Raw genomic sequence first — 72089 nt, 5'->3', positions numbered from 1 at the left:
ATTATTTCACAGCGGAAGGAAATGGATGGGTTCAAAGATACAGGAAGAAACCAGAAGGCTTCATCCTGAGGCAGTTTGGTCTCATACACTGCCAATAAGCCACGAGTGACTAGACCTTTCCCAAATTCTTGCTTCCTTCCCACATTCCATGAAAAACATTACACCAGTAGAGCCCTGTTTCACTTTTGTTTCCCAGCCAGAACACTGATATGACAGGTCAAGCTGTCAGTAAGGGTGAAGGCCAGGGCTGGTCTTCATCACCAGGCCCAGGGCCCATGAGAGCTGTGGCCATGGGACACTGCCAACCCAGGCACACAGTAGTAATAACAATGGCAGCAGGCATGTGGTTCCAGCAGTAACTTTCTCTCCCTAGTGCATGGGAGCGTGGGGGCTGGAGGGTGGTCAGTAGAGCCTCAAGCCCAGAGAATTCTATTTTCACTCTGCCCACTAATTACTGCATCACTTACATCTCCTGGCCTTAATCACTGTAAGATTTGCTTTCATGTGGTGTTTCGTTTGTGCATCTATCTGAAAGGTAACCACCTATATATTTATAATGGGTTCAAAAAACCTACAAAATAACTTTAACTGCATGTGATTTCTATTTTGAGCTATTACTCTATTGGGTGGTAGAAAGTTAATCTCAGCCTGTTTGAGCATGCCCATTTTTTTCCCCCAGAGATGCTTCTAAGTGGTAGGTGGAGGTATAGAGTGCATTGGATCTGTGAGGCTATGTGCCTGTGCTGGCATCTGCTGAGATGTCCAACAGACTTTTGGGTCCTCGGTCACCTATCCACATGGTTTGCTTCTGACTTAGTCTTCACTCTGACCTGAAAGCCCCTTTGGGGTTTGTGGCAGTCTTGGCCTCTCAGGAATGATTCTGCAACTCCGGTGCCACATTGGGACACAGGGAATTCTCTGACTCTCTAAAGCTCTATCTGCCTTCGCAAAGGCAATCGTTTCTTCTTGAAAAACTTTCCAGCTTCCCAGATCCAAGTTTTCTTTATACTTGAAGCCTACCAACATCCTGTTGGTGCTTTGGGCAGAACACCCAACAGAAAGTGACTTAGAGCATAAGATTACATATTATCTCCCCTGGCAAGAAGTCTAGAAGTCAGGGGTCATAAGAGACTGACTTTCAGTCTCATAACGTTTCAGCAATATAACGATGTCATCAAGGACCCGTGTACTCCCCACATGTCCCTGTGCCATCTTCCGCATGTGGACAGTTATCCTGAGATTAGGTCCATATGGTTGGAGATGCCTGTCACTGTCTCAGACGTCACCTCTCACACAGCCGTTCCAAAGGCAAGAAAAAAAAGCCTCCCATATCTTTATTTTTTTTATTTTTAATTTTTTCTGTATCTTTACTTTTTAAACTGAAGAACGCAATAGATGAAACAGGCTGTCAAATAAGAAGATGATTTTATTCAAGCTATTGCAATAGGGAGAGTCTTCATGAATAAGAAAGTGTCTCCAAAAAAAGGAAGGTGGCCTGGGATTTTAATACAGGCGGGTCAACAAGGGGTCATCCACAGTCTTATAAGGTCATGAAGAAGGATGGAGATTGGTCTTCAGTACATGGAAAAGCTTTGCGGTAGCTGTTTCTTGGGAGGCAAGCGTGAAGGGATTTCAGAGAACAAAAGTGTGGGGAAATTTCTTATCTCTGCTTTCTGAGAACACAGGGCTCAGGTAAAGTTCAACATTGTCAGTCTGCCCTTTTGTTCAAAATGAATGAATATTGCTTGTCACTGAACAACTCAAAGGTGATCATGAATTCTCTGAGTGGAGTAAAGCAGGGTCTAAAAAGTAGTCTTGCTAGGACTGTTAGTTGCCTCTATTCCTGCAAAACCAGTTGAACCATCTGCAAAGAGATGGTAGCAAAGGTTGGTTGTTGTACAGTCCTGGAAATCAGGCATCTTAAAAGAAGGATGCTTAAAGTGCAAAGGGAAAATATTAATTGAATTTGTATTAAAGTAAAGAACGAAGAGTTGAACACTGAGAGTAACCAATCCAGTGGATTCCAACAAGGCCAGTGGAGGTGAATCATCCAGTTATGCAGGATAACTCTCTGAGTGTCTCAAAACTGTTGAGTTAGGATGTTGACGCTCTTGGTGATGTTGTCCACAGTCTAGGTTAGCTCTCATATAAATGCATAAATGACCCATGCGTTTTGTCGGACTTGTCCAGGGAAAATTTTGGCTCACCCACGGTCTGCTGCAATGGTGAGTCCTTCCAGACTTATATGCAAGTCGTTGTGAGATTTATATCATTTTACAGGGCTTTTTCAGATCGTGGGAAGAATAGCCAGCTGCAAGGCAACCTAGAGTCCCAACAGGGATACGGACAGTCAGGTTATGGTTCTTAGTAATGCCATCAGGTGGGAGGAAGATAGATTGCAAAAGTTAGTTTGGAAGATTGCAGCCAGATATTGAAGGAATCTGGAATAATTGAAAATTTGCCAAGTACTGACAATTTGGGCAAGGTAACAGGATCTAGTCCAATTTGCAGTAAGTGTCAAACTGGTTTTTCCATAAGGAGGAAAGAAGTCAATTAATCTCTCCCACACAAGACTGAGTTTGCATATCAATCACCTACAATTTACAAAGAGGCAAAAGATACCTTGAAGACAATAAAAATCTCATAAATAAACCCATCAAATGTAGCCAGTGCTGATCACAGTTAAATCCCCTTTTGGGAGCTTTCTGCAGCTTTCACTATTCATTACACATCCCTTATCATATAACTTCTCATGGTGGCAAAACAGAACACATTAATTAATAGCCCAAATATATATATAGCCTCTCTGTAGTGTATAAAAATAAGAAACTGAAGTATATATATATTAAATTATACTTAGTAATACTGTTTCAGTATTCTATCTTTTTAGAAATGATCTTGGTATCTAATGAATATGTATTAATTAACTCAATTTAGTATCAGTCCAAAGTTATAACTTACCTAAAGATGTTGGAAATTATCTTCAAGCTATCATACCACAACACATAATTACTGCTGAAATCAAGTTTGTCAGAATAATGATTTGATTTGGTTAAACAATTTGGTAATATTATATGTTTCATGGAAGTTATGCTAGCTTATTTTATCAGTCAATCTGGGTAAGTTTAGAGAGGAGATATTCAAGTAGAATAAAAGTGTAGTTTACTCAACTCTAAGAGAAAACAGACCTGTTTTTACTAAACTGAAATTACTGAACTAGTCTTTTTGCCAAAGATTTGCCTACATCCTGAGAACTTGAATTTTAAAAAATTTCTGAGTTTCTATAAGAACACCTCTCTTTTTTCTTCACATTGACAGTATTTCAAACGAGATAAGGCACATTCAGGGTGGTACAGCCAGAGACACACATTGACAGTATTTCAATCTCAATTCCCTTTAATTCTGGGAATTCTAAGAATATTCCATTTATATATGAGCTTTTTTTTTTTTAATCTTTAAGCCAGCAAGAATACAATGAGCTACTTTAAGAGTTTGTATGATTAATTTGGGAATACCACCCAGAGATAGGAAAACACCACCCCCTCATGTAATGAGAGGATTCTGAGGCCTTTCTGAATGACAGACACACACACACACACACACACACACACACGTGTATTGGAAAGACATGTGCACACAGCTCCAATTCTAAAATTTCAGCCGCGGGTTAAACTTGGTCCTCCTCTTTGTTCTCCATCTTCTTTCCCAGCCTGCACTTTCCTCAAAGCTGATTCTAAATGAACCTCTCCTTAAAGCCCTGCCTCCGCCCTCAGTGGTGTCTTGTCTTCCACAACCCTCTGATTGCTCGACTCGGTCTATGTGGAATCACAGTTATTTGTGTATATTCCTCATCTTCTCTTTAAATCCAGGCTTAGTCAAAAGCAAATGATGTACCATATGGTGACTAACGTATCATAATAATAAACGAAACAACCCAGGCTTAGCGACGGTGGAGGTTAGATCGTGTTTCCCTCCACAAACACACGCTCTACACCTCCTGTGTTTCAGGCACCATATAGATCACTTAAACAGTGAGGGGCAAAAAGGGTCCCTGCCTTCAGGGGGCTTCCAGGTGGGAAGTTGATATAGCTTGGTCATTCTCTGCAGGATTAGCAGTGGTTTGTTGTATATATGAATAAATGAATGAATAACTTCAGGTTTAGATTCACCCTGACACTTAAAGAGGTAAATTTTTTTCTTTTTTTGGAGGACTTGAGCACTTTGTACAAATTATTTAATTTAATCCTACTAATGTCCAGACTCTGTGCTGGGTGCTTTATATGCCTATTCCTAATCTTTACAAAAATCTTGTAAGGTAGATAGTATTGTCCCCATTTTACAGAGTAAACAACTGAGATTCAGTAAGTTTATCCCATCTGCCCTAAGTTATGATGCTTGTAGGTGCCAGTGTGAGGATGTGAATCCACGTCTGTCTGACTCCAAAGCCCAGAGCCATACTGCTGAGTATGGCTGACCTGCCTTGGACAAAGCTTAGGTCATACATTCCGGAGAACAAATCATAGGTAAGTCATAGGTGAGTGTTGACTTAGGGAGTCTGTGCTCCTCAGGCACTTAACAACAGGTTAGACCACACCGGTGACCTAAGGGCCCCCCCAGGCTTCAGTTAGATGAGTCCAGGTGGGAGCTGAGACCAGCAAGTGGTGGCATGCTGTGTGCAGGTGGTTCCCAGCGGGCAGAGGGCGGCTCTCACCTGGAACCAAATTCAGCCAGGCAGTCAGGAGCCCGGGGCTGCCAGCGAACAATAGAGCCCTTCGTGCCAATAGCACACTCCTCCACTGAGGCCATAAGTCACACTCCTTGATTTAAAATTAGTGCCCAGAGGTGGGCCTTTTGTGGAAGAGATGCTGCGTATGTAAATGAGCTAAATGATAACCAAAACCAAATGAGTTTTAAGCCTTCGGCTTTGCAGCAAGTGGCTGCAGTCTGTCTAACAGACGGTGACGCTGGAGAAGAAGGAGATAAGCGTTGCTCCCTTTGCTTGAGGGATGAACAGCTCCCTTAGCGTCTACAGAGAATCAGGGCCAACGGTAAGAGCAGAGAGCTTTTAGGACACATTCACTCTGTTGAGCTTTGCAGACATGATCGCATTTATTTATCACAGCCACCCCATGAGGTGAGCACTATTATTATCCTCCTCAAATTACCAATGAGGAAACAGGTACAGAGAGATTTAAGTCCCTTGTCCCATATCACAAGTAAATGGTAGCAGCAGGATTTGAAACCAGACAGAATCCAAAGACCGTGCTCTTAACCGCTACATTCTATGGCATCTCCAGGCAAAAATAACACAGATCAGTCTAATAATGGCCACCCATGAAGCATACCTCCCCATGTCCACACCCCTTTGCAACCTGTCAGTGCTGCCTCTCTCATCAAGCGCTGGAGTCTACTGCTCCACTGTCTTGTCTTTGTTGTTGTTTTGAATTGGGGATGATCCTGTGACTTGCTTGGACTAACAGAATGTGGCTGAACACACACTGTGGGAGTTCCAGAGCCTAGACCTCGGGAAGCTTTGCAGCTCCCACTCTTACCTTCTTGGAATCCTGAGACTGCCACGTTAGGAAGAAGGCCAGGCTATCCTCTTGAAGGATGAGAGGACATGTGGAGCAGAACTAAGGCCCTCCAGCCCACAGCCAGCACCAACTGCCAGTTGAATAAGGTCCTCTTGGATGTTCCAGCTTCAGTTGAGCTCCCTGTGCCTGCAGCTGCCCCTGTGAGTCCAGGCACAAGCAGCAGAAAAACCTCCAGTCAACCAAAGAATCAGAAAAAAACAAAACAAAACATTGTTTTAAGTCACTAAGTTTTGAAGTTGATTTGTCATGTAGCAATAGAACACCAAAAGAGGTAGATTTTAATTTCATTATCTATCTCAGACTACCTGATTTTTAACAACAATCTAGGGCTATATAATGGTGAATCACAGGAAATTTGAGCTGGAGGGACCATAAGACAGCATCTAATTAGACCCTTTTATTTTATAGAGGAAGAAATGGAGACCCACAGAGGTGACTTGTCCCAAACCACTGTTTCTTTTGGAGTCAGGGCTAAACCTGTCCAGATTCCCATGTCTACAGCTCCTTGCTATACTCTACTGCCTAACTACTCACGCAGTAAGAGAATGAAAAAGTTATTTCCAACTAATTTCAAGGATGAACACTAATAGCCATGTATCATTTATTGTCTTCAATTCTCATGATATCTGTGCAAATAGACCGATATGCCAAGGACCCATAAAATGCCAGGAAGCTATTACTGGAAAGAAGGCAGTGAATTGTCGTAACTGAGTATACATTGTCTCTCCTGGGATCTGTGCGTATACCGGTGTCCCAGCTCCCTGGAGATCAGGTGTTCTCTTCTTGGTTACACTGCAATCATCTGAGGGGTTTTAAAGAATATATGAAGTATGGCCCAAGCATCAAGAGTTTTAAAACCAGCCCAGGGTGAATCTAATGAGCAGCTGGGGCTGAGAACCCCTGTCTGGACTGTGAGTTCCCAGGGGGCGGGGTTTTCATTTTTGCATCCCTCCAGAGCACCGTGCCACAGAGCAGTTGTTGACTGAAACCAGGGGCGCAATATGAAAGTACTCAGAGCAGCTATGGCACAGTGGACAGCACGTGGGCTTTGACATCAGAAATATCTGTCTCGGCCTCTCAATGTTGCCACTTAGCAGCTGTGTAACCCTGCATGCAACAGTCTGTCTGAGCCACCTGTAAAGTGGAGATAAAGATGATTCTGACTTTTTATGAAGCTCAGCTGAGATGACTTAGTTTTAAAAAAGCTCCTTGATAACAGTAAAGACCTTGTCAAGTATTGTTATTTCCACTCAAAATAGAAATAGAGAAGCTTTTGGGGGCGCCTGGGTGGCTCAGTTGGTTAAGCGGCCCACTCCTGATCTCAGCTTAGGTTTTGATCTTACGGTCGTGATTTCAAGCCCCGCACTGGGCTCCATGCTGTGCATGGGGCCTACTTAAAAAAAAAATTAAAACAAAAAAAAGAAATAGAGAAGCTTTTAAAAAAATGGTAGGGCAATGCAAGGTGAGTCTGTGAATTTAAGTAATAGAGTTATAAAAAAAATGATACAAATTACTTATAATTTCTCCATAAGCACATTTATGTATTTTGTTGTTTCTCCTTCCAGATTTTTTCCTTATTGTCTACATGTATGCCTGAGCACATGCAAACATACATGCACAAAAATGCAATAAAAAACATATATAGAATTGTATTATGCTAATTTTCCATGCTAATAACTATGGCTTTTCATAAACATGAGTTGTAACTATTGTGATGTTTTTTTAATCCAGTGATTTGGTGAGCAATTGAAGGAGGTAAAATGACTAGGATAAAATGAAAACAAGAGCAGAGCCAATGCAAATTTGCAAAAAATGACACACTGTGAGTGCCTAATGATTGCTGAAAAATATTTGCAAGGTTCCACGGAAGCCTACTATTTCCTCCTCTGAAAAGACTGATGTTTTCCACAAGAGCTTGGAAATTGACGCAGATGAGTTGAGGATGTCTGGTCAGCCCTTACTAGAGAGACTTCCCTCTCTAAAGAGGCCTTGGTCACAGCTCGAAAATCCTTTGGGCCAGCAGTGTTTATTTGCACATGGTTTCAAAGGTAGTAAGGAAGGGGATGGAAGGAAAACCAAAAAGTGCTTATTTAAGTTGACCATTTATTTGGAGAAAGCAAGTTTCATACCCAAGCCAGCCTAGAGCTGTTCCCAAAGTCAACAGCTGAAAGAGCCAGAGCAAACACGCAGACCAAGTCTGCAAGGGTGCCATTGTCTGGCAGGGAATCTAGCTTTGGTAAGGACATGAAGAGCCCTTTCTGGCTCAAGCCTCCCCTTTTACTGGACTTAATTCCTCACAGCACCAGAGCTTCCACGTGTCTGTGGGCTGGAGGCCTTGCCCATAAGGAGACTGTGTTTACAGAATCAATGAGACGAAGGGCAACTGACAATCTCAAACAAGAGGCCCCTTTTAAGGACGTTCCCAGCACGGACATGCTGAGTGAGTGCAGCTCCATCAAAATAAGGCGTGGGCCAGAGAGCTGTCCCGTTCTGCTCAGACACCACCACTCAGAACAGCCTTGGAATTCTTCTTTGCAAACTTTCTTTAGAGGCCCACAAGAAAAATCCTACCCTGTGATATATAGATAGGTGGATAGATGATAGATAGATAGGTATTGACATGAGGATCTTGTTTAGAATAAACAAAACTAGGCTTGGAGTTGGAGAAATCTGTGTATGAATTCCAATTTACCTACTTCATAGCTGTGTGACCTTGGTTAAGTCACATACTCTCCAAATTTCTTAATTTCCTTATCTGTAGAGAATCATGATTCTTATTTACTTCCATCATTTATCATGTGGGAAATTACTTTGATGCCATGGCAGCCTTTAAGGTCACTACCAGACAAGTTGGTACTTCCTATCAGAGGCCATGGAACAGAGTCACTCACTAACCAAATTAAGACACTCAAACCACACGTATTATAAAATCAATTTAAAACCCACAGTGAGAAGCAAGGGTGGGAGATAGGGTATGAACACAAACCAAATCCTCGGATAGGCTGCGTTCATCTGTCCCATCTCTCTCTCTCTCTCTCTCTCTCTCTCTCTCTCTCTCTCTCTCTCTCTCCCTCTCTCACCACCCCCCCTCTGCCACATCAGCCTTCCCCACTGATGGTTTGGTTACAGGACCAGAGTTGAGGTTTGGACTAAGGGGCCTGCAGAGGGAAAGGGCCCCAGCTGAGAACACACACTTGCTCGACTTGCAGAGATGCAGGGACGAGTACACCAGGTCACTAGCTGTAACTTGCCAACTCACCAACTGAAGAGCTATGGGTTGTGGCCAGGAGCTTGCAGAGGACATGTGAAGCCAGAACGGGTGTCATTAACATGTGGCTGAATTAAGGCTTCATGAACATTGTTTGCTTGTGTATATTTTGTGTACCCGGAACATTTAGTGCCTCGGGTCTCATGCATACTTTTATATCACTGGTATTTAGTGCACAGGTGTTTCATGACTATTTCATGCTTCATAAATATAAGGTATCTCTTGGCCCTTTCGATCTCTGTTAAATATACACATGCCATAGTTTCTACATATTTTATGAATTTTATTTACCTAGTTTTTTTCTTTTTCTTTTTTGCAGAATTGGATATTTTCAAACAAAACCACAAACACACATTATAGCATTCTATTGGAAGGCTCAAGTGAGAAAGCACTTTGTACACTGTAAAGTCCTATACAATTTTAAGGGATTATTATTCCTTATTACAATTATGACCATTAAAAAAAATTAAACCTATCTTCCAAGGGTAAAGAGGAGGCAGTTTAGCCTAAGGATCAAGAACTATCAACTTTGCCAATAACTGGCTTTGCTAACTTTTGTTAGGGTTCAGTGTATAACCTCCCTAAGACTATTCCCTCATCTGTAAAATGGGAATAACAATAGCTACTTCATAGCACTGTCATGGAGATCAAATGAGATAATGTATGGAAAACACTTGGGAAATTGCTTGGCCCATAAGAATGGTGATACTTAACCTTTATCGAATGCTGACTCTGTGCCTGGCACTCTCTGATTATACAATTATATAAGTATGATTATCACGCCCATTTTACAGATGAGGATTTTAAGACAGTACCAGAATTCAAGCCTAGGCAATCTTACTACATGTTCTTAACCATTTTACAACACTAAGTTGTACACAATAAGTACTCAATACATGTTGAGTACTTACACAATAAGTACTCAATACATGTTGCAGTAACATATTAATTAGATTGCCCACAAGAGCAGATATTCAATACCACATGCTAAGTAAATGCCACTGGTATTGATATTCTGAGTTGACTCTCTTAACTACAATTCTACCCGTATCTAATCAGAGTGATTGGAAAACTATACATGACATTCTTCCAGAATCCTTTGCAGGTTGGCTTATAGATATAAGTTCTGCTTTGCAATTAGATGCATTTGTGAATAACATGGAAGGCAGAAATGAGGGAAGCCATCCTCTTGCTGCTAAGGCTGCTGGCAAATAAGGTGTGGTGGGCAGAATCTCAGGTGGCCCCATGACCCTCCTTCCCTGGAGTATGGGTGGTGGGACCTTCCAACCAACAGAATATGGCAAAGTGATAGGATTATGTCTATATGATTATGTTGTATGAGACTGCAGCATCCGTCTTCTTAGGAGACACTCTCCTGTTGGCTTTGAAGAAGCAAATGGCAGGTAGCAAGGGGTTAAGAATGGCTTCTGTCTAATAACCAGCAAGAAACTGAGGCCTCTGACAGCCTGGAAGGAACTGAATGCCGCCACAATCACGTGAATTTGGGAGGGGGGGTAAACAGAAGGGGGAATGAACCATGAGAGACTGTGGACTCTGGGAAACAAACTGAGGGCTTCAGAGGGGAGGGGGGTGGGGGATTGGGATAGGCTGGTGATGGGTATTAAGGAGGGCACGTATTGCATGGTGCACTGGGTGTTATATGCAAATAATGAATCATGGAACATTGCATCAAAAACTGGGGATGTACTGTATGGTAACTAATAACAAAATAAAAATTATTAAAAAAAAGAAATTAAAAAAAAAGGAAAAGATCCTTCCTTAGTCAGGAACCAGATGAGACTGCAGCCCCAGTCCACACCACGATGGTAGCTTCATGAGACATGACTCACAGTATCCATCTGAGTTGTGCCTGGATTCCAGACCTGCAGAAACTGTGAGATAATAAATGCCTGTTTTCAGCCACTAGGTTTGTGGTAAAACTGTCATGCAGCAATAGAAAACTAATACACAGGAGTATAGAGACTGAAGGTGGGTGTGGCAGCTATGGTGGACTGGATGCCCTTGAACTCAGTAGTCCAGTGCTGGCCCTTGACAGTCACTCTTTCGGCACTTTTGGCAATTTTGTATTTCCCTAATTGCCTGCATTAAATCACTTTCTTCTTGAATTATTGAAAGTGATTTCCGTTTGCTGTACTGAATCACCTTGCTTCAAAACCACGGCCCAACTATCCCAATATTTAACTCTGTTGGTGACCCAGAACATTTTAGGGGAGAACAGAGTGGCTTCCTTTCAAAATATTAAGGGAAAAGGGAAATGATAATACTTGAGCAATGCTATTTCTTTGAATAGGCACAACAATTCTTTAAGGAAGACAATATTAATCCCACTTTATATAGTAGAGAAAACTTAAGTTTCTCTTAAGACCCCAAATTGATTATCCAAGATTGCACAGTTTGTGACTACCACACCGAGCATGTAATTCTAGGTCTAATGGACACCTGACCGCACATTCTTTCCACTGAACCATGCTGTTAAGAATTTCCTGGGGTCCATACACTCACTCATTCTTCAAAATTCAATTGCATATCTACCATGTGTTCAGTGCTGTGCTAAGCACAGGGCCCATTCGGGGCCTTGACCTGGTAGAGCTCACAATCCACCAGGACAGATAAATGAGAAAACATACCATTACAAAGCAGTACATCGAGTCCCATGATGGAAGCTGGCATAGGATACGGAGGGGACAGTGAAGAGGGACCTCAAATAACCCAAGTTGGGTGTCAGAGAAGGCTTCCAGAAGAAAGGGGCTTGTGGTGGCATGGAATAGCCTTCCCTGCAGGTTCCTTCCTGGATCACTGACATAAAGGTAGGAGTTCTAGAGCAATGTTACCAGGCAGGGACACTTGCAGAAATGCTCATGTGACTCGGGGAGACCTCTGGCAGCCTTTACCGGACACAGAGCTAACACTCTGTGGAGGCCCCACACTGTTCTCCAAGGCTGACTGGCTGTCAAGCTCCAGCGGGCCACAGCCTTGTTTTATTTAGTTGTTTGCTCTTTGGAATGAATGTGTTTCCCATTAATTGTGGTTTTCAAGAAATTAAATTAAAAGCTTTGATTTAGTCCAAAGATAGATCTAGCTAACTTTCTTCAAGCTTACCCAGCTGTCCCAACAAGATCTGAGAGCTCAATTCTCAGGCAGAACTTCGATTACGTTGGATGCCAAAATGTATCAGCTTTTAGGGCCCATGAGCAATTTTTTTAACCCTTCTAAACCTCCATTTCTTCATCAGAAAAGTGGGTTATCAATAATTCCTACCTGGGAGTGTGACTGTTTATGTGGGGACAATATACTATAACATGAATGCTCCTGTCCCTGGTGTGCTTGCCCTTGACAATGTTCCATACCCTTCCCCCTGCTTGACTCTGCACAGCTTGGGCTGCAGCCTGTATTCCCGACTCCCACATCAGCTGGCTTCCCTCAGGGTGTGATCAATGGGACACAGTGATAGAAGATTATAGAATGGGAGGAATGCAGAGGCAGGGGTGTTCCTCCTCCCTTCATCTTTGGGTGAATCTCTGCAGCAACTGCTTCTCCTCCTTGGCATCAGCCTCCTGCAGGCACATCCACCATGGTCTGGTTTCAGTGAATGAGGCCAGCACCCTGGCCCCAGGAACACCCCTCCTCCCTTTAGCCAAGGAGGCCAGCAGTTTCCTGCTGAGGCTGACCTCTGGGCTGCCTCATCCCCTCCTGCTTGGTTTCTCCCATCTTGCATCTTCCCCATAGCCATTATCTGGTATTGGATTCTCTCTGTTTTAAATTCCTGGAGAAGTTCTATTTTCTGGTTGGACCCTGACAACTGTGGTGAGTGAAATGTGCTTGCCCAGTGGGATCTATTTTCTCAGTGAATGATTAGGCAAAATACCAAGTGAAAGGAGGGGAGTAGAGCTTACCATGGAGAAGACTGGTTATAGACGTTGGGGTTTCTTAGCCCAATGTCTACAATAGGTGCCCAATAAATGTGGCCATGACAGGAGGATTGTCCCCTTTCTGTTTACAGAGAATATAATGAGAAACATGCCCTTGACTGGAATAGAAGGGTAGAAAATCTAATACTTTCTGCTGACAGTTGGCAGCTTCTTCCAGTGCCCTGGAGCCCGGGTCCACCTGTTGGGAAGAGCTGGCCCAGCCTCCCAGCACCCAGGCTGTAACCACTGGGTGGCCTGGGAGGGCCGGTCCCTCTGCACACAGAGTCCCCCTAATGAACGGATTTTTCCACCCCCACAATCTGGGGTGAGAGCTTCTCCTCCTCACCCTAAGAACAGAGGAAGAATGTTCCAATAATTTTTGCCACAGCTATTCAACCAACATCTTGTTTTCACATTCCTGCTGACAGCTTCGCAGCCCCACACCAAACTGTTGTTCATGTCCCACGGGCATCTTACTTTTATTCCCAGCAAAACCCAAGTTAGAGGCCAACCAGAACCAGTCCCACCCAGAGGCAAAAAGAGTTCAACACGGTCTGGTCCGTGCCACTGGGAAGGAGACTGGACAGTCACCGGGTGAGCTCCTGGCACAAGGGAGGGGGGACAAGAGTTGAGGTTCGTGCACCTTTATAACCAAGTGCGCGCACGGTGCCTGGCACACTGGGACTGGAGGAGTGCAAACGCAGTCCCGCGATGCAGGCTGTGAAATAAGTCTCCCTCTCTGCTCTCCTAATACCACCGCACCGCCTGAGCTATGACTGCGCACTGCAGCTAGTCCTCACCACAGCCTCGAGAGGCGCGCCTATCAAGGCCGGTTTTCAGATGATGCACCTGAGGCTCAGAGAGGCGGAGGGATCTGTGCGAGGGTGCACAGCTGGACCGTGTCAGAACTGGGATCCAAGCTATATCCCTCAGGTTCCAAAATGTGCATGACAGTACCCGCTCCGTACCTGTGGTTTCACTTTCCGGGGCTTCAGTGACCGGGGATCAACCCACGTCCCAGACCCGGAAGGTGATCCTTCTGAGGCTGGGTTGGAGGCGAGCGCGCAGCAGCGGCAGACGCTGCGTCCCTACCGAGGCGTCCTTCACCTCACGTCACGTCCTCACGGCGGCTCCGTGTCATCTCCCGTCACAAGAAGGCTGAGTATAGTTGATCAAATGGTATTTGGAGAGAGAGGGAGACCACATTCATCTAACTTTTATCACAGTATATTGTTATAATTGTTCTATTTTATCATTAGCCTTTGCTGTTATTCTCTTACTGCGCCCAATTTGTAAATTAAACTTTCTCATACGTATATATGCATAGGAAGAAACAGTATAAACAGGGTTAGGTACTATCGGGGGGTCTCTGAATGCCTCCTGCCCCGCCCCACCAGCGGATAATGGGGACGGCTGTATTTCAGCAATTCTGTGCTGCCTCCCTGACATCGTGGTGGCAGAAGTTTAAGAATATTCTGTGCAGCCTCTCCACCTACTTTGCAGCTGCCGTCTCCAAAAGCTGGTGGACCTCAGTTGGCAGAGCGGGAGGGAGAGCGCCCCTGAGCCCGGTGGAACCCACGGCACGCTCGCCTCAGGGTCTCTCCTGCGGCTCTGAAGAGACAGGCCAGCCGTTACCGGGGAAACTAGGGGCCATCTGCAAAGGCCAGCGACACTGGAGGAAAGGTTCACTTGGCTACACCACCCGTCCCCCTGAAATTGAGTGACATAAAAAGCGAGGGCAGCTGTGAGTGCCTTAATGTCTCACATGAGAACCAGGCTTTTGTTTTTGAGGCCAGTTACCACTATAGTGAACGACCATAAGCCAAATGACACCTAAAGAAAAAAGCAACCGCTGGAGAGCACCTGTTTGCTGAACATTGTTTCTGACCTTATATTTCTATGATCTGAACATTCCAGGCCTCACCAAGGCCATCACATTTACATGTGTACCCAAGTCTCGAGGGCACTCAGCCTCTACCTATTTGCGTGTAAGAAGACCATTCTTTGACAGAAACTCCTCTGAAGTATGTCTGCGAAGCTCCAGCGATGCTTACACGTGTCCTAGAATCAGTGCTGGTGGTTGCTTGCCAAACACGGCAGCCGTTGCCCAAGGCTGGATGCTGCCCTGAGGAAGAAGCAGCTGCCATGTATCACTGTCAGCCAGGGGTCCACAGCTTCAGCCACATGGAATTGGTGAGTTTAGTAGAAGTTCATACACATATTCCCCTTGCAGCTGCACATCTTGATGGGGTAGCCAAGGTCGAGTATCAGCTAGCAAGGAAGATCTGGAAAAGTGATTGTCCTCTAACCCTGGGTGTTAGGATCCCCTCCTTCTCTGATGGATGATTCAATTCAGGAGAATCCATAGTTCCTCGTGGCAAAACTGGCTCTTATTGGACAGTTCATGTGCATTATATTTAAACATCACTGGCAAATAGAATTCAAGTCCCCTGTTCCTCTTTTAGTAAACTCTCCAGCCCTCTTGCAAATCAGTGGATGAAACCAGATGTATGTGAAGAGGAGCAGTGTCACTTTTTTTTTCTCTTGCCAGGATTACCTGAAGTGGTTGCTCAGCCAAGATTTCTTATTATATTTAAAATACAGGAAAAAGAACTGGTATTTAGCCAGTTAGCCATAAGACCTCTAATTAGAATCACAGATTACTAGCTTTGAAGAGGGAATTTACAGATAACTATCAGTGGTTTTCGATTTGTGAGTTATATACTAGGGTATCTGTGGATTATAATATTTTAATCTAGAGGATGCCAAACATTGTCCAGATTCTAAATAAATAGTACATACATCCCCCCATCTCTACATATAATACTGTTTTTCAAATGCATATGCCCCTATTGAGATGAATAAACTACAAATACATCTCAACATGTGAATTCATGACAGTTTTTAGTTTTATGTATTTCTTCAAATAACCAACATAAAAATCCACCTACATTTATAAGGAGAGAGCTTATGAATTTTTTTGAAGCAAAAAAGGGCATCCTCATATTCCAAAGGGTTTGTGATACTTTCCTGTAAGCCTGCATTTCCTAGAATCACCTGGGCTACTTGTAAAATGCACCCCAGATCTGGGAATCTATATAGCAGTAGGCCTCAGGAATATGCATTTTAGGCACATCCTCCCAGCAATTCACCTGCATACTGAAGTGTGAGAACTTCGGCTCAGGTCCACCCACTGATTTTATGGGTGAGGGAATTCAGGCTTATAGGGGACGTGACGGGGCCAAGGTCATAAATTCTCCATCAGTAGAACCAGTAGAACCTCAGCTATCCCGTACATGTCTTGTCCCTCCCAGGCCCAGCAAGCAGCCAAGCAAGCTTACTTCTCTCACAGGAAGGGTCGAGCTGACAAAGACCACATAGCCTGAGCGTGGCGGCGTGACACTGCCTCCAAGTGTGGTAGGGTTCTCTCTCCGAGGCTCCCACTCTTCACCGTCAGCTCTCCCGGAGCTAGTCAGCCTGGCCAGGCCTCTTCGCTGCCCTCTGTGCATGTATAGCGTTTGCAGCCACTAGGCCTTTACAGTGCTTCCCTGCTTCCTGACACCCTCCCTCATCCTGCTATTGGTAAATGTCACCAATTCTCTCAAGTCCCAGCTCTGAGTTTTGACTCAGAAACATTTTTCAGGCCCACCCTGATGCCACTGGTCACTTTGCGGCCTTGAATCCCTCTATACCCGCGGGTGTGCTGGTTTCGATGGTGTTTTTGTGTTTGTGTCTCACATAATGTCTGGTGCAGAGCTGTGCATGGGGGTGCTTGCTTGAATGCATGTGTCCAAATATGCATGAAACAAACTCCAAAAATGTTTAGTGTGGACATATACCCCATTCAGCCTTTTATTTATTTATAACTATACTCCCCAAGTGCTTTTTGCCAGGCCCTGCAGATACAAAATGGAGCAAATGTAGCCCTTCTCTCAAGAAGTTTGTGTGTCATGAGTGGTTGAGATCCCTCTTGCTCTTTGAATTTTTTTTATATATTGGCACAAATTTAATTTTCTTTGTGCCCAAGTAAATGGTAAGTAATTATCTAAGTTCATAAGCAAATAGCAAAATTGTGAAGAAGAACAATCATCAATGGAAACACAAATCCTTAATGACTAGTGTAATATTTATCTAATTTTAGAGCACTTGCTACATTCTGGACCATTTATAAACAGCATCTTATTTACTCCTCAATGCAACCCTTCAAGTGCACTTTTACTTCTGTTTCAATGAGGGAAAAAATGAAGCAAGTGACTTGCCTAAGGTCCCATTGAATGTTTTGCCAGGTTTGTGTAATAAGCAAGGCTGTGTCCTTAACTGCTGCTCTGTGTCACCGCCCTGTGCCCTGACAGCCTTTCTGCATCTAGGCTTGCATAAATGCTGAAGCACAAGCAGTCCCCAGATAGTGAAATGAGCAGTGATGATTCACGGAGGGCAGGCAGCAGACCTGAGATGATGGATGAATTTGTTATCAGTAAGTGGGGTTAGGCATTACAATACAGCATTAGAATCTATTGCACAAAACCCCAGGCTCTCAGTGAGCCATGCAAAAAGCCAATGCGCGTCACCGTTCTCTGATGTAGAGTTTGGTGTCTTGACCTGCCTTCCCACCCATTTACCCTGGAGCCTTGTCTTCTTCAAGGGTGGTTCTCCAGAGGCAGTCTGGAGAATTCAGATTTTAAAGCTTGTCCCCAGCCTCCTCTGCCTGACTCATTGTGTGGTCTCTCACTGGTGAGTCACCAATCTGTGACTAAGTTTTCACATCCTACACAGGGCCCAGAGCTTGGCTGTTGGGATCCTGGGGACAGATTTATATGGAGGTGGCATAAGGTTAGTGATGCGCTAGTGAACCCAGGATCCTGGGCTATGTTTATCTCCTTTGGCTCGTGAGAGCATCTGTTAACCTGTCAGAGGTGTTCATGGGTCAGACAAGACTGGAAACTCAGGTGGTCTCGCCAGTGAAGTCAGCCTCTGTTTTGGATGATGCTGTGTCGAGGGAAAGGGCTTATGTAACCTTGACTCTGGACCCTCATCCAAATCAAAGACAGGTAAAGAGTCAGAGAGAGTGGAGCACGAGAGCGTTAGAGAAGAGATTCCTCTGGAAAGAGCTGTTCCTGATCTCACCCTTTGGGGGCAAGGGTAGGTGTGCAGGAGGGAGATGCAGGGACTAGTACCTGCTTGGTACTAGTAGATGATTGGTGACTGGCCCTTGGCTCCTGCCCCCAAGAGGTAGGGGATGAGAAAGGTGTGACTTGCTCTGTAGATGCAGGAACAGGAGAGAGTGCTGGGTGGGTTTGGATCCACTCCCAGGGTTCTTCAGAGTAGGGGATTCAGTTGTTTCCTGTGCGTGAGATGTGGGCCATACCAGACAGAGAACAACCATGTGGTTTGGGTCATCTAAGATCTTGTGTGAAAGTGCCTGCTAGAGGAGTGGAGGGATTTTGGCAGGAAGACAAGATGTGCTACACCCTATTGACTGAGGCAGCACCAGGAATGGAGTCACATCTGTCAGGGTCAAGGGAAATATAGGACAGAGGTCCCAGGAGGGGACCTTGGAAGAACCCATGGCATGACCCCATGAGAAGAGTCCTGCTCTGGCCCTCCAGAGATGCTTTCTGTGACCAAAGGCCAAGCTCAAGTCCAAGCCGTCCTACCCCTTACTCTCCTCTTGCCCATGGCTTTGCCTTGAAAGAGCAGAGAGCAAGAGTGGGTTGGGGAATAATCAGGACAGGAGGAGTCAACTATAAAGTTGCATTTCTATTATGCCATGAGTCATGCTTGTTCAACATAACTAGCTACACAAACCAGAAAGGTATTGCCTATTTTTTTGTCTGTTTATTTTCTTAATTACTGATAAATGCCTTCACCTTTCCCTTGGAGCCTGACCACATCCCTACCTTTCCATTCCTTCTTTCTGTATCTCATAATATTGTTATGGGCCTCTATGATAGCATGCTACCTCATATCCTGATTGTTTACCAGCATTCACCATATTAAAAGATGAGATCCTTATGGGCAGCAACTATATCTTATTCATTATAATATTCTCCATAACTAGCATAGTGAAGGGGTATGGTTGGTAGGCCATTAATTCTTACTAAATGAATGATGTAATGTATGCACATTGATAGGAAGGACTTAGCAAAAGGGAAATGGATTTATCTAGATCTTTTGGACCTTCTCACATCTTAGTATCTTGGCTCTGCCCGTTGTTTTTCCATGTAGCTCTATTCATGTTCCCTGAAGACCTGGGTAGCTCTTTGTTCATGTGGATCGTTGAGGGAAACCCCAGTTATACCCATAAGACACATAACCCCGAGGAGGGATGGAGACATTGAAGAGAATAAGCTCTCGATCAGGATAAATAAAAAATGGGAGCTGAGCCACGCCTGCCTGGTTTCAACAGAACCTACTATTGTGCAGGGAACAGTGGAGAAATTGTTCATCCACATCTCATTGCTCATGGAAATATTCCGACTGCAAAGTCAGTGTCAGCTTTGATTTCCTGCCCTGGGAGGAGGCTTGGTCAAAAGGCACACAGTGGGCCTCTGCAGAGTCAGAGGGGCTGTGAGGTTGGGTAAGAGGAGACCCTCACACTCCATCTTTGTTCTGTGGTGTAACTTCTAGTGCTGGGGTGGTCTACCCAGCCCAGCCCATCGCTAGCCTTAGGCTCTTCTGAGAACTCCATCGCCTCTTGCAACCACAAGAAGATCACAGGCGGGAGAGGTCAGACCAGGCCTGAGGGTCAGTGCCTCAGTCCTTGAAAGGAGGGAGCCCTGGAGCATTAGGAATCCAAGGGGCTGAGGGCTGGGGAACAGAGAGGCAGAATTCACCCATCCATTCTGGGTCCCCTTGAAGAGGACACCAATCAAAATAACCTGGAAAAGGCACTTACAGAGCAAAGGCATAGCCAGTTGCTGCCTCAAAGCTAATTTTTAGAATGTCCTTTTCTCTTGAAATTTCATCACCATGACTCATCTCACTGCAGGCCAAGATTCTGAAGCTCTGAGTCAGACTGGGCCCTGGGAGTTGAGGCTCAATGGGAGTTTTACCTAAATAAAGCCTGCAAGCCGGGCCTGCTGTGAGAGATGTGTTTGGAATTTGCTACTTCAGCAACTCGCACACCCTTGCACCTCTGCCATGCAGTTGCCCACTTTTTCTGGGGCTGCTGGTACGAAGTCTTCTCAACACCAGATCCCCCTTCTTTTTGCTTGAACTCTCAGTTAGTATGTTTCTATAGCTTCCCTGCTGATTTAGTTCTCTTTCCACAATACAGTCAGCATTGCCATAGGTGCTTTTAGGATACTTGCAGCTGGAACAGGTGTGATGATAAAGCACAAATTCCAAAAAGGACCCAGGGTCCCCTTCTCTGAATGCCAATCAAAGGGAATGGCATTTAAACTTGCATCCTACTAAGTCAGACCTGGAGGGGGCCTTGGCTCTTGTCAACCACCCTCCCTGTCATTATATAGGTAAGTAATCTATATCTCAGCGATGTCAACCAATTTGGTAACACAGCCCGGTAGGAAAGGAATCTAGACAAGAAGCCAGGGTCTGTTCACATCTTAATCTCCTCCTTCTTCTTCTTCTTCTTTTTTAAAGATTTTATTTATTTATTTATTTGACAGAGAGATAGAGAGGGATCACAAGTAGGCAGAGTGGCAGGCAGAGGGAGAGGGAGAAGCAGGCTCTCTGCTGAGCAGGAAGCCCGATGCGGGACTTGATCCCAGGACCCTGAGATCATGACCTAAGCCGAAGGCAGGCTCTTAACCAACTGAGCCACTCAGGCACCCCCACATCTTAATCTCTTGACTAAACTGCCCTGCTTTTATTTAGTCTATGTCCAGATTGATCCCTAGATTCTACAAAACCTACATCTGGATACGGGGGGGATGAGAGGACTTATAGGAATGAGAGAGGAGGCAATGTTCAGGGCTGACTGCCCACTCCGTGGGATCCCTCACGCTCCAGGCCAGCAACCTGAGAAGATGGCTGCCATAACCATGGTGGCAAGTTATAGCCACTCCTGCTGCCATGGAGGCTTGGAGGTAGGCCCTGAAATGGAAGGTGGGGCTGGTAGCGAGTGGCTTAGAGGCAGTGACTCAATTTTTACTCAGAGACGGTAGCAGTGGAAAGTTAACCAAAGCAACCGAGACAGAAACTCTGGTATCTCAGCTGTCCTGGGGGCACATGGTGGGCGTCGTCCTTGTTGTGAATGAAAGCATGAGGGGATGCGTAGCCAGATATAATAAGAATGGCTTTGGCATCAGGCTGTTGAAGTTAGAATTTTGTGGGGGTCGTAACAGAGGCCCACTCACATAAGCTCAGGTAGGAAGGATTGCTGTGAGGATTCAGAGTCCTCACAGGAACCCAAGGATAGGCGCTATGGTGAGCCAAGTTTCCTCAGATCCAAAATCAGGGCTGTGTCATGAAACCCTTCAGGTCCATGGAGGATGGTTCCAGGCTCCATTCTCTTTGGTTCTGTGTCCCTGATCTCTTCCACCCTCTCTGTCTTTCTGTCTCTCTGATTTTACACTCACTTTCTCTTGACATCTCTGCTTCTCTCTGTGCATCTGCTCTGTCTTCCTCTCTCTCTCTGCCTGCAATTCTCCTCACTTTACTTTGCACATGACCCAGAATGGCTGCCTCTCTGTTAAGTGCAACTCATCAACCTTCAGCTCAGCTTCCAGAGCTAAGTGACCGATTTGTCCAGATTCTAAAATAATAAGAGAGGAGCCGGATAGTCTACACAAGTCATAGGCTTCTGGCCAACCCATGGATTAGCTGCCCTTCTGTCCAGTCAGCTGTGGCCATAGGGGCAGGGTCTCCAGGCCACACACAGTCAACAGGGAGTGAGCATCCTATCAAGGATTCTTGATATGCTGAGTATCTAGCTATATATTCCAGCTTTGCCACTTCCATGACTTGTGACTTTGGGCAAGGCTCCTTACTTCTCTGAACCTTAGTTTCTCTATCTAAATGAGGGCAATGAGGGAAATAATACTTACTCCACAAGGTTGTTGAGAAGACCGGATAAATTTAATATGCCTTCAACCTATGCCTGTCACATGGCAAATACTCAATAAATAGTTGCTATTATCAACTAGCATTGATTTAAGAGAACTGGAGTCTTGGGAATACATAGCACACTCTGGACTGTGGCCTTTTGAACTTCTCCTTCTTTTGTCTTTCTGCATTTGGAATTTTTTTCCTTTTCCCTCTTGATGTTTCCTCATTTTTCCCTTGTTGTCAGTGCTGTAACCCAACGCTTGAGGATTTCACAACAGGATGCATTGAAGCCAATGTTTTCCATTTGGATACGACTTACATGCTCTGCCTTGCTGTTGTCAGTAACACTGAAGGGGTGGAGGGTGTGGTTTACTGTACTGAATAATGCTGTGATCTGTTTTTTTGAAAATTGCTCCAACAAAGGAAGGAAGTTGTCTGTGATGGCACTCCTGGCTTTTATAACATAAATATGAAGGTCTGTGTTGTTGTTTGGCAAAAATCCCAAAATTTCCCTTAAGAAGCTCAGGCCAAGTTAAGAGCCAGCTACAGAATGCAGAGATATATTTAATAAAAAGCAAAAATTACTCCAGCTGCCAGAAATTGCTATAAATAAATATTTTGCCAAACATACATAGCCTTCTCTCTCTCCCTATCAGTCCCTTAATCATATACTCTGCAAAGTCCTTGCTTGGAAAACTGCACAGGTGAGCTGTGTACATGAGAATGTCAGGGTGTGAACACTGGTCTGGGGGAGGTACATTACTAGGGCCTTGGGAAATTAGAGACAGAGTTACAAATGGGGGAAGGGGTTAACAGAGACAAAGTCCTAATAGCCATGGTGAAGGCAGGCCTGTTCCAAGTTAGAGCAAGGAGATATGATGCAAAAACAGAGGGAGAATCGATGGTAAAATTCTAGGTCATTGCAGAAGTTTCAGTAAAAGCTTCCAGGGCCTGGGCTGACTTCATGGGCATGTGACCTGTGCAGCCACACAGGTTTCCACATTTAGAAGGGTCTCATGCTTGCTTTAACGTTTGGTTGTTGATGTACTAAAATTCTTTGTTTTAATTTTTTAAAAAAGATTTTATTTATTTATTTGACACAGAGAGAGAGCACAAGCAGGGGGAGCTTCAGAGGAAAGGGAGAAGCAGACTCCTTGCTGAGCAGGGAGCCCAATGTGGAGCTCAATCCCAGGCCCCCGGATCATGACTTGAGCCAAAGGCAGGCACTTAACCGACTGAGCCACCAAGGCACCCCCATGTACTAAAACTCTTAAACATTTTTTTAAAAGATTTTATTTATTTATTTGACAGAGATAGAGACAGCCAGTGAGAGAGGGAACACAAGCAGGGGGAGTGGGAGAGGAAGAAGCAGGCTCATAGCGGAGGAGCCTGATGTGGGGCTCGATCCCATAACGCTGGGATCACGCCCTGAGCTGAAGGCAGCCGCTTAACCGCTGTGCCACCCAGGCGCCCCTAAAACTCTTAAACATTTTTGAACAAAAGACCCTACATGTTAATTTTTGCACCGGGCCTTGAAAATTATGTTGCTGGTCCTGGCCAAGGAAAATTGAACCAAAGACTCATTTCCAGAAATACAGCTAATAGGAGGAACAAGGGAAGGATGAAGGAGAGACACCCCCTCCTCCGGTTATCGGGGCAAGGCCAAGGGGCAGCCATCAAGTGATTTTAGAACGTAGTAGAACTAGGCAGAGGTCAGTGATCAGCTTGAATAGGCAAGGACTGTGACAGGAACTGACACCCCGGTGGGTTGTGCCTTGAAGTGTGCCTCAGGGTTGTATGGCACACAGGGCACTGGTTGGGGGGTTTTTTTGTTGTTTTTTTTTATAATAATTTTTTATTATGTTATGTTAGTCACCAATACAGACGTAGTGAAGAGAAGGGCCATATGCACCCCAAAGTTCAGAGCACTTGTCTTAATCAGGAAACCTGGCGGGGTATCAGGTGTCAATCCTTATCAATCACAGCAGGGCCGCATGGCCACAGGCAATCAACAGGGAGGGAGAGGAATACAGGCAAAGTACAGGTCCAGGGGAGGTCTCCATAGACATTGATACAGAGGCCAGCTGGGTCCCTTACGGTGTTGTGCCTTCGGGCAAGCCTTCTTTCTTACCTGAGACCTAGTTTCCTCATCTGTGAAGTGAGGGAAGCAATACCTATTCACAAGATTGATCAGAAGATTAGACGAGATGCGATGTATAAAGTTCCTGTCACTTTGTGTGGCACATGCAAATAATCAATAGTTCCTATTATAGCCTGCAATTGATTCGGGAAAACCAGAATTAAGAAGAGTAAGTTCTAATCCCACTGACGTGATCTTGGGCAAATGGCTTTACCTGCCAGTTTCCTCATAAGTTACAGAGAAATAAAAACAAAAAACAAACAACAAAAAACAACCCATGACTAAGACAGTGCCTTGCACTTAGCAGGTACTCACTAAATATATACTACTAAGTGAATGAATGAAAGTGTGTGTCCTGCCTCACTGTGATAAGGAGTATGAGAGCTATTTTCAGCTTTATAGCTTTATAAAGGGCTTTTAAACTATATTATCTTTTTTGTTGACTTCAAAGAATCAGATTTATTACTTTTGGGGGGTAGGGATCAAATCTGTTTGGGATCACCTCACTCTGAAAATAAAATAACTTTCTGAGTGCTTGCCTGGTTGGGGATTTGGGTCAAACTTTTGTTACTGGCATCAGCACATAGCTAACTAATCCAAATGTAACCAGACTGGGATGGGAGTCTTTTCATTGCTTTTTTCTCCTAAGTTTTTCTTTCCAGAATAAAAGGGAAATGCTATTATCACATGGCTTACCACAAATCAAAAACTATAATTAATGACAAGACATTCAATCTGCATGAGCCTACATCAATTAGATTTAGAGCATGTCATTTCTTTTCATTATAGCTCATGAAGCATGAAGAATATTTAAAGAGAAAAAAAATGTTTCATTCGTTAGCCTCAGAGATGCCAAAAGGGGAAGTGACTTATGCACAAGTGACATAAAGCACATATTTTCCTTGCTCTGAGTTTACATATCCCATATGGGATAAAAGGAAACCCAGTGTCACCACCATACCAAGCGCCTTGGATGAGAAGAGTTACGGACTTCAACAATAAAATAACAATCCGAACAATGAGAGGTCAAAGGTGAGCCTCACGAAACTGGAGTGACCTTGAGATTGAATGGATTATTGAAGCATTACATACTTTCTGCCTTGAATGATGAAATTGGGATATGGTTAACAACTGCTAGAAGACCAAGCTGGCTAAATCTCTATCAAAAATCTGTGCTCCTTCTTCCATTGTATAAAGTTGTGGCTTCTCAATCAAGTGCTAAATTTCCCAGGCTTCTAGCATTAAGTGTGACTGTATAGATAAATTCTCAATAAGGGAATGTTAGTGAAAGGATGTGTTCATGTCTTCTTTGGAGAAATATGAATACAAATCATGATTATTTGGATTATTCATCTTTTTCTTATTGAGATGTAATAGTTATTTATATATTCTGGTTACTAGCTTCTATCACATGTATGATTTGCAAATATTTTCTCCCATTTTATAAATTGTCTTCACACTTCCTTGATAGTATTTTATGAAGCACAAAGTTTTTAACTGATAAAGTCCAATTTTTCTATTTTTTCTTTTGCTGGTTTTGATGCAATAGCTAAGAAACCATTGCCTCATGTACGTTTTCTTATAAGACTTTCATAGGTTTTAACTTTTACATTTTGAATTTTGAACCATTTGAGTTCTTTTTTACATATGGTATGAGGTAGGAATCCAAGTTTATTTTGCCTGTGGCTATCCAGTTGTACCAACACCATTTGTTGGAGAGATTATTCTTTTCCTTATTGAATATTTTGGCACCTTTGTCAAAGTCAGTTGGTTAGGGTTTATTTCTGGACTTTCAATTATTTTCTCTTGATCTGTATGTCTACCTTCTGCCAGTACCATGCTGTCTTGATTGTGAAAGCTTTGTCGTAAGTCTGAAATCAAGAAGTATGAGTTCTTCAACCTTGTTCTTTTTCAAGACTGCTTTGCCTTTTCTGGGTCCTTGCATTTTTATTTGAATATTAAGATCAGCTTATCAATATCTGTAAAAAAAAAAGGCAGCTAGAATTTTATTAGTATTGTGTTGACTGTATAGATCAATTTGGAGAATATTGACATTTTACCAATATTAAGTCTTCAAATACATGAACATGGATGTCTTTCCATTTATTTAGATTTTCTTTAAATTCTTTCAACAGTTTGATAGTTTTTAGTGTATATTTCTTGAACTTTTTAAATTATAAATTTATTCATAAGTATTTTATTCTTTTTGATGCTATTATGAATGGAATTGTTTTCATAATTTAACCTTCAGATCATTTGCTGCTAGTATGTAGAAATAAAGTTGATTTTGTATGTTGATCTTATAATCTGCCACCTTGTTGTACTTGTTTATTGGCTCTAATAGGTTTTTTTAGTAGATTCTTTAGAATTCTCTATATACAAGTTCATTTAATCTGTGAATGAAGATACTTTTACTTTTTTTCTTTCTAATTTGGATGCCTTTTATTTGTTTTCCTTGCTTAGTTCTTGTGGCTAGACCCTTTAGTACAATATTGAATTAACGTGGACATCCTTGTCTTATTCCTGTTCTTAGAAAGAAAGATTTCTTTCTTTTACTATTAAGTATGATGGTAGCTGTGGGTTTTTCATAGATGTCCTTCATATGTTTGGGGAAGTTCCCTTCTATTTCCAGTTTGTTGAATATTTTTTCATGAAATGGTATTGGGTTTTGTCAAATGCTCTTTCTGCATCTGTGAAATGAGTATGCAGTTTTTGATCTTTATTAATGGTATATTACATTGTTCAATTTTTGTATGTTGAACCAAACATTAATTCTTGATATAAATTCCAATTGGTCATGGTGTATGATCATCTTTATATATTGTTGGATTCAGTTTGCTAATATTTTGTTGAGGATTCTTGCATCTACATTCACAAGAGATATCAATTGGTGATTGTCTTCTTGTGACTTCTTTGGTTTTGATTTCAGGGTAATACTGACATCATAAAATGAGTCAAGAGGTGTTTCCTCTTCTATTTTTTGGAAAAGCTTGTGAAGGGCTTGTGTGAATTCTTCTTTAAAGAAGTTTTGTCACCAATGAATCAACCCTGTTTTGGACTTTTCTTTGAGGAAAGTTTTTGATTACTAATTCAATCTCTGTACTTGATACTCAGATCTCCTGTGTCATTTTGATTCAATTTTGGTAGTTGGTTGCATTCTAAGAATTTGTTCATTTCATCCAGATTATCTGATTTGTTAACATGCAATTGTTCATGGTGTTTCCTTATAATCCTTTGTATTTCTGTAGGGTTGGTATTGATATCCCCCTTCATTCCTGATTTAGTAATTTGGATCCTCTCTCTCTGTCTCTCTCTCTCTCTGTTTTCTTGATCAGTCTAGCCAAAGTCTTGTCACTTTTGTAATCATTTCAAAGAAACAATTTGTAGTTTGGCTGGTTTTCTGTATTGGTTTTCTTTCCTCTAATTTGTTTCCATTCTGATCTTTATTATTTCCTTCCTCTACTTGCTTTAGGTTTAACTTGCTCTTCTTTTTTTAGTTTCTTAAGGTGGAAGTTTAGACTACTGACCTGAGATCTTTCTTCCTTTTTTCATATAGGTATTCACAGCCTTCACAAGTTCTAGCAGCAACCTTACAGGGGTGTAGGATTACACCCATTTGCAACATGGAATCTGAAAGTTAAAGAGTCTAAATGACTTATTTAAGGCTATACAGCCAGTCCGTGGCAGAATTGGAATTAAGATTTCAATCCTCTAAGTGGGAAATGAGGGATTAGATTCAAAGTCACTGTACTTTTCTTCTCTGTCACATTGCTTCTAGAAGCATTAAAATATTCCCAGAGAATTCCAGCTCACATTTTGTGTCCCGCTGTCTTATGTGATTCTGTAATCATTGTAACCATTGTTCATGCATGTGTGTGTTTTGACAGCTTATGTAATGTGTGTGTGTGTGTGTGTGTGTGTGTGTGTATGTGTGTGTGTTTTGAAAGCTCAAGAAAAACACATTTTTTTTTGAGGGCAGAAAGTACCCTATGACCTTATCGGAATGATACGTAGTTTAATGTTTGTATGCTGTAAGAGAGTCTACTTGATGCCTTTTCTCATCTATTGTGTTATTTTAATGTCAACAGAATCCTACAGATGGGTGATATTCCTGGACCCAGAAGCTCAGACATGAACCAGGTCACAGTGCTAATAATAGGTGGATTATAGGCATAAAACCGGGTGCCTGATTCCACATTTTGTGTTCTTTCTGTTCCACATATGGTGCTATAATAAAAATAGAGTAGGTGAAATGGAGTGCTTTAAAAATAATGTTTCGTTTATTCATTCACTTCGAAAATTTTTATTGAGCCTCTGTTATGTGTCAGGCATTGTACAAAATATATATGAGAAGTGGTGAGCAAAATTAGACATTGTCCTTTTACTTGTGAATAGATAGATATTAACCAGGTGTTCACGCAAATACATGTATAATTGCAACAGTCATAAATGTTAGAAGGTAGACTCATCATGATGAGTAAATAATGAGGTGATCTGACTGGTAAGCTGGGTAAGGTAAGACTTCCCTAGGGAGTACTACTTCACTGAGATCTTAAGTTAATAGGAGCAGAGTAAAAAGCATTCCATACAGAAATAATAGTCTGTGTAAATGTCCTGTGGTAGCCTCAGCTCTCTGAGAAACCTAAGGGTTTTGTGTTCTTCATTTAAAGCATTGTAGTCAAAACCAGTATGATACATCACAAGTGAACAGTAGAACAGTGCAGTGTATGAAAAAGGCAAGTTAATCCTAACTTCTTCAAAGACCAAGTTATCTCTCTGCTTATAAGCATTCACACCAGAGGATAGAGAAAAGAGCAAAGAAAAGGAAGTGATATTACTACAGTTTTCTAAGTACAAATCTGTTCATGTCAGTCCCTGCTTTAAAATTTTCTCCACCTCTTCCCTGTGTGCAACAAGATTTTTCTGCTTTTACGTAGTGGAGGATTGAACAATTTTACTTTCTTTTATTTTAATATTTTATTTATTTATTTGTCAGAGAGAGAGAGAGAGAGAGGGTGAGTGAGTACAAGCAAGGGGAGTGGAAGGCAGGAGCCTGATGCGGGACTTGATGCCAGGATCCTGCGACCATGACCTGAGTCAAAGGCAGACAGTTAACCGACTGAGCCACCCAGGCGTCCCTGAACAATTTTACTTTCAATGGTACTATATTTATTTTAAGGTGTAGCAGAAATTACACTAATAATTTTATATATATCTCTTCCTAGGGGGAAGCTTAAGTAGTTAATCCCACGGTAATGCACCTTAGACACTTGGCATGAATTACAGGTGCATTTTTCAGCCATGCCTATGGAACCTTTAAAACATCATTAGCTAAAACTCTGCCTCTACAGTTTAGAAAGTATACAGTTCAGAAGTACACATTTTACATATAATGTGGTTAGCTGAACATGAACCCTCACACCCTGAATTTCCGTGTTCGGTGCGATAATTTTTTCAGCCATACATCAAAATGTTATTTCTAATGGCACAAAGATAATGGTAACAGCCAAACATTTTTTAGTTCTTTCCAGGTGCCAGGCACTGTCATAAGCCCTTGGCATAACTAACACATCATAGGAAGTATAACAGTACCATGGGGTAGAATCTCAATTCTGCAGTGAAGAAACTGAAACACAGAATGGTAGATAATTTGCCAAGGTCACACTGCCCGTAAAAGTCAAAGCTAAGATAAACATCAGACTGGCAACCCAGTGCTCTTGCTCTTAACCATCATGTCCCAGAGTAGTTCAAAGCTGTGATGGTGGCACAGAAAGGAGCAGTTTGGGAAACAGCAGAACAGGGGATGGAGTCTAACTTCCTCTTCCGGGTACCTTTCTGGCCTCATCTCCTGCCCTTGATCTCATGTCACCCTGGGCCACTCGTGTCCCCTCCTCTGCACTGTGTTGGGGCCCTTCAAGCCTGGGACCTTCAGCCATGCAGACCCAGACCCCTATCCCCCATTCACTGCTGTACCCACAGCTTCCAACACAGAGTTCCACTCAGAGAGTCTTGTCTGCTGAGAGTTAGATCCAAGAATATTAGAGCCAAAAGAGACTTCAGAAATCATCCAGAAAAATGTTGTACTTTTCTAGATTAAGGAAATAGAAGTCTAGGGGAGGAGACCATGTTGCTTACAGTCACACATTAAGTCACACACAGACAGGATCAGAACCAAGACCCTGTTCCCAGGCCAGAAGCCTTGCTTATCCATGTGGCTCTCAGCCTTTTGTCCTTTAGGCACGTCAAGGGAAATCTAAGGAAAAAGAAAAAAGAAAAAACAACTGAAGCACAGATAGCAAAAGACTTTGGGTACCTGTTTCAATGTTTTTATTAACTCTTGAATACATTCCATTGCATTTCAAAGTGATCTAGAGACTGCGGTGGGGGGGGGCTGGAAGTAAATCACCCTAAGCAATTACAGTGTTTATCACAACAGCACTTCACAAATGAATCCAGAAAACATCTGGGAACCTAAAATAGGTTCCCTCAGGCCAATGGGAAAATCTTCATTCCGAGATTAAGAGATTTGCCCCAAGGCATGTGCGGACTCACTGGTTTGGGATTAAGCTTCACGGGCACATGCCCTCCAACCTGATTTTATCTGACAATCCACCAACTCCGTTAGCCCTGCAGTAAAGACACCACTCATTCATTCATTCATTCATTCAACACATTCATTGATGTCTAGTCTGTGTCAGGCAGAGCGCCAGGCATGAGGCACTAGGTGCCTAAACAAAACATCACTGTCAGGATGGCATGCAGTCACCTACCCTCAACTGCAGGCTGAGAGCCAGAATAAGGACACCAGTGAAGTAAGTATACATGGGACCCCAGAAGAAGGAATCATTCTGGTGAAGGCTGCACCTGCACCTGGTTTGAATTTTGTCTCTGACTTCCTAGCTCTGGACCTTAAGAAAGCTCCTCAGCAGTTCTTGGTCTCAGTTTGGCATTAAAATGGCAGGGGGGCGTAACGAATGAGAGTATCTACTGCATAGGACTGCTGTGTGCATTAAATTAAGTAACATCTGTCAAGCATTTAAAACAGTGGCTGACTCATTAGTGCTCAGTAAAGGGCTTGTGAATCGTCAGAGGTCAAGGGCTTCCTGCTCTAGCCCTATTTCCACTAGCCATGTCACCCCAGGCCAGGGACTTAATGTTCTTGCATTTCCATTTACTCATTTCTAGATAGCAGTATCCTCCATAAGAAATCAGAGATCTATGTGTTCCCTATTCTTCAGCAAAGAAACTGTAAGAAAGCTATTCTGAACTCCCCGAGAATAGCCTCCAATAGAGAGGAAGGTGTAGGGCATTCTGTGAGTCTCCCTTAGAAGCTGTATTCTTTTGCTAGGGTTGCCGTAACTAAGTCCCTCAAACTGATGGCTCAAACAACAGAAACTCATTGTCTCACAGTTCCGGAGGCTAGAAGTCCAAGATCAAGCTGTTGGCAGTGTTGGTTCCTCCTGAGGACTGGGAAGGAGGATCTGGTCGAGGATCACTCCTTGGCCATAGATGGCACTCTTCTTGGGGCTCCTCACATCGTACCTTCCCTCTGTGTGTGTCTTTGTGTTTTATGAGGGCACTAATCATGCTGTACTGGGTCCCACCCTAAGGACTTCACTTTAACTCGATAACCTTTATAAAGACCCTCTTTCCAAATAATGTCCTATTCTGCAGTGCTGGAGGTTAGGACTTCCACGTATGAATTTGGGGGGGACACAATCCAACCCATTACAGAAGGTAGTTAACATTTGAATCTCTGAAAAAGAACTAATAAAAATACATGGCAGATTGTTTTACTATTCACCGTTATCTGTTTTTTCCTCTGGGAAAATTACGTTCCCCTGCCCCTTGAAATTAGTCTTGGCCGGGTAATTTGTTTGGATCAATAAAATGCCAGCAGAAGTGACACTCAGGGCAGCAACAGTTTCTGCTTTGTCATGCCACTACTGCTGGCCTGGTTTCAGGGGGTTCCTGCTCCATCGGCCTGGGTCCCAGAGTGAAGAGAGCTATCAGTAACAGGAGCCAGAATGGAAGTAAAACATAAATCTTTATTTTTAAAAGCCACTAAGATTTGGGGGCTTTTTGTTCCCTCAGCATAACTAGGCGAAGGGTAGGCAAACTCTGGTTCTTGGGCCAAATCCTGCCTGCCACAATTTTTGTAAATAAAATTTTATTAGAACATAGCTATGTTCACTCATTTGCCTATTGCCTGTGGCTGCTTCTGCCTATGGCAGAGCTGAGGAGTTGCCTGGTCTGCAAATCCTAAACTATACACTATCTGGTCCTTTATAGAAAACTTGCCAACCCCTGACCTAGACAATTCTTATTAATACAGTATATTTGAGGCTTTAATTTTCCTTTGGAATTTTGTTTTTGCAACATTCCACAAACTTTCATATGTAGTGTAATAATGATCATTTATTTCTTAATCACTTATAATTTATTTTAATTCTGTATTCCATCTGAGTTATTTTAAAAAGTACAGTTAGTTTGTTTCTTAAGGTTACTATCCTTTTGTTGTTAATAAGTACTATGACATTATAGTCAAAGAATATAGCATATTAAATTCTACTGTTGGAATTTATTGAATTTCTTTGTGGCCAAATACATAGCCTATGTTTGTAATGATCCACATATATTTGAAAGGAATGTGTATTTTTCTTTGTTAGATGGTGAGTTCTTTCTCTGTCTTTGACACTCTCCTCTCCTTTTATATTTGTGACCAAGATAGTTAATGGTGTTATTCAAATCTTTTTCATCCATACTTGCTTTTGGCTTTTTGATTTGCCTATTTCTGAGATAATTTTCAATTATTCCTTTATAATTATGAATTTGTCAATGTCTAACTTATGTCCATCATTGTTTGTTTATGTAGTTTGAAGTTATGGTCCTATGTATATAAAGGTGGCTGCCTCTTACATCTTCTTGGTGAATTGTACCTTTAATGAATTTGGAACATCTCTCTTTGTTCCCTTGAATGTGCTTTGTCTGGCATTAATACTTTTGCATCTGCTTTCATTTGTTTAGCATTTGCTTATGTCTCAACATTCTCAGCTTTTAAGTTTCTCTAGTTATTGTTTGTTTTAGAAGTGCTTTTGGATATCTTTTTAGACCAAGCTGAGAGTCTCTGTCTTTGAATAGTGAGAGTTAATACACTCATACTTGTCACTACAAATATGTTGGGATTTATTTTTTTATATTTTCATTTGTTTTCTATTTATATTGGTTTTTTTTTTCAGGTTCCCACTTCTGCTTTTAATTGGTTTATTGGAGTTTCTTCATTTTTTTTTCTTTTTTTTTCTTTCAGTGTTTAGATTAGAAATGATTACTCCAGTTCTATGGAAGTTAGAATGACACACACCTTTTTTCCTTTCTTTTTAATTGAAGTATAATTAACATACAGTGTTATATTAGTTTCAGGTGTACAATATAGTGATTCAACAATATACATTACTTAGTGCTCATCACAATAAGTGTACACTTAATCCACTTTATTTCATCTATTCCCCACCCACCACCCACCTCCCCTCTGGCAACCACCAGTTTCTTCTCTGTATTTTAGAGTCTATGTTTTTTTTGTCTCTTTTTTTCTTTGTTTATTAATTTGTTTTGTTTCTTAAATTCCCCATATGAGTGAAATCATATGGTATTTGTCATTCTCTGACTGATTTATTTCACCTAGCATGATACCCTTTAGGTCCATCCATGTGTTTCAGATGACAAGATCTTATTCTTTTTTATAGCTGAGTAATGTTCCATTATACACGCGCACACACACACACCCCACATTCACTTTATCCATTTGTCTATGGATGGACACTTGGGTTGCTTCCATTTCTTGACTGTTGTAAATAATGCTGCAGAGGGCACCTGGCTGGCTCAGTCAGTTAAGCATCTGACTCTTCGTTTCAGCTCAGGTTGTGATCCCATGGTTGTGGGATTGAGCCCATTGTTGGGCTTGGCACTCAGTGAGGAGTCTGCTTCAGATTCTTTCTCCCTCTCCTTTTGCCCCTCCCCACTCATGCTCTCTCTTTCTCTCTAAAATGAAAAGGTAAAATCTTAAAAAAAAATAATGCTGCAGAAAATATAGGGCTGCATATATCTTTTGGAATTAGTGTTTTTGTTTTCTTTGGGTAAGTACCCAGTAGTGCAATTACTGGATTATACAATAATTCTATTTTTAATTTTTTGAGGAGTCTCCATACTGTTTCCCACGGTGGCTGTACCAGTTTACATTCCCACCAACACTGCACGAGGTTTCCTTTTTCTCCACATCCTTGCCAAACATGTTATTTCTTGTCTGATACTACCATTGTGATACATGTGAGGTGATATCTCACTATGATTTTGATTTGCATTTCCCTGATGATTAGTGTCATGTGTCTGTTGGCCATCTGTATGTCTTCTTTGGAGAAGTGTCTCTTCAGGTCCTCTGCTTAATTTTTAATCAGATTATTTACTGTTTGGTGTTGGGTTATAAAAATTCTCTATTTATTTTGGATATTAAGCCCTTATGGGATATATTATTTGCAAATATCTTCTCCCATTTAGTAGGTCACCTTTTTGTTTTAGTGATGGTTTCCTTTGCTGTGCAGAAGTTTTTTTATTTTGATATAGTACCAATAGTTTAATTTCACCTTTGTTTCCCTTGCCCAAGGAGGCATATCTGAAAAATTGTTTCCACAGCCAGTGTCAACGAAATTACTGCCTGTTTTCTTCTAGGATTTTTATGGTTTCAGGTCTCACATTTAAGTCCTTAATACATTTTGAGTTAATTTCTAATATAGTGTAAGAAAGTGGTCCAGTTTCATTCTTTTGCATGTGGCTGTGCAGTTTTCCCAACATCATTTATCGAAGAGATTGTCCTTTCCCCCTTGTATGTTCTTGCCTCATTTGTCATAGATTGACCATTTAATCGTGGGTTTACTTCTGGCTTTTCTGTTCTGTTCTATTGATCTGTGTGTCTGTTTTTGTGCCAGTACCGTAATGTTTTGTTTATGACAGCTTTGTGGTATATCTGGAAATCTGGAATTGTGATACCTCCAGTTTTGTTTTTCTTTCTCAAGGTTACTTTGGCTATTTAGGATCTTTTGTGGTTCAATAGAAATTTTAGGATTATTTGTTCTAGCTCTGTGAAAAATGTTTTTGGTATTTTGATAGGGATTGTATTAAAACTGTTGATTGCTTTGGGTAGCATTGATATTTTAACAATATTGATTCTTCCAATCCATGAACATGGAATATCTTTCCTATTTATTTGTGTCATGTTCAATTTCTTTCATTAGTGTTTTATAGTTTTCAGAATGCAGGTCTTTTACCTCCTTGGTTTATTCCTAAGTATTTTATTCTTTTTGGTGCTATTGTAAGTGGAATTGTTTTCTTAATTTCTCTTCCTGCTACTTCATTATTAGTTTATAGAAATGCAACAGATTTCTGTATATCAATTTTGTGTCTTCTGACCTTACTGAATTCATTTACCAGTTCCAGTAATTTTTCTGTTTTTAAGTAGTTTTACAGTAGTTTTTAAGGCAGGTGGATATTCAGAGTATTAACTGTAAAAAAAAGGGATATGATCATATTTTTGCACCAAGTTTATGGAAAGTTCTTATTGCATATAAAATGGAGGTAATCATCCTATCTGTTCTCCCTTTTTCACAAGGTAAGGAGATAAAAAGGGAAATGAAAGCCAGTTCTGTTCTGTCAGTGTTTATGTTAAGCTAGTTATAGCTCCATTTAAGCAAGTAATTTGAACTAATTCTCAAAGACTTAGCCTTACTTATTAGTTAAAAGGGATTGGATGAATTTCAGGCGCAAAAAAACACATAAGCCTGACTCTAGGTCAATATTGAATTTTCCCTAGTTGCAAAATTTCCTTTCTATACTGAAGGCCTCTGAGCAGATAAAAAGCTACAAGGTAAGATAAAGGACACAGTAGAGCTGCCTCGTTCAAGGGCTCAAAGTACCTTTTCTAACCAAGATCCATGATAAATCTGTGTAATTTCCTATAAAACCAAAAGAGGGAATTGTATCTGTTTAACAGTAGCTTTAGGGTTTGTTCACACAGCTCAAAATCTTGTTTACATGTCCTGGCTTTTCGCTTCTCCTTTTCTTCTCTGACATCCAGTTTATTCTCCTCTCCTAATGTTTCGTCTGTCACATTTCATTGATTACTTCATTTGTTCATTCATTTATGTAGTCAAAATTGACCAAATGCCTGTAAAAATGGTAGATGCTAATGATACAAAGTTAAACAAAAGCTACTTCTTTCCCTCCAAAGCATAGAAGCTGGTTCTTAGAGGATGAATGGTCGGAATTTTATACACATGGGAATTCTAGGCAGATTGAAAATTATGTACAGAATTCTTCTCTCTCTCCATGGTTCTGTTCTAATACATCTGGGATGACTTCAGCATACTTTGGGATGAAAAACAGAGCCCAGGAAAGGCTCTTTACTAAGAAAATTACAGGAAATTCCTCTATCACATGACCTTTCCCTTCTGCCTAGGATTCATTTCCACCTTTGGGGACACTGGTAGGTGCGACCTGAAATCCGTGTCAGAAGTATCAAAGAAGGCGAAGACAAAAGAGGCAATGGATGAAGATAACCTTCAAGTTAAATCATTAACTCCTGGATTATCTGGAGAGATTAAGCCATAATTCTCTCAGGCCCGAAGTAGGGAATTGCTTTTCTTTTTTTTTTTTTAAGGTTTTATTTATTTATTCGACAGAGATAGAGACAGCCAGCGAGAGAGGGAACACAAGCAGGGGGAGTGGGAGAGGAAGAAGCAGGCTCCTAGCAGAGGAGCCTGATGTGGGGCTCGATCCCATAACGCCGGGATCACGCCCTGAGCCGAAGGCAGGCGCTTAACCGCTGTGCCACCCAGGCACCCCGGGAATTGCTTTTCTATGCAGAAAAATCCGGTCTGGAGTTGGGGCAGATCCAAGTTCTGTGGGGCCTGGTGATTATTATACAATTGGGGTGGGAAGGAGGGTGGATCTTTACAAAGACGGCTGCAAAACTACAAATCCGAAAGTAGATGCAGAGCCTTGGAAGAGGCCATGCATGTGAGGGGTCCCGAAGCTTGTCTCTCATTAGATTCCTGGCAAGTCTACCTCTAACCAGAGCTTCGTCCATGGGGAAGAGGGAAACATTTGGGTTCTTCAGGCATGTCTGGGCCATGAAGTCACTAGGACTTGTTTTTCAGATGCTTCATAGGATGTAGCTCACCCAGGGATCTTTATGACATATCCTTGAGTATCAATTTTGTTTAACCCTATTGGGTATTAAAGTTTTTGGAACCCTAAATCCATACAATTAATCAAGAAGAGTGTGTTTGTTGAGTATGGCAGAAACCTCGGGATGCTGGTCTCTTCTGTGAGGTGGTTGTTAGTCCTCCGAGGAACAAGCATCATCATTCCTTTCTGGGCCTGTGAGGGCTGTGAACCAGGAGCCTCCAGAACCAACAGGACAGTCCCTGAGGCAGAGTAAGTAAGCTGCTTTGCTCTGGGGTGTCAGGCATGTTCCTTCATGTATTCCTATGTTAATCAACTCGAGTTCTGGTTTAAAAGCAATGAATCATCTTGAGGACAGACGGTGCTGTTGGTGCTTGCAGGAGTTTAAATGGCCAACCTGGAATCCAACACTGTTGAATTTAGAGGGCAAAAAAATTCACATATAAGAAGGATGTTTCTCTCTCCAACCAAACAAAATAGAATCAATCCTTATTAAGAAGGAGGAGACCTACAATGACTGGCAGGGAAGGAATGTCTGGGGGGAAATAGTGACTTGCTAATTTACTTAGTATCCTTATTTCTATTTGATTTCCTTCTTGTCCAGGAGTTTTGTTTGGCATTGTATGTGCTTAGTCATTTTGTCATGCATCAGTCAGACTCTATGGATCCAGCAAGGACAGGAGCTGGGGCTACAAAGAAACCTAAGAAGGTTGCCTTTTAAGGAATGACCAGTGGTCGATCTGACCCCAAGAGGTACTTCATAAATATCTATTGAAATGAACAGAATTGAATTAAGTTAAATGTGCTTAAAGCTTGGGAGGGAATTAAGGTAAAAAAAAGTAATTATCCTACAATGTAGCAACATTTTCCCCTTAGAAATGCAGGGTTATATAGACATTAAAGGCTCTAGATTTAGAGAAATTGATATGAAATCCAGGCTCAAATCCTAGCTCTGTCAATAATCTCCAGTGTGACCTTGAGCAAAGTGCTTCGTATCTATGTGCCAATTCCCTCATCTGTCCAATGAAATAAAGGCTAGTACTTACCTCCAAGTGCTGTAAAATTACAATATAAGTAAAATTATAAGTAAATCACTTAGTAAGATGCCTGAGCACAAGAACATTTTCAGTTGCAAAGGATTTACAAGGACTTAAGGAGCACAGCAAAATGGAAGAGAAGGAAGTTTTGCATTTGGATAGGTGGGGAACAGGATGTGATTTGGGGTGGATATGAGGATGTATGGGAGGACTGATGGGAGGATGGTTGGATGGATCAGTGGGTGGATGGATGGATGGTTGGAAGAATGGATGGGTGAACTGGCAATAGGGTAACTTGGTGTGGAAGAAGGTTAGCCCGGATGTTTTGTTCTATCTGGCCTCAGCAGAAGCTGTTTTCATGTCCTAGTGGCTCTCATGTCATTCATAGGATGGGCAGGGTGTGACAAAGCATGGGTGTGAGGGGCTCTCTTTCTTTACATTTCTGCACAATCCACAATGTGTGATTCTGGTGTAGTGAGTTGCCAACACACCAAGGTTTTGGAGTTTAGGGAGGGAGAGCCAAGTAAGGGAAACAGAATAGTCAAGGAAGGTGTTAACAGTGCTGGAAACATTCAGGTGCTGTGGGCAGTGAACACCAACAAGGAGGCTGAGGCAGTAGGAAGGGTTCGGACTTGTTCTTGCGTTTCAATGAGACCTAGGGACTCCACCAAATAACTGAGGGCATCTTTGAGGAAGAGGCGAGATCCTGCAGGTGGGGCTGTGAGCTTGCAAAACTTGGGTACCAACAGATCTTATTCATTCTCTCAGGTTGGTGGGACTTGAGAACATTTGGATTACACAACGTTTTAAGTATTCACAATATCATTTCTTCCTTTAGAGTCTCTGCTCTGAATTTTAATCATTTTGTTCATATCTTTCAGTGATAATGTGTAAGAAAGAAAAATAAAATCTGAGTGTCTGTTGAGAAGGACAAACTTTTCCTCTTTCAATTTGGGTCCTGTGCTTGGAGTCTGCAAATTAATTGACAATAGGCAGATTAAGATGAGAAAAGACAAAGTTTATTTACAGGAGGATAATGGCAGCTGTATTTCTCTACCATATTTTGTTGCTTTCAATGTATCGTATTGTACAGTTTCCATTAAATTCCACTAAATTTCCATTTATTCCCAAGTGTTTTGTTTTTTTGACACTACAGTAAATGTAAGTTGTAAAATGTTTGTTTGAATTTTATCTTCCAATTGGTTGTTGCTCATAAGTAGAAATGTAGTTGATTTTTGTATATTGACTCGGTGGTCTTGGTAAATTCACTTCTTAGTTCTAGTAGGTTTTTGCAGCTCTCTCAGTTTTTGTGATTTTTCTTTCTTTTCTTTTTTTTGGGGGGGGGGAACTGAATGCATTTTACTATACAGCTCACTTAGAAATCCTTAAGTAGAAAACTTAAGATGGTATATATTGAGTTTTGAAAGACAATTCTACCCCCATCACTCAAGAACTAATGAAAACCAGTGCATTACCAACCAGTTTGAGTTCTGGTGTGTTCACATTTCTCTTCTAGGGCTTGCCCAAGATTTGGTTGCTCCTCTTCTACTGGAGGAGTGCCTGTCCTTGCCCCTTGCCAGTCTGAGATGCTGCTTCTTGCCCCCAGTACTCTGCACCATGATGGCTGCGAGCTGGGTCTTCACCTCTTGTTTGGGGATGACTTCTTCCTCATCCTCTCTCAGCCTCTGGAGCTGGCCAGGGTATGGTCTCTGACCCACCCACTTTCAGCACTGTGATCACCCTCCATTAGTCATGGAAGGGAAGAGTGTCATGGAAAGAGTGATTTCGGTGGCTGGGAATGGAGATAAACAAAGGATCTGGCCTTGGCAGAAACAAACTCCTGGGACTTACTGTGCACTATTAAACCTCCAGGCTGCAGAAGTCCAGCATCTTGGTTTCCAACTTGACCTTTGACATCAATTATGTAGGTGGGATAGGGGTGGATATCTAAAAGCTGTTACATAGAAATCACAATAGATGGTGATACAATAGTAAAGCAGCCATTTTTATTTGACCCCACAGCTTTTCAATTCTCTTCATTGCTCAGTAATAGGAAAATAAATTTAAATGCTCTACATACGTATTCACAGCATTGTTTCTTTTAAGATATGAAAATATGTTTTGGACTTCAGTGAATTTTAATTGTTTCACCTACATAAAAAAGCTGGTCTTCTTTAAGCCTTGCATGGTTTTTGATCTTTCACTATTGTACTTTCCCCTCTTACGGTATCTATTGTTCTCCATCGTGATTCCCCATCTACTGTAAGACTGGGAGTACCTTGTATGGTCATTGGTTACCCCTGTATCCAGCATAACACCAGGCACAATAGGAGGGGATGATTCCTTAGCATTTTCTATGTAAACAGTCATGATGTCTGTGAATAAAGACAGTCTTACTTTGTTCTTTCCAATCTTTATGCATTGTATTTCTTCTTCTTGCCTTATGGCACTGGCTAAAACCTTCAGAATAGCGCAAAATAGAAGTGGTAAGAACAGACATCCTTTTTCTGTCTTTCACTGTAGGGAAAAAGCATTCAGCATTTCACCATTAAGGATTATGTTAGGTGTAGGTTTTTTCATAGATGCCCTTTATCACACTGAGGTATTTCCTTTTCCTTCTTATTTTGTTAAGGGTTTTAAAAAATAAATGGGTGCTGAATTTTGTCAGCTGTTTTTTGCCATCTATTTTAAGGACCCATGGTTTTCCTCCTTTATTTTCCTAATATAGTTAATTATATTGACTGATATTTGAATACTGAATTATCCTTACACTTCTGAGGCAAGTCTTATTTGGCCATAATGTATTATCCTTCTTAGATAGTGCTGCATTTTATTTGGAAATATTTTGTTAGAAATGTTTTTATCTATGTTCATGAAGAGTATTTATCTTTAGATTTTTAAATGTAATTTTTTCAACATCAGGGCTGATATGAATATTAGCAAGAAATAACTTAAATAACAAATTTTACATAGTTATTAACCATTTAATGGTACTAACCATGTTAGAACAGTTTAGTTGCAAGTAACAGAAAATAAATTGAGCTAGCTTAGGCAGCTAGCACTGATCCCAAGATCAGATATGAGACATGTATCCCAGCCTGTAGAAGGAATTGGAACCACAGACCACCAAGCCCTCCACCTCCCTACGTCACTCTCCTTATTCCTCAGCTTCATTCTTCCCACTTTGAGGACTTTCTCTGCTCCTCCAATTCACATGACATTTCATAAGCTTATTATTAATAAACAAACAAGTAAACACATAAATGAGTCCCAGAAAGGTTCAGAAACTTTTCTCATGCATCTAATCAAATGCGTGCACAATTATAAAGTAATGGACAAGTCATAGCCTGAGAAAAAGGAAAAGTGAAATTAGATTCATTGATCAAAGCAAAAGTTTCATTGGTAATGATTACAGCTAATACTCACTGAATGCATACTATATTCTAGACCCTTGGTAAGCACTTTATTTGCTTCATCTTATAAGATCGTAACCACACCCTTATGGATAAAAACTCATATTATCTCCATTTCACCAATGAAGAAGTTGAGGCTCAGTGAGGTGAGATAACTTTATATACTCCTCTCTGAATTAGAAACTTCAGAGTCAATATTGTTTCATCTAAATGGAATGTAGGCCTCTGGGTAGAATGCAAATTATTTGAAACAAAAAGGGAGAAATCATAATATTAAATCTATTAACCTTCCTATTGTATCTGAGGTTGCATTTACTATCTACGGCAATATAAAGATGATTGCCAGCAATAATGCTGTAGGAAGACTTGTTTAACAGTGCTGCTGCATAGTCAAATTTATAAGATTGATATTAAAGAAGCTCTTGTATTCTCAATAGGCAACTGAGCACTGCCATAGCAGAAGAATAACAGAAAGAAAAAGGAACATAACTTTAGTACTTAAGGAAGAACTTTAAATTAGAAAAAATAGTCAATAACAATGTAACAATGATTACTACTTTATTAAGTGTTCACTAAGTACTAGGTGCTCTGCTAGATGCTTTACCTTTACTGGTTTATTTGCTAGTCACATAACCCCCAAAGTGGGTATTATTGGCCCCCTTTAAGATATAGAAAAACTGAAGCACAGAGAGGTTCAGGAACTCTCCCAAAAATCACAGCATGTAAGCAGCAGAGCTAGGAGTCTAGCTTGCATGATAGCAAGTTATACCAACACAGATTGGCTCTTTGCCTTTGGATTTGTGTGGTGCATTCATTATGGTTATTTTGAAAAAAGTACTTTATGATTTTATGCCGATTTTCAAGATTCCTTGCTGCCCTTTAGAATAAGACAATATTGTGAATCCAGGAACTCTGAGATAGTCTCATTCTGGCTATCAACCATAGAGATTGCTGTATTTCCTTGACCACAGAAAACACTGGCTTCTACAGCCCAGAGGCCCAGGGCTCATAACCATTTCCAGTTCCCCAAAAGTGCTGAAGACTAGAATGTAAATAGTCCTTCAGCATGAAACAGAGCAGGGCAAACATATCCTCAGGCATACACAGGCTGGAAAGTTTGCTTAATACGCAGAGCTCTAATGGCAAACACAGCAAAGCAAACGTGGCTGAAACGAGAAAAGGGGAACAGGGCTGGGGAAAGTCAGCTGATCACATCCAGACATTATCTGCCTGAACATCTGGTTCCCCGGAGGGGTATAGGGAAGGACCCGGGTGGCCCCAATTTGCCTTCTTCAAATACTTGCTGCCCTGATTTTGGCCTAGCCTTCATATTGAGCAACAAAGCCATTTGGAGAGGCCTTTGTTTGGCCATATCATAATTTGGCATCCAAGATAAAAACATCTCGAATATTGACATTCATCCCAGATGGATTAAAAAAAAAAAGAACAAAGATCAAATCAAGGTGCTCCCAACTGCTGAAGTTCACAGACTCATTCTAGACTAATGAAAACTCAGGCTAATGAAACCTGGGCAAATGGAAATTTGGGGATCCTTCCCAGGGGGAACTCTATGGTGCTTCCTTAGGTAAAGATCGCCTCCAGTAGGGGCTCTATGAGTGAGGAGGAGGAAATCCTTCCCTGCCATTCACCAACACACATATTCCCATGATCTTCAGACCCACCCAAACTAATAAATCTTTTAATATACTTCTTCAGTGATTATTGATCAATTGGCACTAAAATTTTGAGGGTAGCCAGTTGATTATTAAGAGATAGAACCCTCAATCTTGATGGTTTTCCATTCACTAAGATAGAAAATGACATCACCCATGGATTGGTCAAATACATCTCTTGGCAAGTCTGGAAAATGCCCTTCAGGTGAATGGCCAGTAGTACAATGAGGCTAACTCTGTAGGTTATGAAGAGACAAGGTAAAGATCAAAACACAAAGCACTTTCTTGGTTTTGTCTGTTTGCCTGTCTTGAGAAGTAATGAGTCTTCCAGAAAGAAGGGCACAGCACATTGTAGAAGTAGCCAAGCATACAATGAGGTTTTAGGCACCCTGCCAGTCAGAAAAACTGAGATTCAGTGTTCCTAAATTGTTTTGAGACATTTCTTGAGCTTCCTGTATATCCCAGGCATGGTGCTGGGTGCTGGTGGCATAAAGACAAAGACAGAGTCTCATCAGAGGCACAAGGAGAGCTAGAGACACAGACACATAGACAATCTCCATTGGGCATGCAGGTGCTGGACCAGAGCTCTGTGCAGGACACTATGGGAGTGCAGTAACCACTTAGCCCAGGCTTGGGTTCAGGCAAGGGAAGAGGTGGAGAAGTGTTTCCTGGCAATGATGTCTGAGCTGAGTCTTAAAGAGTGAGTTAGGAGAGGTCCAAGTGGAGATGGGGAAGTGAGGGTGCCATATTGCAGTCATGCCAGATTGATCCTGAACTGAGAGCTGGGAAGGATGTGGAAATGAAGCCAGAAAGTGGGGGTGAAAGAGACAACTCTACACCCATCCATAGAGCACAGAAGTGATGTTTCAAGAAGTTAGATCAAATGCCTATGAGTTGAAGCCAGCCAGTTCTAAATTCAAGTGTCAGGTCTGTAACTCACTCATCAAGTGAACATCTAGCAAGCTGCTTAACTTCTGGGTCCCAGGTTCCTCATCTGCAAGCTGGAATGAATGACAGCATCCACCTAATGGGAGTGCTGTAAGGACTGAATGAGGCAGTGTGTGCAAAGCCCTTCATGTGGTCTCAGCACACTGTAAGCACTCAGTAATGCTAGAAAGTAACTTTTAAAAATATATATATATACATTTGCTCAAGATCTCACAATAAGTGGCAGAGTGTGGATAAGACACTGTTTGCAGGGAACACCCAAGAAGACAGTAGGAGTGACCTGCCTTGGGGGCCAGCAAGAAGGGGAACAAGCTCAGTAGAGAATTAAAACTGTAATAAAATTGAATAAACATTAGTCTGCTTTTTATTATTGTCAAGCGTAGAAAATTCCAAACATTGTTAGTGATAAAATACTCCTCCCCCTCCCATATGTTTTGTTAGTTTAAGAATTTCTAAACAATTGCTGCATGATTACTGTTGAGTTTAATGATATATCTGAAAGCTACAGTGGCTGCCAACATACACTGTCAACTAAAGAGCTTCCCCTGGATCTCATTCAGTGGAGTATAATTTTCAAATGATCACTCCAGCTGCTTTGTTTCCCCCTTTTACATTTTAGGCAGATAAACATTTCAAATGATCACAAGGGTGACAGAAGTGAAGTGACTCAAATTCTCCTGCTTCATCTTTCAATCACTGGGCTCTCCTTGGTAGTCTGAACCCATTGTTTCAACGAGGGAGTATGCACTTCCCTAAGATTGGAAATCTCACCTGCACGCAAAGTGTGCTCACATGACTGTGAACTATTAGGAAACTATGAGTAGTTCTCAGAATTAACTTCCATGTAGATAAAATGTTTATTAAAGAATAAGGAATAAAAATGGGCCAATTTAAAGCTATTTCCTGCAAATAATTTTTCTTATAGAAGAGGGTATTGAAAATTATCTGTTCCATGTTTCAAATACATGAGGCTACTCACTTCTGCTGGTCTGTCAGGCTCTAATGGCCCTGCTGATGCTGCCCCTCTTCCCTCCTAACCCCTGCAGGGCTCCCACTGTCCCGATGTCTCTCCTTCTCCATACTGGAACCCCCATACTCCCAACAGCAGAGTCAGTTACTTAGGTAAAACTGTGTCCACCTGAGGCTTTGCTGAAGTGCAGACTCATCACCCAGGATAGGCAACAACTCAGTGCTTAGAGGCCATGACAGCTTGGTAGGTACAGCGCCCTCTGGAGTAGCGAGCTCTAGATGAAGCATTAAAATAGAGGATGAGGAGAGAGGAAGGAGGCTTGGTTCAGAGTGGGGGTGACAATAGAGAAGAAGACCCAAGTGAGGAGAGAGCCCAGAAAAGAGAGGTGGCTTACAGGGTGGGGTCGGGAGGCAGCATCAACATTGAAGTTTTTCCACTTTACAGTTTTGCCCAAGGCAGAGGAGTATAAATTTGCTCTTTGTGTTCTGCTGGTTTGGAGGAATTCCAAAACAATCCCCAATGCCTTGGAACTAATTACAGCAGATGATGGGCACTCTTGTAAATACATGAGGAAAAGACAGAAACAGCCTTCTTTTCAAAAGAGAATTTGAGAGAAGTAGCCAAAAACCTGACAGGGACAAGATTGTGGTATCTAGGCACAGAGACCCTTTAAACCCTCCTTGTTAGAGGACTATGTGTGTGCCTAGTCTTCCAAGTAACTGAATTTTAAAAAGACCTTTATTAGTGAAAGATCACTGTGGAGTTTACAGAAGTGAGCTATAGAATGACAACGTACTCTTGAGATGGTCAATGCCACCAACTCTCTTCACTATCTGGAGACATTCATCCTGTGTTTGTTGGCCATTTACTTTGCCTCAGGCACTTTGCTTGACCCTGGAGATGCAGTTATGAATGAGAAAAACACGGTCTCTATCCTCACTGGGATTAGAGTCTACAGTAATTAATAATACAGTAATTAAACAAATTATTACCCATACAGTAACAAATTCAGTTACTTCAAGTAGCCAAAGTACTGTGAAAGAAAAGTACCGGGTGCTACAGGAGAAATAGACTGGCGGGATTCAACCATGGCAGTTCTTAGTAGGAAATCAAGAGTAACATGAGGCTAGGAATAACATGATGGGATCATATGCCCACCTGTGAAATCCCTGACATTTGCTAAGGGTAGCTATAGGAAGTTCTTTGGCACACTCAGACTGAGATATATTTAGGAGTGACTTATACTCAGATAACTTTATCTTGGGGAAATAAACATTTCAGGATAGAAAATACACTTCCAAATTGCACGTAGACTATGACAGTTAACAGACAATGACAGCAATGTGTATGCTGAAAGAGCCCACATTGGCCTAAGTACTTTCAGTGAGGACTTGGTAAAATTGGTGCCAGCCTCAGGGCCCTAGGACAAGCCAAATGCACTTACAGTGAAGAAAGACACAATGAAGAAAAAGACTTACAAAAGGGGTGTTTTTCCAGGAGGAAGGGAAGGGATATAGCCTGAAGCAAAAATTTAATATCTGAGAAAAGGACACAACAAACTCAACAAATAATTAAACAGTATGCTAGAGGATAGAGATGGGCAAGAATTTGCACCAGAATCCACGAAGGATAAGTAAGTAGTCTCATTTAAATGGAAACAGAGGTACCTAAACCTCTGGTTTCCCTAATCTGTGGCAAATCACAAATAGTGAAGGCACTTTACATAGGTGTTCTCTTACTATTCTCACTTAGACGCCTCAAAATTAAATAAATAAATATAAAATAAAATTAAATAAAAGTAAGAGATATTCAGTTGCAAAGTTGGATGAGGGGAGGTATAGGAAGTTTGTTAAATTTGACAGAGTATGGTCCCAAGATGGAAGATGGACCTTACTCAGAGAAGAGAATAGTGATTTTATTAGGGGAGGTAGTTAAGTTCTAACAGGATGCCTGGAGGCCACCAAAGAGGAAGCCGTGGCCAGCTCTTGGGGAAGTCAGAGGCCTGCCCTGGCAGCACTCCACAAGAAGTGGGATCAAACCAGGCAGGCCCAAGATGGCGGATGCCAAGACAGGAAACCCCTGAACAAATAAGGAAGAAAAAGCACAAAACCCTGCTTCCAAAAAATCTCCACCCCCAAGGAATGAATATTCCTCCCCTTAGTTAACAGCTGAAAAATGGAAACCCAACCACCCAGGGCAGGCAACTCTCTTTGTGTGCACCCCTTACTCCCTCTCTCTTTCTCACATCTCTAAAAGTATACTTTTCACTTCAATAGACTTTCCCACTTGAGTCACTCATGTGCTGTGTTGTGTCTCTGTCCTTGAATTCCTTCTCCAGATGAGACCGTGAACCTTCTGCAGCTCCTTTGGGATGAGGTGGGTCAAGGGCCCAGGGCCTGATGTCTCCTCAGTTTACCGAACAACAGTTTTATCTCCAGAAACACCTGGATCCATTGTACTGACCATTTCTTCTTAGTGCTTTTCATGGTCTGGAATGATTTTATTTACCTCTACTTTTTGTTGTTAAAGTCTCTTTACTCTGGTGTATACAGTTTATGAGGACCAGGACATTGTCTGGTTCACAGATACAGTCCAGCTTTTCGCAGTCCTTGGAGCAGAGTAGGCACCGAAATAAGTATTTAAGGAATGAGTAGATGATATTACATCAAAAGTAGGACATAATGAACCAGCCAGATATGGGCAGGCAATGAAGGAAGTACATTCCAGATAAGTGATACACAGCAGAGACCAGTATGCATTGCTGCAAGTGGAGGAAACTCATGTTGAACAAACCCCACACAGCAATTCTAAGGTTGAACAGGAGATGAATAAAACATGAGAGATGCTTCATTCTTCCAGAATACAAGCTGAGCCTCACAGAAAACTAAAGGAAAATCAGGAATTTACTTTGGACATGATGAGTTTGAGATCACCTGTTCTCCATCCAAGTGGTATTATTAAAGTAGGAAGTTGGATATACAGTTCAGGAGAGAAGTCGAGGCTAGGATTTGAGATGATATTGTGAAAAACAAAATTCAGCTGATTAAATTTGAAGATCTAATTGGCTTTCTTAAACGATTCATCAGTCAGGCAGCCTCCCATCTAGCAAGTAGAGGGGTGCTTCCAGGAGCTGTACAAAACAGAAGGTTTTTATAGGAAGGGGGATGGGGCAAGAAAGTTCCAAGCAAAAGAAAAGAAAGCGTTGTTCCTGGCTAGACCACCTTCCCATAGGGGAAGTTCAGGGAGTCTCACCAGGCGGATTACCTCATCTTCCTTTGTGACAGATTACCTCACCCGTGCTTATCAGAAAATTCTTGATAAATAGGTTAAGACTTCCATTTCTGGGGAGGTTAAAACTGCCATTATGTTAGCTATTAAGCCCTGATTTGGTGACTTGGCCTGATCCAAGTAACACCATTTTGGGCCTGTGATTTTCTTTTTAACAACAGATATTTCGTTTAGCTAAACTGTAAAGTGTGAGTGAGGACAGTAGCACTAGAAGATAGGGCTGGAAAGGCAGGTTGGGGACAACATGCTAAAGGATTTCGAGAAGAAAGATACATTCTACGGCTTCATGGGGACGAGGACAAGGATGAGGATGATAACTAACTTACTTGTTTGACCAGAGAACATATGAGGGTCCACGCTTACCGTTGGGAATAAGTGCCTAAGCCTGGAGCCCTTCAGAGATGGCATGCTCAAGCGGGAGACCTCCCGGATGCCTACATACTTCCAACTCCCCTCCGCTGAGCCACCTGAAAGGAAAAGGAAAGGGGCAACAGGGAAGATGACACAGTGACCACACAGACTTTGCACAGTCTGTTTCCTGCTTGGAAGGAACTGAATGTGGAATTAGTCATGTAAAAACACACAACAGGTGATCTTAATGGGAGTATTGTGACATCGTGATTATAATGAGAAACACGTGTTTGGTCTTCCCTGGTTCCAGGTATAGAACTCCTAGAAGAGCATCTTTTGCTGTTGGTTGTTAAGCCCCTTTCAACCCTACCTGAATTTATGCTAATGAGATAACTCTGGAGGATGAGTTTGTGCTAATGAGATGACTGGAGGATGGGACTGGTTACCAGAGGAACTTTCAGCCCTCACCCCTCACCCTCTCTCCTGGCCTCACCAATAGCCAATGACTTAGTCAACCCTGTCTATGTAATGAAACTTCCAGAAACACTCTGAATGAAGAGGTTTGGAGAGTTTCTGGGTTGGTGAACACGCAGAAGTGTGGGAGGGTGGCCACCCAGAGAGTGCATGAAAGCTCTGTAACTCTTCCCACATACTTTGCCCTATGCATCTCTTTCATTTGGCAGTTCCTAAATTGTATCTTTTATAGTAAGCTGGTGATAGTAAGTAAACAGTTTCCCTGAATTCTGTGAGGTCATTCTAGGAAATTATTGAACCTGAGGCAGGAGTTGTGGGAACCCCCAATTTATAGACAGTTGGTGAAAAGTATGGGAGGCCCAGACTTGTGATTGGCATGTGAAGTGGGGGGCAGTCCTGTGAAACTGAGCCTTTAATCTGTGGTCTGCAGTAACTCCTCGTAGGTAGTGTCAAAATTAAATTGAATCACTGGACACCCACTGTTGGTATCCATAGAGTTGGGGAATTGGTTGTGGGCATGGGAAAAACCCACACATTTGATGTCAGAAGTGTTGCGTGTGAGTAGAGAAATAGTTTTCCCTTTATCTATATAAACCTGTTCTCTTGACTAGGCGTGAGGAGCTATAGGGCCCTGCTCCCATTTGGTATATTTCCCACTACCACCAGACACCAACAGGTATGAATAAATCAAACATTGGCATTTAAGGATTTATTTGAGTCAGCCATGGTTCAGAGACTGTATTGGGCAGCCAGGTCACCACTCTGCCATGGTAGCCACACCTACAGAGGAGCAGCAATAAAGGACCCCACTGCCTTAGAAGAGCTTGCTAACATGGCTCTATTTCAAGCCTTTCTGCATGCCAAAGCCTTGCCAAAAGCTTTATGTACAGTATCCCATTTAAATCTGTACGGGTGGAAAGGTTTTCCCTTCTTTCCTTCTAGGTTCTCTGGCTGATCTAATAACTGAATTAATATAAGACAGATTAACAAGAGAAAAACATGCAGAAGTTTAATAGCATGTATACTCCTTGTATATACGGGAGAGACCCAGGAAACTGGAGTAACTCTCTAAAATGTCTACAGCCATCGCTTTAAATAACATCTTCAGATAAAGACAAAAGATTTGGGAGTGGGGAGTCAGTTACAGGAGGTTACCAGGAAAAGCATGGTAAACAACAGGATTGTTATGCAAATTGAAGTTCCTTACCTTCTCTATCATACAAGTTTCTAGAGATTTGGTCATCCTCCTCTTTGAGTAAGGCAAGGAAGACATCCTTAAAAGCGGGGATTTCCCTTATAAGTGTAAATGTCTCTTATAAAAGGATGGGTAACTTCTCGTTTTCAGAGCTTCACCTGTGTTTGTTTCTCGAAATAACCAATATAAAATAATATGTCAAAGAGGCCAATTTGGGGTGGCAACATCTGCTTTCCTTCAAATACTATAACAAACATTTTCTGGTGGCCGAGCAAATAGATACACATCGAATTATAGTTACAACTCCATGATTGAACCCAATGGATACATTCTAAATGGAGGACTGAAAATTGCAACTTTATGAAGACAAAAATTTTCCATTAAAAAAACTTCCGTGCTTAAAGTTGGGAAAATCTAATCCTCCTGCTGATTTGTAGTTTGATCCATAACCTTAGAATTTGCTTAAATGGTCTCAAAGGCTATGGAACAAAGAAATATGCATTTGAAAGCTTCAGTGAAATAATTAGTTGCAACCTCAAAGATGCACAAATGTTATTTCATGATTTTTGGCCAGCTTCCTCCTCATGTGTGGGATAGGGAAGGACAGCATGTTTTCCTTTTTCAATTACTTAGGAGTGATAATGAGTCTTTCTTTGACTCAATATGTCACACCACTGAAAAACTGGTTCCTATTTTAGTTAACATTTGTGAGAACTGGGTGAGCAGTATTTCTGCCAGAGAACTTTTTCCTCTCTGTCTTGTGTATGACAGCATTATGTTAAGGGAAGAAGAGTCCCATTGCTTTGCCAGCTCAAGTTCTAGAAAGATGTAGGAGTTTTTAAGGCAGCCTCCAGGAGGATCTGTGAACCCATAAGCAGCAAGTGGTATGTATTTGTCAGGTATATGCATTTTTCTGGGATGCGCCCATAGCTTTCATGGGAGTCTCAGAGATGTTCCAGAGCTTACCAAATATCAAGATCACTGTTGTACAACTTACTAGAGGTATAACTAACTAAATAGGTGGAATGATAGAGACTCTTTATAGCTGGGTGTATTGTAGTAATTTTATGTAAATACAGGGTTGCAATAGAGTAGGAAATAGTTATGGTCCACATTCATGATCCCCATGTTTTTCTCTCTCTGGGGTTCTCTAGGTCCAGCCCTTTGTCATCAATATTCTGTCTATGCCCTTGATACGGCTTGAGAATGCTGTCTTCTGTTGCTGAGATATGGTGTAAAGGTGGTATTTTGATTTTTTCGTTTAGTAAGAGCATGGTCTTGCTCCAACACACTCTCTCACTTGTCAGTTCTCCTGGAATACCAGAAAGCATTTATTAGCTAGTTGATCAGGCTAAATACTGTGTGTGGGTACACGAAAGTACATCGGTGTATACACGACAGCTAATGCTGAAAAAATGCCTGCTCTTTAACATTTAGTGTGTAACCCATGTAAGTTTCAACAGCCTGGTGACTCCATCTTTGCATGGTTTCACGTTGAAAGAAATTTGGCCCTGCTTCCCAAACAACTGAAGAGAAATTTAATTTTTCATTGAAGTTTCTCAGACAGCACTAAAATGCAAAATAATGAAAAATAAAAATATTTGATATCTTCTTTTCCTATCTCATGTTCTCTTATCACTGCTCGTGCATGGAGTCTGCTCCAAGTATTTCTCCCCCCACACTGCATGCTCTCCAAAATCTCCCCCAGTTCAGTGCCTTTAAGCTTGAACATCACTTCTCCTCTCACTGTCTTAATCCGATGTTCTGTAGATCAGCTTAATCTTTTTTGGTTTCTTTCTTTTGCCTGTTTGTCATAACCCTGATTCTTCCTCCTTGCTCCCTCCCCCAAAAAGCTGATCCAGCAAGTAAGGTCTTTTCTGGAAGGCGGGGGAAGGAAGGAGGGAAGATGAATGCTACTGCAACTTGAATCATTTATCTCTGACACCAATGTAAAAAAAACCACCACACTCATTTGAGACCTAAACATAACCTCAATTTGGAAGCGTATGTATCTTGATTAACTTGTCCAATTAAACTGTTCACACCTGATTAATTTAATAAGAGGAACCGTTTATAGACATTAGCCCATACATAGTTGCTCTTCATCCTTAGCAATTCCATTCTGTGTATGTAACACAGGCTCACGAAAGCACAGGCGCGCACACACCCCATCATCCTTCTCTTGTTTAGCTTTTCATTTAATTGAACCAGTCTTTCACTATAAGGGCCCTGGTCCAGGAAGGAAGAGCAGTAAGCTCCAAGCAAATGGAAAACTAATTTGCATAAAAGCGGCTTTGCACCAGTGATAGTCTGGTACTTTCTAAATGCTCTAAGTGCTTAGCTTCTCTTTGCTTTAACCTTTAAAACCTGCAAAACAAACCTCCAGGGAAAATGTCATGATGGGACTTGTGCGGTAAGGCACATTGGCAACTGTAAGTTTAAGGAGTCTTTCATCTTCGTTCCCATGGCAAGGGAGCCCTAAATACCACCTGACGTGAGGCTGTGCCCACACATGGATTTCAGAACGTGCCAGGCCCGAATCCCAGAAGCCAGTAATTCCAGGAATGATTGCTGCTGAAACCTGCCTGGGTTTCAAAAGCAAGGATAGCACAGGACCATCAAACTTGCAAATATCCCTCTGAAAATTTCCATTAGTAGTAAAAACAATGTGAACTCAAGACGTTAACAAGTGGCCTTGGAGTGGCTGCATTACACATTTCCCTTTTGGACCAGGAAGTTTATTTCACCCGAAACCGTTGTCACCCATCATAAAGAAGTCCACAATCAGTCAACATGATGTGGGGCACCCACAGAAAGAGCCTGGGGTTACAAAGGAAGCATCAGACTGGGCATTGGGAGACAGCTCCTTTGCTGGCTCTGTCACAAGTTACTTGTGTGATTTTGGCCTTGAGAACGCCTTCCAGGTCTAATATTCTCTGACATGAGCACCTTCATAATTCATGATTTGAAATCAATGAACAATAAAGACACTTTTGGCTCTGGGCCTTGGGTTCCTCATTTGTAAAAGGAGTGGGGCAGAGCAGGGAGAGCAAAATTATCTCCTAAGGGGTAGTCCTGCCTAAATGCGTGTGCTGGTTTTTACAAAGTAAACACTGACAGAAGCTCTGTAAAGAAACATACACAAAACAAAATAAGGCAAAAACCACCTCTGCCCACATAAGAGTTACCATCTAGGTACTGAGAAAACAGATCTCTTGTTAGCTAGATGGAAACTCTCCATATATGTGCGTGCGTGTGTGTGTGTGTGTGTGTGTGCATAACAACGCCAGCCAAACAATTTATGAACAAGAATTTGAACATCTATGTCAATATTAGCAAGTATTTGTTTGGAACAGGCTGTTAGAAAGAATAGCAGTGAATTATCAGAAAGTGGTAAATATAGTATGAAAGATGGTAATCCTGCATTCTTTGCCTAGCACCCAGCCCTACTATTCATCTGGGCCTTTTATAGGTGAATCCCATAACCCTTGAACCTTTGTTTACATGTAGCTCCAAGCACTGCCATCAATCCCCCTGGTTTGGGGAAATGTATGATGCCATGGCAGTGGCTCTCTGACTCAGTAACGTGTCACTCCTGCTACTTGTCTTGAAGTTACCTTGGTCCCTTGCCTGGACCTTCATTTATTCATTCATCACAGAAGCTAAGCACTTTGTTAGGCACTTTTGGGTGCAAAGGAAAGTCTCAGCTTGAATGTCACTCGCTCAGGAAGGCCAGATTACCCAATCCCTCAGTGCGGGAACCCATTGCTCCTGTATCCCTCCTAAAGTCCATCCAAGTTGTCCCATGTATCAGGAGTTTGTTCTTTTTTATTGCTGAGTAGTACTGCATGGTATGAATGTCCCAGAAGGTGTTCAACCATTTGGTCCTTGAAAAAGATTTGGATTGTTATCAGTTTTTTGCTATTATGAATAAAGCTGTTATGAACATTTGTGTATAGGCCTTAGTGAGTATAAGTTTCTCTTTCTCTAGGATAAAATGTCCAAGAGTATGATCACTAGGTTGTAGGGCAAGTGCATGTTTAGTTTTGTAAAAAACTGCAGGACTATTTTCCAGAGTGGCTGTACCATTTTACATTCCCACCATCAATGTACAAGAGATTGTTTCTCTGCATCCATTCCAGCATTTGGGACACTTCTTATTTTAGCTATTCTCATAGGTTTGTAGTAATATCTCCTACTGGTTTAATTTACATTTCATCAATGGCTAATGATGTTGAAATTCTCTAAATGTGCTTCTTTTGTCATCTGTATCTCCCCTGTAATGAAATACCTGTTTTTTACTTTTCCCACTGTATAATTGGATTGTTTGAGGGTGTTTTTTTGTTTGTTTGTTTTTTGTTGCTGTTGGGTTTTTTTTTTACTGTTGAGTTTTGAGGGGTTTTTTTGTATCTTGCAAATATAAGGCCTCTGTCAGATAAGTGTTTTACAAATATTCTTTTCCAATCTTTAGCCTTTTGATCTTCTGTTGGAAAGTTCTTTCACAAGATGAGGTTTTTAATTTTGATGAAGTCCAATTTAGTAGCATTTTCTTTCATGTATTATGCTTTTGGTATCATGTCTTATAACTTGTCACCTAACTCTAGGTCTTGAAGATGTTCTTCTATGTTTTTATTCTGAAAGTTTTATTGTTTTATAATTTATATTTAAATCCATGATCCATTTTTGAATGATTATACATGATGCGAAGGTTTATGCGAAGGTTTAGTTCAAGTTTCGTTTTTGTTTTTTGTTTTTTGTTTTTTTTTGCTTAGGGATAACAAGTTGTTCCTGAGGGGCGCCTGGGTGGCACAGCGGTTAAGCGTCTGCCTTCGGCTCAGGGCGTGATCCCGGCGTTCTGGGATCGAGCCCCACATCGGGCTCCTCTGCTATGAGCCTGCTTCTTCCTCTCCCACTCCCCCTGCTTGTGTTCCCTCTCTCGCTGGCTGTCTCTATCTCTGTCGAATAAATAAATAAAATCTTTAAAAAAAAAAAAAACTAGTTGTTCCTGAACAATTAGCTGAAAAGATTAGATTGAGTTGCAATCTATTACAATCTATTGCAATCCATTGCACCGGAAATGGACATCTTTTTAAAATTGACTTTCTTGAGAGCTGTGGTCCATGTCCTCATGGAGGTGACACTCACCAGAGGGAAATAGCAATAATCACAGCAGCTTAAGAGAAAAGCTGATACCAGGGTGTGCATAGGAGTCTGGGGAAGCAAGGAGCTGTGCCCGAGTACCTGGTTTCCTCTCCATCTCCCTGCATCCACACCCTTCTGTGGCTGAGTGCCTGGCCCAGCCCTTTGCATACAGACCTTCCTGGATGAGAATAGTGAGGTCTAACCACCTACATTGGAACAATGGCCCCTGAACAATTCTCCAGGGCTTTCACCCCAGATCTCTGCTTGTTCCCCCAGCAACTAGACTCAGACTCATTCTGGGTCTGCTTCAGTCTTGGCCATCAAATATCACCTGAGATGCTGTATTCCCAAGTATGAAACCCATTGTTTCTCCCTGGTTTTGTTTGAGATTGCCCACCCACCAAGGATATCAGGAGAGGGTAAAGCAGAGAGCTGTGCATTCTCTATGAACTGGCACTGTGCAGACAACCAGTCAGGTGCACTCTGACTCCAGGTTAAGGAGATGGTGGACAGAGAGATAGAAAAAGGCATTTCTTGCTAGACTGACAGCCTTCTTGATTTGAGCTCATTGGCCCGCAATATGTAAAAAATAAGTTAGTAACCATAAAAACAGCAACAACAATAACCCACTGTGTGGCTCAAACTGTCTGGAGTGTTGATCTCTGTGGTTAAAGAGATTAGCCACAGAATTGCTCCACTCCTCCCATTAGAGGATTTGTTTGGCACTTATCACATTTAGTTATCTCTACTTAACTATTTATGGCCTAAACTGTGAATCAAAGTCTTTGAAGAAAACTCATCCTTGCAAAAACAACTAGTAGGGGTCCTGGCATAGGGCAATTTTCTCCTATGGCCATAGTGACTGCTAAAATTGAGGGTTAATTTTTTCTTGCTGGAAATATGATTAATCAATTAAGGGCTGGAAACAGTGGACTTTTTCATCACTCAAATGCCCAGAATGCTAATCAACCAGGGTCCTCCTATTTCCATAGCAGACCCGGTATGTAGTCAAGTCTTAAAAGGAAAAATTCTAAGCAACTTTAGCATTTTATAAGATGTTAGTAGTAAGGAAATTTCCCATTTTATAAGATCTATTCATTAATGAGGTCCTCCTGTCTTTGGATATGCACTTGACCAAAGAGATAATCCCTTTTTAGCTAATGCTAGTGGCTGTAACACATAAACTCTAAAATGTTAGTAGCCTAACAAAATAGGAAATATGCTTCTTACTCATTTAAAGTTCAAGTGGTTGGTTCTGCTCCAAGTAATAATTAAGGAACCCATGCTCCTTTCGTCTTGGAGCTCCTTCATTCTCAATATGTGGGTTCCAAGATCATTGACTTGGGAGAAGGAGCACAAAGTATCACCATTAGGTGATTTCATGGACTAAGCCTGCAAGTTGCTCAGATCATTTCTGTTTATATTCCATTGCCTAGAACCTGGTCTTATGGCCATACTAACTTTAAGCGTGCCTGGGAAATGCAATAAAACTGTGTCCAGGAGGAAGAAGAAACAGGTTTGGTGAACCTGCTATAGAGTCTGCCATAGTCCCTGAAGTCACTGCACATCAATGATCCAGAACCAAGTAATTTATAAGAATTTGGAGTTTTTTCAGGGCATATGGTACCATATAGCCTAGCTTGCTGAACATGATGGTGATGACAGTAGGGTAGTTGATGCATCAAAATTCCTGACAAGCCCATGAATTCGCCACCAAAACCTGTTCAGTTGTCTCGCTTCTTTAAATCTGTATATGAGTGGGTATATAAATTGGTGAAATCCTTCCTTTGCCATTGAAATAAATTAATGGTAAAAAGTCACTTGTATGATCCTCATATCTTCACCCAAAATTAATACATTGTCTAAGAGTTAAGCAATTCTTTGCCTAGAGAGGCAATATAGTGCTGGGGCTATAAACGTGGCCTGAAATTATGCTTAGGTTCAAATTCTGTCATAGACTAGCTATATTAATTAATACTCCTTAATTACAAGGAACAGAGACAAACGAGCTAGTTTATGCTGATAAGGGGCATTTGTCATAAGTATATAAGGATATCTGCTGAAAATCAAGAGTGGGAATACAGCTAGAGCTCAAGAAGGGATGGAAGAAGGCTATCATGACTCTGTTTCTCATGTCTGCTTCTTTCTTTGCAGCAGCTTTATCCTCATTTTCTCCGCCTTCTCTGCTTCTTTCACCATATCATTGCAATCTACCTCTCCAAGGCTGTCTAGTCTATTGTTCACCCACAAGCAGGGACTTACAGTCTCTGAGTTCCAATTTCAAATTTCTAGAAGAAAGAACCTGATTGGTTCAGCTTGCGTCACATGTTCATGGATGATCCCAATCAATGATGACAAGAAAGGCAAAGTTCTGTCCAAAAATAGCTTCCAGAGGCCAGGTCCTATAGATGTAGGCTCAGTTTCTTGGGGGTGCAGGGGAGGAGAGAGAAAGAGAGAGAGACTCTGCTAACAGATGTCTTATTTCTGAGCTTCAGGTTCTTCATCTATAAAAAGGAGATAATACCAGCCAACCCAAAGGGTTATTCTGAGGATTAAATGAGACACTGTATACTAAGTCTTGTAGTACCTTGCACAAAGAAGGTATTCAATAAATATGAATGGATGGATGCATGTAAAGTAGCAATACATCACTCCTTTTATCAGAGGCTGCAAGCTTTAAGGGATAAATTTGATTAGTAGGTAGAAGCTCTGATATAAAGATGATTGCGTTTCAGTTTTATGCAACTACGTTTTTCAGGCTACAATCCTGAAAACCCAAAGTCGTTATGCATAAACAATGAAAATAATGAGGATCTTGAACCCTAATGTAAGTATGCAGGCTTGCCAAATTCTACATCCGAGCTTTGAAAGAATTTATGGAAGAGCAAATAAGCCTATTACAATAGGAAATTATTGCTCCTAACTCATGTGATTTAATGTGCAATGGGTCGAGCAGATGGAGGTTTTATAAAAACAATTCATTCTCTGGTTTCCAACCTGTCACAGAGTTGCAAGTTCCTGCCCAGAGGCAGTCTTTACCACCATGTTTATTACTCCAATCTTCTATGCCAGCAAAACAGAGTGAGTTGAAACTCCCCCAAACCCTATGCTGAACACTATTTGGCTAACACGGTACAGGGTATATAAGATAGATTTCAATCCCACCCCCACTACCATACACGGGGAATCATTATATTTCTCCTGGGTCAGAAAAATGGCTTCCATGCTTATCCTCTTCTCACCCCACTACCACAGACCTTCCCAGGCTGGCCCTCCACAGAACGAATAAACCTCAGACAGCTCGACATGGCATTCTGACTCTTTAAGACCTGGTTTATAATAGAAACAATGAAAACTCTCCCAGTCACCCATTAATGGTAGAATGGAGGAATAAATTTCGTCCAACTTTACTAGGGAATACTGTGTAACTATGAAAGGAAAGAGATAGGTCTCTATATATTGTCTGGGGAATTTCATATGATATATTGCTAAGCAAGTCACAGAACAATATTTATGGTATGATCCTGTTAGCAGGAATGACCTTCATGGGCCACAAACTCAGATGTGCAAAAAATATATAATAATTGTCTTTATTTTTCTATGGCTGAACTTAAGTTCTATCCTCAGTCCCCATTCTGCCTGATGATGAAAACTGAGTCCTAGCCAATATGAGATCTCTATCTCCCTCACCTCTTCTTTCTTTTCCCGGAAGGTAAGGAGGGTTTAAGGAGACACGAGCCTTGAAGTATGTGAGTAGGGCAGATATCAGGCAATTGGTCCTTGGTCATCATCTGCTACTGTGTCCTTCCCTCTAGACTGCCAGGTCCCTTGAGTCTGCCAGCAACTGGTGTCACCCAATTGATTACAGATCGCAGCACAAGGGAAAACATTCTGCTGCTCACTGAGGAACACTGAGGGCCATAAAGACTCCATGCGCGTGCCACTCCTATTCTACACTGCTTTTCCTTTGAGATATTTACTCATTCAAAAGCAATGAGGTGTGAAAAAGCATAAACAGAAAACAAGCAGAAAGCAGCCCCTGAGCAGAGCCTGGACAGTCTTACAGAGGCAGCATGCAAAAAGAGTCTAAAGTTACCAAATGCTATGGACTGCATGTTTGTATCCCCCAAAATTCATATGTTGAAATCCTCATCTCCAATGTGATGATATTTGGAGCTGGGGCTTTGGAGAGTAATTAGGTCATCAGAGAAGAGCCCTTCTGATGGGGTTAATACCCTTATAAGAAGAGACTGAGAGAGTGTGCTCCTTTTCCTCCCCACCATGAGGGGATACAATGAGAAGATAGCCATCTGTAAACCAGGAAAAAGGCCTCCAGCAAGAACCCAACCATGCCAGCTCCCTGATCTTGGACTTATAGCCTCCAGAACTGTGAGAAATAAATGTTTGTTGTTTCAACCACCCAGTCTATGGGATATTTGTAAGAGCAGCCTGAATGAAAACACCAAGGCATTCAGGACTTGAAGGGGCTGAGAACCCTGAGGGAAGGAAAGTGCAGAGAAGTGAGGCAAGGTCCTAAGCAGTCTCAATCAAAAGCAACTAATAGGAGGCTGAGAAGCCTCCTTGAGCTTGCCCTACTATCTTACTACTCAGAGCCTTCTAAGGAGAAGAGACACTAGTAGATAGTCCAGATCCTCAATGGGACCCCAAAGGTCTATACTCTAGACGTGGGGATGAACTAGAACTAGCAAAGGTCTTTTTGAAAAGGATGAAATTAGGAATTCCTTGTCTTCGTGACCTTCTTCAAAGACCCTCAGCCCAAAGAGTTTGTATCTTTTCTGCTGCTCTAATTCACTTTGAAAGTGTTCTTCCAAGTCTGTTGTTCAGACTTGATAGACAAGAACCATATTCTTTTGTTGAAATAACTTGTGGATAACCAGTGTCAAAGGTGACTTGGAACAGAGTAAAAGCACCAGTTTTAAAGAAGAAAAAAATTAATTGCACAAAAATATAAATTCATATGTATTCGATGGAGATGATAAAACCTACTGTGTAAAGCTGTTGGTGGAATAGAAATAATGAATGTGAAGTGTCTAAATCAGTGTCTAGCACAAGTAGGACTGAAATACATTATAACTCTTACCACTCTTATGATTCACTCTTTAAAAATTGTCTCACTGAGACTGAAGAGAAGTGTTTATTCCAAGCTCAGCCAAGTATGTGTTTGGAAAGACCCGAAACTATAATTGACTCTCAAGGTTTACCTTTAATAGCTACTATTTAACATTTTGGACAGTCATCTGTGATCAGTGTTTTTCTGGAAGCAGACCTTTGAGGTTACAGCGGTGTTGAATGCAGCTGAGACTTGGTGAAAGAATCAGAGAGGATTAGAATAAAGGCTCCTCATTCTCAGTTCAGCTTCCCCAGAAACTTAGGGGCTTTAGAAGTAAAGCTAAAGGTTCGAAAGCTATTTTCAGCATTAAATAACAGAAGCCAAAAGCTTGTCACACCAGCTAAAATAGAAGGTCAGCTTTCTCCAGGTGAAATATACCAGCTCTGTGTTAACACTGCGTAGCTCATGTTGGTCAATAGCTATTATGGCTTGTTGATTGATGACACTGGAATTTCTAGGATGCAATCGGTGGGTAACATGCTTTTACAGACACATATTTGGTGGTTTCAGTATCCCAATGGAACATGTCCGGAACAGGCATGGCATTGGACACAAGTGTTATAGCACAACAGCTGGTGTTAGGCCAGTAACTGCTGACTTAACTTTACCCTCATTATTATAATTAGTGCCACAACCATGGCAATGACTCATGCAATTCATCATACTAAATAGAAATGACATTAGTGGTAGTTACACAATAACTGCTCAAGCAAAATCATTAATTGAATGGCTAAACCTTTTCTTAATAAATTTTGTTTACTTGGGAGATACACCTTTCAAAACACGGAATTCATAGAGGGGAGAATAGGTCTTGGGGATCAAGATTTGGGAAATGACCTACTTGAGGCACAGACCAAGACCTTGAGTGGTGGTGGTGGTTCTAAGAGGAAAGATGTGCTAAGCAAAGCTTGAAGGGTGAGGTGGCATATGAACTAGGTAGTGGGGAATACCTATGATTTAGACATTGGTGAGTAAAGAGTACTCCAGGAGGATGTAGCTACTAGAACAGTAGTAAGGAGGAGCAAGGTGAGAGCACTTTTGGGGAAATCTAGAGCAGCATCCTCAGTTACCAAGTAAGGGAGGCCAGCATCAATGCATTCCTGGTCTTCCTGTCTCAGAGAAGAAAGTCCATGAAATTGCAGACACCTTGAAAGTTAACTGTGAGATTGTTAAAGCCAAGGCAAGTAAAGAAGTATATTATATTTCCTATTCTGTACCTTATACTTATTTCTAAGGCATCTCTTACCTTTGGCTGTTAATAATAGAAGCTATAAAGCTACAATAAAATCAATAAAAAAGGAACAAAAATAATATGCAATGTATTGATATGTCATTCATTTGTATGCATATTACACACACACACACACACACACACACACACACACACACACACACTTAAATAAATCTTGTTGATTAAAACTCTGTCACCAAAACACTGATATTTATGTTTGCTTCAAGAAATACACAAGATGTAATCCCCATGCAATTCCATAAATTTGGGTTAAGTACATTCAGTGTTAAGATTTGGTTTTAGTCTTTCTTCCTAAGCTTTTATAATATCCTAAGATCCAAGTGGGTGCTTTAATCCTATAAAAAATAATCACTGTTGTCCACAGTTTTTAAGTACAGAACATGCACTGTGATCCATTGTGGCAACCGAAGAGTGTAGAGTTGAGAGTCATTATGGTTTCATCTTTTCTGCCTTATGGATTTTGGCATTGGGGTGGTTTTGCCTGTTGGGACTCACCATGTACTGTCCCTATGAGTCAGAGAGGGTTATGAGCAAATCTGCTTTGGGCTTCCCAAGGAACCAAGACTGTCTGAAAAAGCTATGTAGTATAGGATCCCAGGCACTGTCAGGACATCCAGAGCAGAGACATCCAGAGGTTTTCATGTGTCTGCATGATGTTTCACTAATAACAATAGTGCGTCAGAAGGATCCATGCCTGGCATAGATTATTGAATGAGATTCAAATATGAGTCATATTTGCTTAATGCAAATCTGTGTTTCCTATATTCAGTAATCCTTAATGCTCTGTTATCGTGATGTAGTCTTAATGCAATTAAGCTCAAGCACCTCAAAATTTGATAATAGCATTCATTCACTTTCTTCCTAATGATTAATACATTGGTCCAAGTCTGCTGGGTGATACCTCTACCTCCACATAATTGGAGTCGAACAGGTAATTCTAAAACTCTGGCCTTCTAGTTCTATATATATATATATTTTTTTGCTAAAATTCTCCATCAGAGTGATGGTATTTGGTCCATGAGCTACGAGCTAAATGTGTGTGCCCCAGAGTCACTTCATCTCTGAACTTCATGTATCACTCACGTCTTCTGTCAGTTCTCCCTCTTACTAAATTCTCCCTCTAACCCCTTTCTCATTATACTCCCACCATCATTTAAGGTAAAGAAAAGGAAAATAGGAGGCTTATACCAAAAATCAGAGAACGGTGGTAACTGGACAACAGATTTTTCCAGTTAACTCAGAATTAAATGGGTCTTTTTTGTTTTCACATCTTGTTGAAAGTGAATTAATCCACTTTTTTGGTCTTTTTGGCCTTGAAATTATGGAAAGTTTTTAAACGCAACATGAATTCTCACTTTGCAGACCTGTAACTACAGGGGTAGAAAGGAAAAGCTATTGGGCAAAGTGAGATTGAGTCTAGCCTTACCGTGTAATTTTTTTATTTTACTGACTTTGATATTCTTTCATTTTGTTGATGTTTCTCTAAAAACTCCAGTCCTGCAAAAATAACTAAATAAGAGCTGCTGAGTGTTGATTTTTTAATGGCCTGAATACAAGATCAGTGGCCTCTGCTGGCTCACCACAGAGCTCAGTTCCATCCCAAAGTCTCTGTTAATGCAGTCCCGAAATGCCAATTTACCAAATGTGTGGATGATGCAAAATTCTGAGCACGAGCTCACACATCGGAAAGAAAAGTCAACACTATGAAGATGGCAACAAGCGGAAACAAGATCTGAACATGAACAAACATGAACAAGATTACCATTAAAAAGCATGAAAGAACAAAGTATTTAGGTTTGAAATTTTATGTAATCTCAAAAAAAATCAATTGTTCAAGTAGACAGTTGTCTCTTCAGCAGTTCATTTGACCTTGGCACTTCCATTAATAACAACTCAATCTATCCAGCAGTGTGACAGAGCTCTTGCACATTTCAAGTGATCTGAGGCTGCATTATTGGAATTTTGATGGATTAGGGTAGGTAATGGTCCCACTGGACTTTCCTTATCAGTCCATATCTGGAGTTCGGGGTGAGAGAGGTGGATGAGAAATCTGCTATTAAGAGAACTGCTTGTTTTCACTCTTCCTGCTTTAGTGATTGACATTTAATACAATTTTATAGTTTGGATTTCCAATGGATATTTGTCCCAAACAACTAGTCTCTTCCTCATACAATGGTCCCCAAAAACACATAATATCATGCTTTACCTCAAAATTGTGCTTTTCTTATTTAAAGAAAAGAAACAACAAACAAACCAAAACTCTTACATTAGAAAAGCATAAACCATTAACTATTACTAGTGTAACTAGTTTATTGAATGTACTGAACAAGTGCAATACAACAGGAAATGCCCATCTTATCCCTTTCCATCATGGCCTTTGGTTTTGCTTGGTCCAGTTTCCCCCTCATGCCTCGAGAAAATATCAGGCAGATCTCAAAACTTCAGAGTTGCTTTGAGGTGATATAAGTTTAGTGAGGTAGAATTTAAAATTTCAATCTCACGTTCATTTCAAAGATTCTTCTTCAAGCTAAGCCTGTTTTACAGGCAATGGGAAATGTCTGGGGGAGAAAAGCATATGTATAGTCTGTTGCTTCCCTCCTCTTCCCCCTTATCACATGTGGTCCCGTGGAAGCTTCTTTATTTGTCTACCAACAACAAAAGAGCTGTGGGCTCCAGTCTTCTGCGCTTGGGGGTCAGAGCAACCCTAAGGCCATGGCTGATGGCTCCTTCCTTCCTTTATAGAATGTGGGGTACCACTTACTGTCCTTAGCTTGGGGATGTAGCTGAAATCCTGAGAAAATAAGAAATATCCCATTCAATATCCTGTCATACAGTGTATAGACCAGTAAGCAAGATTTAAGGCATGCACACATATAGTTCCAATTTGATAGCCTCTCTACTAATTATAATCTATGTCAATTACTTCTTATTCAGTCCAGGATTTTCATGTTGGCTTGGTAAGAGCTCAGAACTTAGAGGTCATTAATTGCCATGAACTTTCCGTGCTGGCTCCAGTGCTCAGCATGCAGATCATCTGTCTATCCAGCCTCTCACTTTCCTCTTCTAATGAATCATCGAACTTTACGTCAGAAACCAGGGATGTACTGTATGGTGACTAACATAATATAATAAAAAAACATTAAAATGAAAAAAAAATAAAGATCTTTATTTATTTATTTAAAAGAGAGAGGGCGCATGAGCTGGGGTGGGGGAAGGGGCAGAAGGAGAGGGAGAAGCAGGCTTCCCACCGAGCAGAGAGCCCTACGTGAGGCTCAATCCCAGGACCCTGGGATCATGACCCAAGCAGACGCTTGATGGACTGAGCCGCCCAGGCGCCCTGCAGGAGTGGGGTTTCTCACGAAATGAAGGAAATCCTCTCCTTTGAGGAAGAAAACCATTCCTTATGATTAAACAATCATCACACTCACTGCCTTATTCCCCCCTCCCCCATTTTTCAACTTTCATCAAGACTCATGTTGCAAAAAAGCATTTTTTCCCTTACAAGAAGAAAGTGAGAGGGGCGCCTGGGTGGCTCAGTCAGTTAAGCGTCTGCCTTCTGCATGGATCACAATCCCAGGGTCCTGGGATCAAGCCTCACATCCAGCTCTCTGCTCAGAGGGGAGCCTGCTTCTCTCTCTCCCTCTGCCTGCCATTCCCCCTGCTTGTGCGTTTGCACTCTCTCTCTCTCTGTGTCAAATAAATAAATTAATTAAATTAAAAAAAAGAAAAGAAACCCCACTGCTGCATGAATGACGTGTGTCTTCCTGCTTCCAGAAAGTTCTTTCCAGGGAGCAAAGTTTCTGTTCTTGGTACCATTACTGATTTGTTATAAAACCTGGATGATCTCTAAGATCCTTTCCAACATTAGAATTATGTAATTTCATATACTCTGTAATTACCAGAAGTTTGAGAAAGTCCCCAACTCAACTTCAATACTTCACCTGGTTTGTAAAGAAACTCCAATACTCTCTTCATTTCTGTCACACTCATCGTGTTAAAGCAAAGGTTTTTAAAGATGGGTGTCGGGGCATCTCAACTGAGTAAGAGCTGGGCTTTGGATGCAGTTCTGTAATTACACAGCTTCTATTGGAGGTCTTCTTTTTTTTTTTTTTAAAGATTTTATTTATTTATTTGACAAAGAGAGACAGCCAGCGAGAGAGGGAACACAAGCAGGGGGAGTGGGAGAGGGAGAAGCAGGCTCATAGCAGAGGAGCCCGATGTGGGGCTCGATCCCAGAACGCCGGGATCACGCCCTGAGCCGAAGGCAGATGCCCAACCGCTGTGCCACCCAGGCACCCCGGAGGTCTTCTGTATGGTCTAGGCAGACAGATGGCTTCAAGGTGACAGGGTGCTTAGACATTTAAGCCCCTGCCTGGATACATCTCTGATTTGTATAAGGCCTTGGAGATGCATGAAGAGAAACTTGGGCCTCAGTAGTTGACTGATAGATATGTCTATTGAACTTGGTAGGCCAACTGAAGCTCGAAACTAGACAGGGAAAATGCCTCTCCTTCAGAAAAACCATATTGGGCAAAGAATGTTTGCAGGGTAGGCAAAATCAGAAGCTATGACAGGAGGAAGCAGAGGTTCAGAGTGTGCCATGAGGTTGTTCTGGAATCCACTGGGGCGCCGTTTTTCCCCAGGAACACTTGTGTGCTCTGAGAAGGGGAGAGATGTAATAAATGAGTCCCAGAAGGCCCATGCCATTCTGCCAGGTAAATCTGAAAGGATCATGCCAAGAGGAGTCCTAGATCTTCTCTACATTCCCCTGCCACTACCAAGAGAGCTAAACTCTTTGAGAGTTCGGCAAGAGAAAAAAAGTCAGGAACCACAGAAATTCAGAGACAGGAAGAATTATCAAGATTTTCAGGCTGCCCTGCATGAGAAGGCAGCCACCCTGAGGACTTCAGAAGTTGTAGGGGCCAGTGCCACTAAGTGGGAATCCCAACAGAGTTTCACTGGTGCTGGGGCCTGGAACAGGGGGCCATGGTCCCAGGGGGCAGAAGGTAGCAGAACAGTCACGGTGTGGTCAGATTATAAAACCTGCCTGTCTTCTGGGCAGACTCCTAGGTAAGCACAAAGTTTGTGTGAGCTCAGATCCTGGCATTTGACAGGTGGAGGGAGATAGATTTTGCCAACCCAAAGGCCAGTGGTGCAAGTAAACTTTCCTGCAACATGAGACAGTGGGGCCTGGGGGACATTCACATGGCTCCCATTTTAATAGAACTTGACAGTATCTAGGATGTCTACACGCGTGTGTACATGTTTATGTGCATGTTCGTTCCATGATCATTAAAATACAGCTAAAATTTACTGAATATTCAGCTTCTATAGTTACTAGCCTTAGAGCTATACCAATATTTCACACTAAACCTTTGAAAACTGAACTTTGAAAATTCAGTTCAATGCGATTTAACCAATGTTTATTCAGCAATTATTACGTGTCCAGAATTGTTCTGTGGGAATACAAAGGAAGTATTGAAATAGCAATAGTTAATATTGAAGGTTTACTATGTGCCAGATACTGCATCCTCATGACCACCTTATGAATTAAGTACTACTATTATCATCCTAATTTTATAGATAAGAAAACTGAGGTTCAGGAAGATCAAGCAAATCCCCCAGGATCACACAGCTAATTACTGGCAGAGCACGGATCCAAACCCCGAAGTATCTGACTGCAAAGAGAAAGCTCTTAGCTCCTACACAAAGAACTTGACATTTATATTTGCAAAACTCTGAGATGAAAACCCCAAATGGTGACCTTCGCTTCTATCCCTTATTTTATTGTGCAAAATAAGGTGTTAAATAACATGTTAGTGCAGCTCAATTTGAAAACCTGCTTTGAACATCAAGGTCAAAACCTGTGAAAAAATAAAAGGCATGTGGCTAATTCTGGTGCCTGAGGAGCAAAAAGGCCTCTTTCCAGTCCATATCACCTGAATGCTCCCTGATCGGTCTCCACGTTTACCCTTTGTGAGCCAGTCTTTTAGATTTGAAACCAAGCCCCAAGTTCAAGCTAAGGAGAATTAAACCCACCTGCTCTGAGAAGCACAGATTTCCTGAACATGAGCGGCCTGCATGAAATAATTGGTGGGACCTGGAGGGAGAAACACTGGCCTTTTGGTGGGAATCCACATTCAGTTTCCCAGCCCCCTGAATGCTTGCTCTGTGGGCTGCCCGATGACACAGATAAGTGCAGTGCACTAATCAACCGTGCAAGCCAGAAGCTCTGACCAGGGGAGCCGCAAAGGAAACAAATTACATCTCTTTGGGAGCAAGGCTCAGTGAATCGGGCAGGGGGTATTGGAGGCTGAATTTGAGCTGAGGGGAGGGGTGGAGTGGTGAAAATTTGTGAGAAGGGGAAACAAAAACGACTGGAAGTGATAAGGAGCTGAAGAGAACCCAAGTTCACTGGGAATTGCCTGTCAATCTCACCAATTATACTTACAGAAAACGTATCTTCACCGGAAAACAAAAAATAACCCAAACTCTAGGGCAGTCCTCAAGATTCCTCCAGAAAGCTAATGATTTATGTCCCACTGAGGAATAGAACTGTCAACAGAGGATAACAATTTTTTCCGCATTATGGAAGTGGGTTGGGATTGTTGCAAAGTCAATGAGGAAGCGGCAGGACATGCTCATTACAGCTTAACAAGCTTGCAGCCCAAGAAGAGAAGGAGCCGGAGAAGCAGGGGTCAGCGGGTGCAGGGGATGCTGAATGGGCCAGATGGGCGAATCACACCGTGGACAAAGAACTCTCCCCTTCGACTGCTGGGCCACTGCCCTGACCTCCAAACAAACACCCAGGGCACAAATTTGTTCCCCCTTATCAGCTGCTTAGCTCAGCAGCTGCGGCCATGAATTTCTGTTTCCGTGTCTTGCCTTTTTCGAACAGTTGCCTTTTTGTCTAACTTTTGTGTGAGGAGGGAGGAGGCCGAGGGGCCCGGAGCAGAATGGAGGGATGGCGTCGTGGCTGTTCAGGGGACTGAGGGCTTGAATAGAGTGTTTCAAGAGGGGCAGAAAATAGATTTTTTTTTTAAACAACCTCTGGGAAATCCGGAGGCCTAGAAAACACATATGAAGTGCTGGTTATTCATTCTCTCCCTGTTCACCCTGACCAAGGGCATTTTCTTCTTGGGATTTCTGTTGCAGGGCAGAAGCAGCGGGCCTGTGTGAATGCATTATAGACTGTGCCTAAACCAGCCATGAAAATAAGAGCTGCCCCGGAGGCCAGGCCACGAAGGGGAAAGAGCCTGTCCAGGATTAGTGAGAATCAGGCAGGGAGTCTGATGAGAAAGAAATGCCATATGCTGTAGCCTTCTCTCTGGAAGCAATTATGTGTGGTACCACAACTACTTGAGTAGAATCCTGAACGGGTTTATAAACAAGGATTTCAAAGTGTTCTTGTGATAACAGGATGCAGGGATAACGGAGTCTGGTGGCCACCTCTATGAGAAATGTGGGTACTTCAAAGATATCCTTTCCTTGTGAAAATTAGGAATTAAAAATTATGGCAGTGCAACAGAAGAATAAGGAAACAGAATGTAAGGAAATAGAAAAATAAGAAACATGTTTTCTTCTCCTACCCAGCAAAATTACTGTTTCATTTCCCCTTGCGGCATTTTCAGAATGTCAGGGAACTGTTTAGTCCCACTTGATCGGACAAGCGGAGGGTGGCAGGGAAGTGGAGAGAGGGAAAAGAAGAGAGGAAGAATCAGTCACCCTGGAAACAAGAAGGAGGGGTCGGAGGCTCTGTGGCCCCTCTCACTCCTCCACATCTGTTTCTATCTCTGCGCCATTTTGTCCTTCTCTATTCAGGTGAATCAAATTCGGTCCCACGGACATTTGTTGCAAACAACCCTGTGCTAGGTGTGGTGTAAGATGCAAGTTTGATGAGTTAACAATGAGGATGATAATTGGAGATCAGATGACCACCATACATTTAGTGCTCACCTGCACCAGGCCTCTCTAAGTGCTTCCCAAACGTAAGCCCTTAGTGTCCTGGGGAACGACAGGGCCTCTGGAGCGTGGGTTAAATCCTGGTCCACCTCATTGAGTTATTTGACTTCTCCAGGTTTTATTTCATCATCTGTAAAATGGAGATAATAGTGATACTAGTATCAGGCAGGGTCCAGTCAGGAAGACCAGACCCTAGTAAGTGTCGCTGAACAAAAAGAATTCAACAGAACTGGTTTCACAGGTGCCAGAGGGCTGAATGAGAAGGAAGGGAGTTTTGAGGCAATCACAGAGGGTACCCAGAGCAAGCAGCTCCCACCTTTAAGGCTGGAGGAACAAAGGGAAGAGGCCTGGGCAACCAAGAAGATAGACCCCTGGAGGAAAGACCCACGAAGTTTGTGGGGGCCTGTGAGGCTTGTTCCAGAATGCGGGAGGACAGTGGAGGCTGGATCAGCCACTGATGCTGGGTGGTTGAGGGGTGGGGGTGAGGGGTTACTGAAAGGAAAAAAAAAAAAAAGCAAGCCCAGGGAAAGGAGGAAATGCCCCCTCTCTGGCCTTTCATCTCTCTCCAGTGCCCCCTATTGGCAGAAATTAATAGGAAACTTGCTGCCAAAGAAGAACTGGTTTGCTGAGTCCAAGTACGAGCCGTAAACCAGAGCCTAAAAAGGAAGATCTGGAGCTGAGAGAAATAGCTTAATAACAAGCTTAGTATTTCATAAGAATATTATGACATTACAAGAGTTGATATTTATAAACCACTAGAACAGTGCCTGGCATGTGGGAAGTGCATTATAATGTGGTTTTAAAAAAACAAATAAATACATTAATCTACCAAAAATCAATGTAGGAAGTAATATTAGAAACCCAGTTTTTTTCATGAAGATGATGGGGCTTATAGAGGTCACGTAAAGTGCCCAAGGTCAGTGGTGAAGTCAAGACCGTCTGAATCCAAAGCTGTTGCTTTACTTCTATGATCCCCTTTGAGGCTCAGAGAAGACAAGCACGTAAGTCAATTACTTCACAGAGAGACAGACTATAAAAGTGCAATAGGACAGATGCAAATAACAGAGTTTGGGGAGGGGCGCCTGGGTAGCGCAGTCGTTAAAGCGTCTGCCTTGGGCTCAGGGCGTGATCCCGGCGTTCCGGGATCGGGATCGAGTCCCACATCGGGCTCCTCTGCTGGGAGCCTGCTTCTTCCTCTCCCACTCCCCCTGCTTGTGTTCCCTCTCTCGCTGGCTGTCTCTGTCAAATAAATAAATAAATAAAATCTTTAAAAAAAACAAAAAACAGAGTTTGGGGAACATGTGGGAGACAGGGCAAGCTGCTATGGGCTGGGGAATCTGGGAAGACTTACCTGTCAGAAGATGTGGTATTTGAGGGGAGCAGGGGAGGAAGGATGGGGCTCTAACTCCAAGTGCCGGAAGCGGAGGAAACTACTTGAGCTAAGTCCCAGAGTGAAGGGCATGTGTGCCGAGTCTGAAGACAAGGACATAAATGTTCCTCACCATTCTCCTTTGGCATAAACAGTAGAGTTGAAGTATCTCCAAATATTTCTAGCAGCAATGTGAATTAAAGAGTTCTTTTAGGGCACTCATGAACATGAAATGTTGTGTAGAATATTACACATTTGTGAAACAATGGGATTAGCCAAAAATTAATGAATTTTTCATGCACCTCAATTTTTTTAAACCCATACGTAGAGACATTAAAATCTGCTTACAAAAGACAAATGGTCTTGTTTCAAGATAGCTGACTGAACTAAAACTCTAATTTGAAGCTATTATGATGCCTTTTTAACAATGCACCAAATTTGGTTTCAATCAAGTTGACTCCTTGGAAGGTTATGCAAACATTTGATTCATATCGATTTTATTTAATTCAACAAACTGAATGTATTCTTGGTTCCAGTCACTGTCTCAGGTATTGGACATGCAAGGAATTGCAAAGGTGGTTCCAGCCCTCAAGGAGCTCAATCTAGTAGGGTAATGGATAGCTATGCGAATCTTGGTAATCAAAATGGAAAAGCAAAGGTACTAAGTGCACTGGGAATACGGAAACTGGCCAGGGAGGATGGGAATGGGAT

Source organism: Ursus maritimus, unplaced genomic scaffold (genome assembly GCF_017311325.1).
Source record: "Ursus maritimus isolate PB19 unplaced genomic scaffold, ASM1731132v1 scaffold_16, whole genome shotgun sequence".
NCBI classification, from domain to species: Eukaryota; Metazoa; Chordata; class Mammalia; order Carnivora; family Ursidae; genus Ursus; species Ursus maritimus.
The sequence above is the reverse complement of the archived record's forward strand: the minus strand, read 5'-3'. Positions refer to the sequence as shown.